Source organism: Mauremys reevesii, linkage group 22 (assembly GCF_016161935.1).
Source record: "Mauremys reevesii isolate NIE-2019 linkage group 22, ASM1616193v1, whole genome shotgun sequence".
NCBI classification, from domain to species: domain Eukaryota; kingdom Metazoa; phylum Chordata; order Testudines; family Geoemydidae; genus Mauremys; species Mauremys reevesii.
The window spans coordinates 22689644-22756079 of record NC_052644.1 but is presented as its reverse complement, the minus strand read 5'-3'; the positions used below and the strand labels follow the sequence as shown (position 1 = coordinate 22756079).

The following is a 66436-nucleotide window of genomic DNA, read 5'->3' as shown; positions in this document are numbered from 1 at the left end:
TCCCAGGGGCTGAAATGCTTTGGTCTAACTAAAGTCTCGGGCAGCTGGGGGCAATCTAATGGCTGGGCTACAGACAAGATCAGCCTAGATCTTCTCAGCTCCAGGCAACCATGTCTGCTGCCTGGGCTACTGACTTGCAGCCTCTCTGCTGTCCGTGACTGGCCACATGCACACCCAGGAGCGCTGCCTCCAGAGCCACGGCCCAGCGAGGGTGTCTGGGGAGCACAGATTGGGCTTGGAAAAGCTTTTCACCCGGGCCCAGGGGTGGCTGGCTTGCCGAGCTCCGAGCCCCCTTTACTGCACCCGAGCTGCTGCCTGTGGGTCCCCCACGAACAGGGCTACCAGGAGTGTGTTTGGTATGAGAGCAGGCCAGCTGTGGGGAGACGGGGCGGGTGCACACGGCGACAGATGTCTGCCCGTGGGTGCTCTGGCATCGATGCCTGCGATTTGGGGGGGAATGGATGACTGGTCCCCACTCACCTCCCCATTCATAGCTCTCATGGCGTCCTTGGCATCCTCTGGACGGCGGTAGGTGATGAAGCCAAAGCCTCTGGATCTCTGGGTCTCCCGGTCCTTCACTACCACCACTGGAAGAGCGAGAGGCAGGGCGTCAGGCTTCCCGTCAGGCCATGGGACACCCCGCCAGGGATCCCAGCGTAGGGGTCCAGCTTTGCAGCACGGATGCTGCCCCCAGGCTAGCTGCAGCCAAGCCGTGCCCTAGAGATCCTGCCCACAGCGCCCCATGGCTGGGCCCATCCACACATGGAAATAGTCAGGAACAGCAGCTAGGCGTCACATTCATACCCTGCCTTGGTCTGAATTAATTCAGAGGCCTTATAAGCCACTGGTTTTGTGCACACTGACAGGGGCCAGGGTCATAGTGGGGTGCCTGCACTTTCACCCCCCCCACACTGTGAGACAACCGTCCTAACTGGTGTCACCTGTCACCATGGTGTCTGGTCAAACCCCCCCGCAAGGGCCTCCTGGAGCCATCTCACCCATTATGTAGCGCCAGGGATCTGAGGCGCAGAGGGAGACAGCCTGGGGGAGGAGTCCAGTGACTGGCAGCTAGGACTCCTGGGCTCTATGCTTGACTCCGAGGGGGGGGCTCGCTTTAAGAGGGGGTGAGACTCCCCCTCTGCGCAGTGCTTTACGAGTCAGGGCAACACGCTGGAGACACCAGACTCCAGCCGGCCAGGGCAGAAACAGCCAAAGCAGGGACAGTGCTGGAGGGGCAAGGGGGTAAAATGGGACCCAGCTGGGGCCAACCCTCCCACCCAGCATTGTCCCCAACCTAGACCAGTGCAGGAGAGGACCCCCCCACCGATGGCCTGTGTGGGCGGGGGGGAGGAAACTGCAGAGGAGAGCCAGAGCTCTCCCATCTTTCACCTCTGCTTCATTCCCCCAGCCCTGCCCCCTTCAATCAATGTCCCCATTCCCTTTAATTTACATTTCACTGATCCCCCCCCAAAAACTCAGTGTTCGCTGCCATGCCATTGACTGATGTCTCTGCTGGTGGGTTCAAGCCTTTCTCCCATCCTGCTCCTCAGGGCGAGGCCTTTCTGCTCTCCTGCACTGGACAGACACAGCAGGGGCCTGTTCTTAGCTGGCCCTTACTCAGTAGTAACCAACAGCTTACAAATGTCGGCAGTGTAGCTGTAACCAGGCTGGTCCCAGGATATCAGAGTAACACGGTAGGTGGGAAGTAGTATCTGGCAGAGAGAAGCTTTCCAGCTACACAGGACATCTCTGGCTCGCAAGCTTGTCTCACCTCGCCCACCTTGTGTCTCTCCTATCCTGGGACCGCCATGGCTAACACTACACTGCCGGCACCGGGATGCGACTGCTTGATGGTGAGCTGGGGTTAAAGTCAGAGCGTTCTTTGTGACAATTCAGTTCAATTGCTCTCGCTCGAGCCGCTTTCAGGCACAATCTTCGCCTGCCACTGGACTACATGGCTGGTCCGAGCCCAGGTTATGATCGGAAGATGCAAAGCGGATTCCCACAAGTCTCTATTCTTGTTAGCTAGGGCTGGCTGAATGAGCCCCAGCAAGCCCCGTTTTCGGCCCAAACCTGAAAACTTTCTGGACTTTTCAGCCAAAATATTGATGTTTTCCCTACAGGGAAGAGGCGCTTTCCATGAAGAAATCCAGTTTCCTGTCTGGCCCCCTTGTTAAAACACAACCACAGCAATATTTAAGCCACATCAATCTCTCCTCTCCCAGCACTTCACTCAAACACCTGAAGACCTGCCTCCATTTATGCATAAGCAGCCCCCATGCTAACAGGCAGGCTGCATGTTTTAGGATTTCCACGGCTGAGTCATGGATGTCACCAGGCTCCTAGCGAGGGGGTTGTTTTTCTGCTGTGGGGTTGGACTCACCTTCTGCTATGTCACCATACGGGGAGAAAAGCTGCTCCAGGTTCTGCTCATTGGTGTCGAAGCTGAGTCCTCCGATGAAGAGCTTGCCTTCGTCAGATGCCATGACTGAAGTCACCTGCAGATGAAGCGAACACTTGGTCAATCAGGACAGGGGCAGAGAGGCTCCGTCAGATCAAGGAAATGGTACATTTAGCCCAGTATTCCTGCTCTATACCCCATCAGGCCAATTGTCCCATTCAGGCAAGTACTTGCCCCACACCCTATCTTTGCTGCCCCACATCAGACCAGTTGCCGAATGGTAGAGCAGACTGGTGGTCCTGGTTTGCCTGGCATATCATCTCCAGTGGCAGGCACTATTAAAGCTCTTCAGAGAGCCACAAACTCAATGCAAATGCCATCATAAATGAGATGAGGGGGAATTTCTTGTGTGTACGAGACCTCAGAGCTGCTACAGACCAAGTGATCCTGTGTCCCATTCCACCATCTCCCCCTTCTCTACTGCATCAGACACGAGCCACCTGTGTTCGCTTTTTTGGCCCTTTCATGGCCCATCGGCCCTCATTTGGTATGCACGCACATTTCCACTTGTTGCATGACGGGGCTTGTTCGAAAATGCTTTCGCCCATGCCTCCCCTCCCACTTGGGAGTTCTCCTTGTAAACATCTGCAGAGCTACCCCATTAGCGATTGTCAAATCCCTCCTGATACCTACAAAAAAAAAAAACCCACACCCCAAAAAACCAAAACTCTCAACAGTCTGGCTGCTGGTGTGCTAAAACCACTGCCGATCAATATTGTCTCATTGTTTCCTTGTATTCCCCCCGTCTGTTGTCTCTCCTCTTATACTTAGATGGTGAGATCCTTGAGGCAAGGATTCTTTTTGTTGTACATGTGTACAGAGCCTTGCACATGGGCCTCCCCCCCCCCCCACGTGGCTCTACGGTAAACCGAAGGTTAGATTTGATTTTTATTGGCAAATGTTAACAAACATCGATTTCAATGGACACACAAAGCAGGGGGGGGGGGGAAAACCCACCATGAACAGAAAGGTACAGACAGTAAAATGGGCGCTGCCGGAGAAAGGATTCGCTAGATTTACACGGATACCCGCCAAAAAGGACAAAATGGAGCTCTCCCCCCACCCCCCAAGGGCAGGGATTAGGCCGGGGGGGGGCCGGACGCAGCGAGCTGGGCCCGGTGCCCCCCGCCAGGAGGATCGGGATCCGGCTGCATTTCGGGGAGCAGGGAACAGCCCCCAGGGCCCCCAGAGGCGGAGCTGCAGCCCCCCCCCCCCGAGAGCGCGAGACTCCGCAATGGGGGGGCAGCTCCCCCCGGGCGGGGGGCGGAGCGGCGCCCCCTCAGTTAAGGGGGGCTCCCAGCAGGCTGGGGGCGCTGTTGCCCCACAATCCCTAGCGGGGGAGCGATCCCCTCCCACCCCCCGCGCCCCGAGTCCCATCAAGATGGCAGCGAGCACGTGGGGCCCGGTCGCCGCACGTGGCGACCACCCCAGGCTTCCTCAGGGCCGCGAGCGAGGCGGCGCGCGCGCGCGTATCCAGGCGCATGCGCGGGGGGCTCCCAGCGAGCGCGGCCCTTCCACCGCCCACCCGCCCGCCGCGCCTCGAGGCCAAGGAAACGCGGGGCCGCGCCTGCGCGCCGCGACCTCGGCGCCCGCCGCGCATGCGCAGGCTGCGCAGCGCTTCTTCCCCCTGCTGCCAAGGCCCAGCCGAGGCGGCGGCGAGCGGCGCCATTTTGACCCCCCGCTCCCGCTTCCCTCTCCCCGGCCAGGCCACCCCAATCGCCGCCCCCCTCCCCCTCAGCCTCTCCCCGCTGCCGGCCCCGCGAGCAGGCGGGCGGCGGCGCTCACCGGGATGGGTCTGAGCGGAGCGCGGCGGAGCTGCTGCTGCCTCGACGTCGGCGGGAGAAGCGAGAATGAGAGCGAGGCTACGCAGGCCACACCCCTTCCCGCCACCGAGCGCTGATTGGCGGCCGGAAGCTGAGGGGGAGGGCGCGCGCTCCGTCCCCCCAACGGTCACGTCCTATGAGCGCGCCGCCTATTGGTCAGCGAAACGAGAGCCACGCCCCCCTCGGGGACCGGGGCCCTGATTGGCAAGCAGAGTCGCCCCCGCATAACGCAGGGACCGTTGATTGGCTGAGTAGGCAACAGCCAGGGCAACAATAAGGTCACGCCCCCTGGAAGCCTGATTGGCTGGCACAGAGACAGACAGCGGCAGGGCCACGACCACTCACAGCCTGAAGCCCTGACTGGCTAGTGGAGAAACCGCCTTACTGCCGGGAGCGCTCATTGGCTGGAATGGCCAGGGCTGGGACCAGGCTAAGGCCACGCCTCCTACGTGAGAGTAACGCTGATTGGCAGGCACGGAGTGACGGACGGAAACAAGGCCACGCCCCTTCCCTGCGAGACCACCGACCCAGTCAGGGGCCAGGCCTGAAGACTGGACTCCGGATTGTCTGGAGGGGGCGGGGCGAAAAGAAAAAGCCACGCCCATTTCACCCCCCCCGGGCTATCGGCCCCAGGCCCTGGGGGGGGGTGGTGGTTAGGGGTGAGATCCAGCCACCCCCCCATGGCCCTGAGGGGGGGGGGGGTTAGGGGTGAGATCCAACCCCCCCATGGGCCTGAGGGGGGGGGTTAGGGGTGAGATCCAACCCCCCCCCCCCATGGCCCTGAGGGGGGGGGGTTAGGGGTGAGATCCAGCCACCCCGCCATGGCCCTGAGGGGGGGGTTAAGGGTGAGATCCAGCCCCCCATAACCATGGCCCCCAGGCCCTGAGAGCTGGGGGGGCAGGGTGTTAGGAGTGAGAACCAGCCCCCCCCATGGCCCTGGGCCCCTGAGCTGGGGGGCAGAGGTGAGAACCAGCCCCCTCATAACCATGGGCCCCAAACCCTGAGCGTGTGTGAACTACCCCCCCCATGACCCTGAGGGGGGTTAGGGGTGAGATCCAGCACCCATAACCATGGGCCCCAGGCCCTGAGAGTGGGGTGTGTGAACCAGCTCCCTCCATAGGCTCTACACAGTGAGAGCAGAAGGGAGGCTGAAATTAGGGGTGAGAACCAGTCCCCCGGGTCTCAGCCCCCCCCCCATGGAACTGTGCTCAGAGATAGGTAGGAGGCCTTGCCTGCCTACGCTTCCCTCTGTACTTTGTCCTAGAGATAAAAGGTGAGGGCTCCTGGGGAGGGCAGGTGGGTGCCAAGTGGGGCTGCTGTGGATGGCTCGTTAAGAGGCTCGGTAACACCACGAGGAGGCGTTAGCCAGGCTGGCACTTGGCCCTGGCCCTCCTGGCCCCCAGCAGCAGGTACCCACCTCTGCCCCGTGTCTGGCTCCGGCCACACCTGGAGGGGTGGAGGGCACATGGCCTGCCCAGCAGGCAGAGTGCGACCCCTTGGGGGGACGCCCTCATTGCCCAGGTTCCTCCACGGGCCCGTTTAATAGCCAGGGTGGAGCAGCCAGCCTGTGAAGCTGGGCCAGGCCATAAGAACGGCCGGACTGGGTCAGACCAAGGGTCCATCCAGCCCAGTGTCCTGTCTGCCGACAGTGGCCAGTGCCAGGTGCCCCAGAGGGAGTGAACCCAACAGGCAATGATCAAGTGATCTCTCTCCTGCTGTCCATCTCCACCCTCTGACAAACAGAGGCTGGGGCCACCATTCCTTACCCAGCCTGGCTACTAGCCATCGATGGACTTAAAAGAACTAGATAAATTCACAGAGGTTAAATGCTGTTCTAGTCCCAGCCTCCACAACCTCCTCAGGCAGGGAGCTCCACAGGCTGCCTGTGCGCTGTGCGAAGAACAACTTCATTTTATGTTTTAAACCTGCTGCCCGTTCATTTCATTTGGTGACCCCTAGTTCTTATATTATGGGGACAAGTAAATAACTTTTCCTTATCTAGTATCAGAGGGGTACCCGTGTTAGGCTGGAGCTGTAATAGCAGCACAGATGCATGCATCCCACCAAGCGGGTATTCACCCACGACAGCTCATGCTCCAAAACCTGTTAGTCTATAAGGTACCACAGGCCTCTGCTGCTTTTCCTTATCTACTTTCTCCCCATCACTCATGATTGTATAGACCTGTCATATCCCCCCTTAATCTCTTTTCCACGATGAAGAGTCCCAGCCTCTTTAATCTCTCCTCATACGGGACCCTCTCCAAAACCCTAATTATTTTGTTGCCCTTCTCTGAACCTTTTCTAGTGCCAGACCTTTTTGGAGGTGAGGAGACCACAACAGTACTCAGTATTCGAGCCATGGGCATTCCATAGATTTTGATAAGGGCAATAAGATATTCTGGCTTATTCTCTATCCCCTTTTTAATGATTCCTAACATCCTGTTTGCTTTTTTGACGGGCTCTGCACACTGCATGGACGTCTTCAGAGACCTGTCCACGCTGACTCCAAGATCTTTCCTGCTTTGTTGCCTGGGGAAGGCTCCTTGGTGTGAGCTCCACCCCCCAGCCGTAAGCCAGCCCGGAGATCCAGCTCAAAGCAGACAGGTGTTTAAACATAGAGCTTCCTCTCTCCTGCCCAGCCCAAGAGGTTTGGGGCAGCCCCTAGGCCACACCCGATGCTGGCTGAGGAGAGGGTGACAAGTTGGGGGCAAAGCTGGCTTGTTCTAGGCTTATGAAAGGGGGTGGGGTGTAGCCTACAGCTCTTGCTCAGACCCCCAGGCCAAGAGCTGGAGCAGCTGGGTGGGGTGCAGAAAGCACTGCAGGCCCAGCAACAGGGGGGATGAAAGGGCTTTTCTCAACTGGGGTTGGAGGGAAGACCCCCAGGCCCTTTGCTCTGGTGCATAGCTGGGCCTGCTCCCCCCCACCACCCCAGGCCCCAGCTGCCCCTTGATTTACAACCCAGGCCCCGTTTGGCCCATGCCTTCCAACATGCAGCACCATTGCTATAGGAGAGCCAGCCACCGGGTACAGGAGGGCCCCTGCCGCTGTGTTATTGTAGGGTCTTTCCCCAGCCCTCACCCCATGGCTGCAGTGGCTGGGAGAGGGGGTTTGTAAGCAGAGGGTAGCTCAGCAGGCTGCTTTGCTAGGGGCAGGCCCCACCCCATGGTGGGGGGAGATGGGCACAGGCAAACACCCAACCGAGGAAGCAGCTTATAGGGAAGTGCCTGCCAGGAACTTAACTCCTCCCCCCAGCCAGCCCCACACCCTCTGGCAACAATAAACCCACTGCACTCAGCACATGGGGAGTGGCCCCGCTGAGGCAAGCTGGCCCCAGGAGGAGCCGCCACTGGTGCCTTCCAGCTTTGAAATCTCAGCTGAAGGCTGCTGCTGAGGCCAGGAAAAGGCTCAGTGGCCACCTGGGAGCTCAGAGACACTGCTCCCTTGAGACCTGGCCAGTAAGAGCCAGGCTTTTTTTTTTGGGGGGGTTTCCAGGAAACTGGGCAGGCAGAAGCCCACCCAGTGCTAAAGGATTTCTCCCCCCCCCCAGCCTAAGGGGAGGATCCACAGGGTCTCAGAAACCCACTAATTTCAGCAGACAATAAAAGAACAGGGACAGGAGTGCGATCAAAGGGTCATAAGAAGGGAGCCTGACGGGGACACCGAGCAGAGAACCCCAGACTACGCCCACTGCTCCTCCAAGGCGTCAAGGGAGCCAGCGGACACCGCCCAGAGGAACTCTGCCCGGAGACGTGAATGGACTAAGGACCGGAAACAAGCCCCCCAGTCGCAGGAGTCTCCGTTGGCCAACCGCCTCTCCCTGGTCACGTAGATGGCCAGTTTGGCCAGGGCGAGGAGGTGGTTGACCAGGAGGTCCCGTGACCTTGTGGGGCACGGATAGGGAGTGCGTGGAGAAGGAGGTGAGGGGAAAAGTGCAGCCAGAAACGCAACAGGATACTGGTGAGGAGCCAGTATAGGGGCTGCAGCCTGGCGCACTCTAGGTAAACATGCGCCAGGGTCTCCCTCACCCCGCTGAAGGGGCAGGTGTCTGCGACGGGGTAAACCGCGCCAAGTACACGCCAGTGCTCATGGCCCCATGGAGGAGCCACTAACTGATATCCCCGGCGGGCCTCGGGACCAGGGTGGAGTACAGGCTGGCCCACTGGGGCTCCTCACCCTCCAGAGGTGGCAGGAGGTCCCGCCCCTTGGTGTCGGGGCAGGACACGAGGGTGAGGAAGTGAAGGGTGTGGAGCACGAGCGCTGCTCAGCACTTCCCTACCAAAGCCCACAGGCCTTGGGCTGCAGCCAGCCATCGCTGCTCGCGCCCCTGCAGCCACGGCTCCCCCAGCCCCATTGCCGGGACAGCAGGCATGTGAGCCCCTCTGGTGCCCGGGTCTATGCCCAGAACGGAGAGACCAGAGGCAGAGCAGGTGCCAGCTGGCTCTGGCGAGAGCCCAGCCAGAGGTTAGGAGCCAGCACCGGCTGTCGTCCCGTAGAGCTTAGCCTGCTTCCTGCCCCGGGGGAGGGTGGCTGCTTGAACAGGAAGGAAGCTGCCGAGCTCTGAGCAGGCTAAATAAGGTACGTTCCTGGGCATCGACTCAGTCCAGTAGCCCAGAGCTACTGTGAGAGAAAAGCAGGAGCCTGCGGCCCCCGGCCGCCAGCTGCCTTCTCTTTTCAGGCTGAGGCTGTCCGTCCCCCGCCCTGTCCTCCCCAGGCCTTAACGCCACTGAACAGCATGGCCAAGGCACTGCCAACCCCCCGCCTCAGCACCTCTTCCGGGCTGGTTCCAGATGGCCCCAACCCAGGGGTAGCAACGGGAGCTGTCCCCATCCCCCACCCTCCCTGTCTGAGCGAGACCCCCAGGTGGTCTGGGCAGTGGGACTGAGGGACAAGGCTCACCACAGACACCGGGTCCAGCAGTCTTTATTGTTACACTAAAAAGGACTCTGGCCAAGGCAGGATTTGCTCGTTTGTGCCCCCGCCGGCTAACGGGCTCAGCAGGGCCCGACTCTCCCCACAGCGATCAGGCCCGTCCAGCTCAGGCGTGTGGGTGCCCTTGTGGCAAACTCCTGTGCGTGCCGACCACCTGGAAGGAGAGATGGACACAGGTTTACGCTTCAGGAGGGTCTGGGCTAAGTTGCTGACTTTGTCCACCCCACTTCCAGCTAGTCACTGGATGCCCCCTTCCATCCGCTTCCACCCCAGCCCAGTGGGATACGGGCCCACCCGCTTCGTAGCCACGGTGGTGATGCCCTCTGCCATGGGATGTGGCCAGGATCCATACCTTGGGCCGAACTGTCCGTTCTGGTCTCCGTATCCCTCCGTATCAGGGTAGAGCAGCTGGCGCCGTCCTCTTGCACCTGCCAAAGCAAAGCCGTGTTACTAGCGGGTCTCAACTCACCCAGCACGTTACACAAACCAGTCGCTGAACCCGGCAGTCTGCGCAGGCTACTCCAGGGCTGGCCGATGCCGCCCATTGGCCAGCTCTGGAGTGTCAGTCGCTACGGAGACTCCACCCAACCCCACGTTCTGAGAACCCTACCCAAAAGGTGTCTATTTGTCACCGGCGCATCGCAATTTAACCTGGCAGGTCCAGAGGCACCGGAGTTCCCCCCCACCCCCCCGCTGCACTGGGAACAGCCCCTCCCAGCAGACGAGTCCAAGGGCTGCACAAGGCATGGATTAAAATCTTGGACCGAACGGCAGTGATGGCGAGGGGTAGGCTGGGTGTTCGGTACAGGCCAGACTGCCTCCCCCCACTCCCACAGCAGTAGGGGTCAGGCCCATCTCAGACAGGCCCTCCAAAAAGAGTCAGTCAAAAAAAACCAGCGTTAGCCCTAGGGAACGAGCTGTGGAGGAGAGAAGATGCGGACACGAGCAAAAGAGTTACCTCGAATTACAGGACTATATCCACATATGAACTAGGCAAGAGAGCAGCTTTCGTCTCACACGGATCGCACTGAAGGAGTCACAACACACTTCGGGGTCTCGAAGGACACTGGTTTCCATACGCTAGCAGAGAATGCTCACAGCGGGTAAGATCAGGACACGGCTAGCTACAACAGGCCCACCTACCCCTCTGACCCTAGCTCTGTGCTAACCGGGTCCAAAGAGCAGCGCCTCTTGACCGCTCGGCCGACAGATCCAAGCATTAAAAGGCGAACAGAGGGACGAGGCACCCCCGAGGTGGGGGGTGCGCTAACGGGATGGTTTGACACCATCCTGCTGCTGTGGGCTGGGAAGACGCCTCCCAGGTTCATCAGCTATGGATGAGGCTGCTGGATTTAATCTCGGCCACGCACTCCAGGTTGGCTTCCCACGCACCCTGGGAAGGGCGAGCAAATACACCCTCGCAGCCAGTGTCACAGCACAGAGCGAGGGGCCGCCATACCCCTGTGGCATATGCGCCAGCTCCAGGAGATTCAGTGGTTTAAGTTACTGTCCCTTTTCCAGCTTCGGTTGCCACTGTTCCCAAGAACGAGGGCACTAATGGAAGATGTGACGTGCCGGCTGAAGTTGAAGCGACTTCAGTTAGGGATTCGTGCTGTTTAGGAACTGAGCAGCCTAGACAATCCAAGATCCTCCGGCATCACTGGACAGCCGGCTGCGTCTTGTTTTGGTTTCTAAGGAAACCAGTGACGGCTTTCCTAAAAATCACCTCCACCACCAAATCCAATTGAGAGAGCTTCCAGCTTAGGCTCAAGCACTTTCACTTTGCGGCTCATGCAGCAGCACATGGCGGCAACATTTGGATTGCAAGACACTGGAGGGAGCACCCAAGGAGTCATGGAAACCGGTGCTGGTTTAAAGGCTAATTTTTGGAGCCAGATTCAAGAATCCTTGCCGGTTTAGCTGGGAATTTGTCCTTTATGCGGCCGCAAAGCTTCAGAAGCAGAATTAGACTGCAAACCCCTTTCGATATTTTAGGCTGCTCAACAAGGCAGACAGAGGGGATAACGGGGTTTAATGTTTGTGCTACACTGACAGGAGATCAGGGCCGGGCTGCCTTCTAGTTCCACGTACAGTGACATTTAGGTCAGCGTAGATGGGATCAGAAACAGTCTCCTCTGCCCTAACCTCACTCCCATCTCTGTCTGTCTTGTGCAGTGCAACGAAATGTCAAAATGTCGAGAGCAAAGAGTTCGTTTCAGAACGGTCTTTTAATAGGCTTCGTAAAGCCAGAGAACTGAATACAGGAATTCCTTCACCACTTCAAATACAATACCAATGGAATTATGCGCATTTCTTCCAGTAAAAAAAGGACAATATAAACAAACATTTTCAAGAACCTCTCGTGGAAAGTTTTTGCAAGTCTTAGTTCTGGGGGTTGTTACATTGTACAGTGAAAATACCTTTTTTCTGCAGATCGAACTTACGAGTCACTTGTGTCCCTTTAGATATACCAAAGGCTGCCAGGTATTTCACCCCTCCCTTGCTATACACTAAAGGAACAGAACTCCAAGGTATCATTGCACTTGTCTTAAAAACTTCAGCTTGCGGGAACAATACGTTAAAGTGAGTTTCAGGGCCCCGTCTTGGCAATTTAAAAGAAACCTCGGGTTGCTGACAAATCAAAAGGAGAAAAATAAACCAGATTTCAAAAATGCTTTAAAAAAACCTCAAAAATAAACAGAGCTTTCTTGAGGAAAGTCTCAACGGGCCATCTCGTAGCAGAAGATGTCAGGCTGCGTGTGACAAGACTACAAAAGGGAAGATACAGGTAGATAGAACTAAACAATAAGATTCAGCGAAGCTCCAAAACTCTTTATAAATACGGCCATTGGAAGGACGATCTTGAGTCAGGAAGGGTTTTTACTCGTTGCGAGCTGAGGACAAGAAGTAGGTACAATCGTAAAGGCACTGTAGCATACGGACATGTTTGTAGCATTTCACCAACTCCTAGACTTTTTTGGGTTCAGCGAGGCTAGGAATCTCCAGGACTCCCCCTCCCCCAGTTAGCTAGTCACTGGACACTCGATGGCCGTCATTGGTGTTAAATGGAATTCTAAGCCTCCACATGCATTTAACGTTAGCTATCGACCAGGGTCACGGAACCAAGGCCTGGCAGTAAGACTCGGACAGGCTTGTTAAGGCGGATAAAGAGTCGTCCCAGATAATAAAGCCTCGAGTACGGCCACTGCTCAGCACAAGATGGTGCGTTGCAAAGGTTTAAGTACACCTGCTAAGCAAGAGAAGTGCTGCATTTCATTCTCTGAGCTTCACCTACCTTAGTTGTCATAGTTGTCTCTGTAAGAGCCTCCAGAGGAGTAGCGGTCGTTATATCCTCCCTGACTTCTGAAAGCAAAGCACAACTGTTTTACACTGGCTCCAGATGCCCTCGATTCATGGGGCAATGGGAACACTGATCTAATCCGACCCATAAGACAGGCCAGGCAAGATTAGTTTAATCAAGAACCTAAGTGCTTTAAAAAAAAGACCCAATTTTGAGTTCAATGCAGCAGTGATGGAGAATCCCCCAAAGCCCACTCAGTTCCAGTAGGCAACATCCCTCACTTACAAACCATGTGTCTTATTTCTAGACTTTGTCTAGCTTCAACTTCCAGTGCTTGGATCACATTAGCCCTCTTCAGTTGAGCAGAGAGCAACCAATGTCAAAGTGCTGAGCCCTGTGCAGGTACTTACAGACTTCAATCAAGTCACCCTTGAACATTCGCTCTATTAAGCTGGGCAGAGAGAGCTCCTGGAGCCTTACTAAGCGAGTTTGCTAATCATTCTGGTGGCTCTGCCTGGGCCCCCTCTAATTCACCACCAGCAGGGTACCAGCCACCTCTCTGCATGAAAAAAAACAGGAGTACTTGTGGCACCTTAAAGACTAACAAACAAATTTATTTTAGCATGAGCTTTCGTGAGCTGCAGCTCACTTCTTCAGCTCACGAAAGCTCATGCTAAAATAAATTTGTTAGTCTTTAAGGTGCCACAAGTACTCCTGTTTTTTTTGCGGATACAGACTAACACGGCTGCTACTCTGAAACCTCTCTGCATGAGTTACCTGCCGCCGTAGTCCCGGGACCCGCCATAGCCTCCACTTCGGTTGTCATAGCGGCCGCCACCGTAGCTTCTGTCTCCACCTCCTGCAGCGCAAAGGACAGAAAGACATGAGTGCTCTTCCTCCCACGGGCCGGCTGGCTTTCAGCTCAGAACAGGAGGGCTGCTAGACTCACCTCTGGAGTAGCCGCGGCCTCGTCCTCTGCCTCCGAATGAGCCACCTCTGGATCCACGGGAAGATTTCCCAGCATGGTCAACTCTGATCTGACGCCCATCCACGGACTGCAGAGGAACAAGACACGTTTAGGAAAGGGGGAGCTAGGCACACGGGGGAGCAGGTTAGGCAGCAGTCCCCATCACTGTGGAAAGACTCACCTCTCCGTTCATTGCCCTCATGGCATCCGACGCATGTTCCGGGTTGGCAAAGGTGATGAAGCCAAAGCCTCTGGACCTCTGGGTCTCTTTGTCTTTAATTACGACCACTGGAAGGAGAAGAAATAACTAACTTTTTGGTCCTCACCCTTTAAGCCTACACAATAGGAACTGCCCTGGGTCTACAGATCATCCTTACGTAGTGCAGACATTATGTAACCTTGCTGATCCCAGAGATCCAGCAGTGTGCTCAGGTGTTGGGGTATCTGAACCTGCCATGTGGTATCAGCAGATGACCTCTTACACCAAGATCTGTACAACTCTTACTAGGGCAGCTGGTATTAAGGCTTAGAGCAAAACAGCTTTTTTGGAGCAGGGGCCTATGGACCCACTGCAACGAGGTCCTGGGTACATGACCCCCCCACCCCCTCAAGTGCTCCAGTCAAACCACTTCTCCTCAGTGGTAGGGACCAGGTGCATGGGCATAACTGGATCCTTACCCTCAGAGATGGGGCCGAAAGAGCCGAAATGCTGCTCCAGGCCTTGTTCATCAGTCTCGAAATTCAGACCCCCAACGAAGAGTTTTCCTTCTTCAGAAGACATGGTGAGGAGGAGGAGGAGGAGTCTGGGGAGAGAGAGATGCAAAGTGGTTAGAAGGACCAGAACAGCTGCAGTCCCCACACGGAAGGGGGAGGGAAGAGACAGACACTGCAGCAGGGGAGGCACTCTCCCGTGTCAGCCTCAGCCCTTCCTGCCTTGGTAAAGAGCCTAAGAGCTCTCCCCCCGCCAGGCAGGGAGCAACTAATACCCCTTGAGAGCAACTGGACACCACTGCTCTTCCTAGAGTCCCTTCTCCCTGGGGGCCTGATATCCTCAGCTTGTTCCTATCCCTGTCTGCTCGCACCCTCCAGGGAGAAGGGATTCCAGGATCCGATTGTACCAGCTCCAGGAGAGAGCTGCCGACCTGCACACTACAGCTGCTAACCTAGTGAGAGCGGGGCTCGCAGGGTGACCCCACCTTCTCCCCACAGAACAGGACTTAAAGCAGGGCATGCGGCTCAGCTGTTTCCAGGCCCCCTCCTCCACAGATCCAGCCCTCAGCCAAGCCACCCCAAGGACCCCTCTGCTCCCGCCAACCCAGTGACGTATCTTGCCCAACTCCACCCCCGCACGCGCCCTTCGCCCCCACCCCGCTGAAGGCCACATGGCCCCAGCCTCCCTCCCGCCCCCCATGGAGGCAAACGCGCCCCCTCCCCCCGAGAGCCGCCATCTTGTGTCCCGCGCAGAAGAGATGGCGGCGGCGGTCACGTGGCCGCAGTAGCGAGGCCAGCGCCGGATGGAACGCCGACCGCTCCAGCGTTCCACCCCCGCCCTCCCCCACCAGCCCGGGAACGACGAGCGGCACCGCCCGCGCGTGCGCGCCCGCCGCGTTCCACCCCGCCCCCACAGAACCCCCGGCCCATTGAGACTTCCCGCGCGCATGCGCGCACCTCAGCGCCCCCCGAAGAGAACCCCCAGGCCACCAACGTTTCACTCGAGCTCCGCCGGCCGCGCATGCGCATTTTAGGGCCGCCGCTGCGGCCTCAGCGAGCTCCCGACTCCCCTCCGTGAGGGCCACCAACCGCCGCCCCTTCCCGCGCCCAGCGAGCCAAGGCCTCGCTGACGCCCCTCAAGCTGCGCGCGACCGCCACACTCACCGAGCGGATCTGTCCCGGGCTGGAGCTGCTGAGAAGGCGGCCGAGGCGGCGCCCGGCCGAGCCTTATATAGAGGCCCCGCCCACCGGCCTCAGGCCACGTGACGCGCACCCGGCGCTCCCATTGGACCGGGCGCCGAAGAACGCGCGCGCGCGCGAGGGAAGGACGCAGGGAGGGAGGGGCCTGCCGAACGGCGCCCATCCGGGACCTTGGCACGCGGCCTCCATCCGGGTCCTGCCCAACCGCCATCGCCCCCCGCCTGTTCCCGCCAAGCCGGGTTCAGGGAAAAACCCGGGACCTGCGCACGGCTCAGCCCGCCCTCCCCCCACCACTGGCGCACATCCGGGTCCATCGCTGAGCCCCGCCCCGTCACATCCGGCTCCTTATATAGCCTCGCCCCACCCGCCCCGGGAACATCCGGGTCCCTTCGATGCCTGAGCCCCGCCCCCTGCTTGAGAACCCCCCTGAGCCCCGCCCCCCGGGCGACATCCGGGTCCTGCCCTCCCCGCGCGCCATGGTTACCATAACAACGCGGCCTGGTCCCGTCTTGTCCCCGCCAAGCGCCCGAGGCCCTCCCGTCACCGTACTGCCGAGAGACCCCCGCAGCGACCCGGCCCCGCCAGAGACACCCCCCCATAACAACCCTGCCGCTAGAGGACCGCCCCCCGCCCATAATAACCTGGCCCCAGGCCCCCAACGACCCGGCCCCGAGACTCCCCCAACCACCCGGCCCCGAGAGACCCCCAGCAACCAAGCCCTGAGGACCCCACCCCCATAATAACCTGGCCCCGAGACCCCCAACGACCCGGCCCCGAGAGACCCCCAACAACCAAGCCCTGAGGACCCCACCCCCATAACAACCCGGTCCCGAGACTCCCCCAACGACCCGGCCCCGAGACCCCCAACGACCCGGCCCCGAGACCCCCAACAACCAAGCCCTGAGGACCCCACCCCCATAACAACCCTGCCGGTAGAGGACCGCCCCGCCCATAATAACCCAGCCCGAGACCCCCCCGACCCGGCCCCGAGAGACCCCCGCCCATTAGAACCCGGCCCTGAGGACCCCACCCCCATAACAACCCGGTCCCGAGACCCGCCCCAACGACCCGGCCCGAGAGACCCCAACAACCCGGCCACGAGACCCCCGCCCATTAGAACCTGTCCCTGAGGACCCCACCCCCATAACAGCCCTGCCACCAGAGACGCCCCGCATAATAACCCAGCCCGAGACCCCCATAACGACCCGGCCCTGAGGACCCCACCCCATAACAACCCTGCCGCCAGAGACCCCTGCCCTGTAACCCAACTCTGAGACCCCCCCACCCATAATAACCCGGCCCGAGACCCCCAACGACCCGGCCCGAGACCCCCATAACAACCCTGCTGCCAGAGACCCCTGCCCATAATAACCTGGCCCGAGACCCCATAACGACCCGGCCCTGAGGACCCCACCCCCATAACAACCCTGCCGCCAGAGACCCCCTGCCCATAATAACCCAGCTCTGAGACCCCCACCCATAATAACCTGGCCCCAAGACCCCCCCCATAACGACCCGGCCCCGAGAGACCCCCCTCATAACAAACCAGACTCGAGCACTCCTAAGAGACCCTACAATAACCCAATACCTCCGTGGTCCAGCACAGCCTCCCCCCTCCCCTTTTGGCTTTCATCTCCCCGTTGTGATGATCTAGCCTGGCCCCCGTGTCGCACAGGCCGGAGCTCCCCCACGCTAATTCCCAGAGCAGATCGTGTAGCAAACAGCCCGTCTGGATTGAAAAATGGCCAGTGCCGGAGAATCCACCGTCTCCTGGGAAACTGCCCCCACGGGTCATTACTCTCGGTAAAAACCGGACGCCTGATTTCCAGGCTGAATTTGTTTAGCTTCAACTTCCAGCCCTTGGATCACGTGAGCTCTTCCTCTGCTGGTCTGACGGGCCTGTTACCCGTGTTTGTTCCCCCTGGTGGCACTTGGAGACTGGAATTGAGTCACCCCTTCACCTTCTCTTTGTTCAGCTAAAATTCTCAAACCTTTGTTCTGGTGACCCCGTTCCCACACCAAGCCTCTGAGGGCAACCCCCCCTTATCAATGAAAACTACATTTTAATATATTTCACACCATTATAAACACTGGAGGCAAAGTGGGGTTTGGGGTGGAGGCTGACAGCTCACAACCCCCCCACATAATAACCTAACAACCCCCTGAGGGGTCCCCACCCCCAGTTTGGGAACCCCTGAGCTAAATAGACCAAGCAGCTGGTGTCTCACTCTCAGGCAGGGCCCTTCTCTGACCCCTCCCTGACTGATCAACATCCCATAAGCGCCGACTCTGTGGGTGCTCCGGGCCTGGAGCACCCACAGGGAAAAATTGGGGGGTGCTCTGTACCCACCGGCAGCTCCCCTCCCCGCCCCAGCTCGCCCCTGCCTCCTCCCCTGAGCACGCTGCGGCTCCGCTGCTCCCCCTAGCTCCCAGCGCTTGCGGCCGCGAAACGGGAAGAGGCGGGGCGGGGCGGGGATTTGGGGCTGGAGTCCAATAGGGACAGGGAGGGGGTGGAGTTGGGGCAGGGACTTTGGGGAAGGGGTTGGAATAGGGGCGAGGCTGGGGGGGTTGAGCACGATGTCGAGAAAAGTCGGCGCCTATGCAACATCTTTCTTGAATTGCGGGTACCAGAACGGGATGCGGGATCCCAGCAGCGCCCGCACCATGGCCAAAGCCAGAGGGAAAATCCACTCTCTGCTCCCACTCGAGATTCCCCGGTTTATACATCCCGGGATCACATTAGGTTCCCGTTTGGTCCCAGCGTCCCACTGTGATTGGACGTTCCGTGGATTTTCCCCCACGCCCCTCAAATCTTTTTCAGAGTCATTGCTTCCCAGGAGAGAGTCTCCCAGCAGGTGAGTCTGGCCCTCATCCTTTGTTCCTAGATGTTGACGCCGATAAATCGGGGAGGTGTCAGAGAAGAGCCGTGAGGATGATTAACGACCCTGCCTGGGAGCGAGAGACGCCAGCAGCTCACTGTTTAGCGGACCAAAGAGACGGTGGAGGGGTGATGACTCGATCCCATCCTGTACGTACCGGCGGGGGGAACAAATATTTATTAACGGGCTCTTCGGTCCAGAACTTGAGCCAATGGCTGGAAGTTGAAGCTGGACAAATTCCGCCTGGGAATAAGGCGTCAATTTTTTACCGTGAGAGTCATGAACCACCGGATCTGTTTCCCAGGGGGCGTGGTGAATTCTCCACCGTTGGCCGGTTTTCAGTCAAGCCGGGCTGTTTCTCTACCAGATCAGCTCTAGGAATGATGTTGGGGACGGTTTCCGGCCTGTGTGATACAGACGAGATGAGCCCGGGGGCTCCTTGCTCCTCTGATCCTAGGGTTGCCTTTAGCCCAGTGGTTACGGTGCTCGGCCAGGACACGGGAAGGATTTGAACACGCTGATCTCTGAACTGGGGGACGTTCTCAGGCGGGTCCCTCCCCCTCCCCATCCCCTGTTGGGTTAACTCGTTCAGTGTTAATTGGGACGGTGATTCTGCAGCCTGGTGCTTAGGGGTCCTGGTAGAGATTCCTGTTCAAATCCCTTCTTCTCGGCAGGTGGAGATGGGGGCCTCTCCCCCGTGATGGATGTGGGCTCTCACCGGGGGGCTGGCAGCCAGAGGGGCGTCCCTCTCACCATTGAGTTTTGTGGAGCTCCGACACCTCCCGTCTGATCCAGGAGCCGGCAGGGCCACTTGGGGAGCTGCCCAGGACAGTGGAGAGCGGTGAGATGCGCCCGCCAAGCTGGGCAAGCCGGAAAAGGCATTTCAAGGCATGTGGGAGACATTAAAGGAGGGGGGAGGCTGAGCATCATGGGAAGCAGGCCAGTCCTCGGAGGCGGGGCGGTCCCGGCGCCTCCCCTAGTGGACGAGCAGGACCTGCGTGGAGCCCAGACTTAGGTGCTGAAAGCCGCAAGAGGGGCAGGGTCACATTCTGGGGCGCCCGTCACTCCCTGCTCTCTGTAGTGGAGTCCAGGCTCCTAACTCGGGCTCTGTGGATCGCAGCGATTTTTCAAGAGGCCTAGAGGGGCAGCATCGGGTCATTGCGGGGGGTGTCTTTCGGGGCCGGGTTGTGTGTGTGGGGGGGTCTCATAGACTCCTAGACTTTAAGATCAGAAGGGACCATCATGAGCGTCTAGCCTGACCCCCTGCACAACGCAGGCCACAGAATCTCACCCACCCGCTCCCGCAACAAACCCCTGACCTAGGTCTGAGCCACTGAAGTCCTTAAATCGTGGTTTGAAGACCTCAAGCTGCAGAGAATCCTCCAGCAAGTGACCTGTGCCCCATGCTGCAGAGGAAGGCGAAAAACCCCCAGGGCCTCTGCCAATCTGCCCTGGAGGAAAATTCCTTCCCGACCCCAAATATGGCGATCAGCTAAACCCTGAGCATGTGGGCAAGACTCACCAGCCAGCACCCAGGAAAGAATTCTCTGTAATAACTCAGCTCCCATCCCATCTAACATCCCATCACAGGCCATTGGGCATACTTACCTGCTGATAATCAAAGATCAATTAATTGCCAAAATTAGGCTATCCCATCATATCATCCCCTCCATAAACTTATCAAGCTGAGTCTTGAAGCCAGATATGTCTTTTGCCCCCACTACTACCCTTGGAAGGCTGGTCCAGAACTTCACTCCTCTAATGGTTAGAAACCTTCATCTAAACTTCCTAGTGTCCAGTTTATATCCATTTGTTCTTGTGTCCACGTTGGTACTGAGCTTAAATAATTCCTTTCCCTCCCTGATATTTATCCCTCTGATATATTTATAGAGAGCAATCATACCCCCCCTCAGCCTTTTGGTTCGGCTAAACAAGCCAAGCTCTTTGAGTCTCCTTTCATAAGGCAGGTTTTCCATTCCTCGGCTCATCCTAGTAGCCCGTCTCTGTACCTGTTCCAATTTGAATTCACCCTTCTTAAACATGGGAGACCAGAACTGCACACAGTATTCCAGATGAGGTCTCACCAGTGCCTTGTATAATGATACTAACACCTCCTTATCTTTGCTGGAAATACCTCGCCTGATGCATCCTAAAACCGCATTAGCTTTTCTATCGGCCGTATCACATCGGCGGCTCATAGTCATCCTGTGACCAACCAATACTCCGAGGTCCTTCTCCTCCTCTGTTACTTCCAACTGATGTGTCCCCAATTTATAACTAAAATTCTTGGTATTAATCCCTAAATGTACGACTTGCACTTTTCACTATTAAATTTCATACTATTACTATTACTCCAGTTTACAAGGTCATCCAGATCTTCCTGTAGGATATCCCGGTCCTTCTCTGTGTTGGCAATACCTCCCAGCTTCGTGTCAGCCGCAAACTTTATTAGCACATTCCCGCTTTTTGTGCCAAGGTCAGTAATAAAGAGATAAAAGTAAGTCCCTCTGGGGGTCCAGGCCTAATGTCCTGGAAAATGCTCCATCACCCGCATTTGATACGAGTACCTCATCCTGCTTCTAGCCAAATACACTTCTAATTTATATCAATTACTAATTTATATCAATTACTAGCCCGTATTTTTTTTGCCATTTTTTTATATGTGGCTTTTTAAATGTCAAACGGATGCCTTCATTTCCCCCACTGAAAGAACATGGGCTTTTAGTCAAGTGTCTCCACTTTCTTGATTTCTGGAATTGTGGCATTTTGATCATCTGAGAAACTTTTCTTAGAAAACTCCCCATTTGCATTCGTATTTTACGATCTAATTTTTTCCTCCGAGGCAATTTCACTCATCATTTTTCTTTCCATTAGGAAATCAGCCCGTTCAAAGCACATAGAAAAAAAATATGTTCCAGGTTGGGACGTCCTGTTTGCTCATATTGAATTATTTCATAATAATAATGGGAGGTGGCGCATCTCAGCGCCAGATGAGCCATGCCCATGCGGTGTTATATGCAGTTGTTCCCCAGTTGCACTGCCCTAGAAATGGCTGCATCTCAGTGTCGGGCGAACCATCCCCAGGCGGCGTTATGTGTGGCTGTTCCCCAGCTGTCCTGCCCCAGAGGTGGCTGCATCTCAGTGCTGGGAGAGCCATCCTCCTGTGTTGGAATGAAGGAGACGGAGTCAGAGACCTTTCTACACCTTTATGACTGTTCCAGGCTGCATCCAGCGCCCCATGGGTCTCAGTTCCAGTGGGCGGCTGGGTCCAGGCTGAGGGAGATGACAGGGGGTGGGGGGGCAGGGGGGGAGGTCATAGTGCGCAGGGAGCTGTACCAGTCCTCGGGGGCTCGGGGAGGTGGCGGGGGGTGGGGGCACGGGAACTGGCCAGGGGGAGGCGGGAGCCCTGGGGGGTAGGAGGCAGGGAAGCGGGGGAGGTGGTGGTGGTGGGCCAGGGTCGGGGTGTACTGGTACTGCCGGGGTGGGGGAACAGGTACTGGCCCCACCGAGAGGCCCCGGGGGGGGCTGGGCTTCAGCAGGGCCCGTTCCTGCTTCCGCTGCTTGGCCCGGCGGTTCTGGAACCACACCTGGAAAGAGAGAAAGACGCCGTCCAGACCCAGCCGCATTACCCCACGGAGCCCCTCACCCAGGAGTGCGCCTGGCCGGGACCTCAGCGATGCCTCGCCCGGCGCTGAGTGCAGCCACCTCTGGGGTGGGGCGGCTAGGGAACAGCCACACAGAACGCCCTGCAGTGCCCAGCACTGACTGCCGGGGAGCCCCCCCCGCCCCACCCCGCCGCCCTCCACCGGGTACCTGGATCCTGGCCTCGTTGAGCCGCGTGGCCCGGGCCAGCTCTTCGCGCACGTAGATGTCCGGATAGTGGTTCTTGGCGAAGGCGGCCTCCAGCTGCTCCAGCTGCTCCTGGGTGAAGCTGGTGCGATGGCGCCGGCGCGTGGGGGTGGCGAAGTGCAGGGAAGGGGGAGCAGCCAGGGGTCCCCCCGCCAGGCCGGGCATCTCTGGGGCCTTCCTGAAGGGGGGGCTGATAGTCTCTGGAGATGGCGGGGGGGGGGTGTCAAGATCTCAGCCGGTGCCCCTCACTCCTGACCCGCAGCCACCTCCTAGCCCAGCCCTGACCCCCCCAGCTCTGCCGGTGCCCCTCACTCCTGACCCGCATCCTGTCCTAGCCCAGCCCTGACCCCCACCGTTCGCCTGCAATGCGCAGTGCCCGTGGTGGGGTCCTGTGCCCCCTAGTGGCCCAGCAAGGGTAAAAGCCCTAATACCTCTGCCGCGGGGAGCGCTCCCCCTGCAGCTCAGTGCATGGAGGTCTGCCCCTCTTCTCTCTGCCCCACTGGGCTGGCGCGTCGCAGGCTGTGGGGGGAACGTCTCTATGCCCCAACAAGGTCCCTTCTCGGCAGGTCGGTGGCAGCCTCTGAGAGTCCCCCCCCCGCCCCGCCGGGGACAGAGGCTGTTGTCATTCCCGGCTGTGATCCCCGGGATTAAGTGGGGGGAACCTGATCGCCCCTCCCCACCCGGCCCACCGAACCTGAGAGCGTGAGAACGCAGCGCCCCGGGGACACAATGCTCCCGGGAGGCTAATTAGTCTGGGACTGGGGGGTGGGGGGGCAGGGAAGGAATTTGAGCCCCCGAGAGTCTGCCAAGCAGTTTTCTCATTAACGTCTACATGACCTGGGGCCTCAGATCTGGCTTCCAGCCCCCCCCCCGCCCCCGCTGTAACCACTAGACCCCACTCCACCCCCCCAAACAGGGAGAGAACCCAGGAGTCCTGGCTCCCAGCCCTCACCCTGCTTCTGCATGGGGGAGGAGTAGTGGCAGCCCCCCCCCCTTGGACCCCACTCACGGTTCGAGCTGCCAGTCCCTGCCATGGCTCCAGAGGATGTGGGGTCAGTGCTGGTGGCCGGGCTCAGCACCTGGGGACAGGGCGGCGTCGGAAGGAATCGCCGACGAACAGCCTTGGGGGATAAGGTAGGACCCAGGAGTCCTGACTCCCAGCCATGCTCCCCTGCTCTAACCATTAGACCCCACTCCCCTCCCAGAGCCAGGGAGAGAACCCAGGAGTCCTGGCTCCCAGCCGTGCTCCTCCCAGAGCCAGGAGAGCACCCAGGAGTGCTGGCTCCCAGCCGTGCTCCCGTGCTCTAACCCCTAGACCCACCTCCCCTCCCCGAGCCATGGAGAGAACCCAGGAGTCCTGGCTCCCAGCCGTGCTCCCCTGCTCTAACCACTAGACCCCGCTCCCCTCCCAGAGCCAGGGAGAGAACCCAGGAGTCCTGGCTCCCAGCCGTGCTCCCCTGCTCTAACCACTAGACCCCGCTCCCCTCCCAGAGCCAGGGAGAGAACCCAGGAGTCCTGGCTCCCAGCCGTGCTCCCCTGCTCTAACCACTAGACCCTGCTCCCCTCCCAGAGCCAGAGAGAGAACCGAGGAGTCCTGGCTCCCAGCCCTTCTGGCTGTAGCGCGGTTCTCCCATCTCTCTCCCTGAACCCCGACCCCCCTTTCCCCTCTTCTCTCTGCCCCCTCTCTAGAAGGGACTCGTCCCCACTCACCGGCCGTGGAGCTGACAGTTTGGGGGTACCCGTCACCTAACCCCGCACCCTTCCTCTTCCCTCCCTGCGCTCCCTCCTGCTCGCCCTGTGCGCCCACCCCAAACTTTTAAGTCGGCTCTGACTCCGCCCCTCCCCTCTTGGGGGGTGTCTGCATTGACCAATCAGTTCCCCGCTCAGTGGGGACCATCTCCCCCCTCGAGGCAGGTCCTGGCAGAGGTGGGGGTCAGGGCCAGAGAGGGGCCCCAGGTGCTGCGAGTCCTAGACAGAGGGGGGCAGCTGTTGGGGGTAGTTAGGGGTGTGTGTGTGTCCCTGCGCCCCCTGCTGGAGGGGATGGGCCCTGCTCTGTGTGTGGCAGATTGTGTTGTACCTGGGAAGGGAAGGGAGGGGAGGGGTCTGCACTGGGAGGGGGAGGTCAGTAATGGGGGGAGAGGCTGGGGTGACCCAATGGGGGGGTCATTGTGGGGAGGTCCATGGTGGGGGTGTGGCATTTGAGAAGCTCGGGGGAGGGGGGCTCTGTGTGTGGCCGCCCCCACCCCCGCCCCCGCCAGGCCCAGGTCTGGGATAAGGTTCCAGTAATCAGGGCTGCCCATTGTCAGTGTAAATCCACCGAGATTGGGAACAGCAGCAGAGACAAAACCAGCCCCCTCCTGCCCCCCCCCGAGCCCTGCCGGTGCCCCTCACTCCCGACCCGCAGCCCCTGCTAGCCCAGCCCTGCCCCCCACCGCTCTACTGGTGCCCCTCACTCCTGACCCGCAGCCCCTGCTAGCCCAGCCCTGAGCAGTGCCTGGCACTCGGGGGCCCAGGGTGCTGGATTTGTTTTGATGCCTTTCCCTGGGGGGCCTGTAATGGGTTAGAGGTTGAGCAGCCTGCCCCCTTTCTGGCTGCCCCCAGCGTTGTAAGGCATCGAGCAACCGCCGGGCAAACAGGTTTCCTGTTATCTCTGGAGCAAGCTCTGCCGTGGAACCCAGGAGTCCTGGCTCCCCCCGCTCTAACCACCAGCCCCCACTCCCCTCCCAGAGCCGGGAGAGAACCCAGGAGTCCTGGCTTCCAGCCCCCCTTGCTCTAACCACTAGACCCCACTCCCCTCCCAGAGATGGGGAGAGAACCCAGGTGGCCGCTCTGTGTGTGTGTGTGTGTGTGTGTGTGTGTGTGTGTGTGTGTGTGTGTGTGTGTGTGTGTGTGTGTGTGTGTGTGTGTGTGTTAGTGCAGTGAGCTTGAAACACAGACACTTGTGTTCCCTACACAGCCAAGAGCTAATAGTGATTCCTCCATAAGCTCCAGGTCTCTGCTTCTGGGAGTTTTAGATGTACAGTTACTGAGATGCAGCCACCTCTGGGGCAGGGCAACTGGGGAGCGGCCGCACATAACACCGCATGGGAATGGGTCACCCGGCGCTGAGATGCAGCCACCTCTGGGGCGAGGCAGCAGGGTGAGAGCTGCACAGCAGAGCCCCCAAACGGGGAATGAACCGAAGGACTCTCCGTGTTTGGTTGACCAAGGGTCCCGAAATAGGGATTCGGCCTAGCCAGCGGGGGGCAGAGTCTGCGGTCGGTACCATTGTGAGCCTCTCCTCTGACCTCCTGGATCGCACAGGCCAGAGACCTGCCCCGAATTAATTCCTGTTTGATCTAGGGCGGGACTCTCAGCAAAACCTCCCGTCAATGCTGGAGACTCCACCGCGCCCCGGGGAAGGGTCCCGAGGGTTCGCTGCTCTCTCGGGACAAAGGGTTTTGTCCAGCTTCAACTTCCAGCCCTGGGATGGGGTTCGACCTCCCGGCGCTGGACCGACCAGCCCCTTAGTGAACGTTCCTTCCCCACAAGGGACTTAAAGACGGTGATTGAAGCACTCGGTCCCGTCAGGACCCTTGGGCTAAAGAGCCGGAGATCAGAGCCGCTGCCCCCCAGAGGGGACAGGCCCTGGGCCCATTCCCCACGCCCTGAACTGGTCAGTCACTGCTCTGGGGCCGATGGGAGCCGGCGCCCCCAGAGGGGACAGACCCTGGCCTCATTCTCCACCCCGAGCCAGCCAGTCCCTGCCCTGGAGCTGGATGGGAACCAGTGCCCCCTAGTGGTGACAGGCCTAGTGCCCCATTCCCTGCCCCCTTGAGCCAGCCAGTCCCTGCCCTGTGGCCGATGGGAGCCGGCGCCCCCTAGAGGGCACAGACCCTGGCCCCATTCCCTGCCCCCTTGAGCCAGCCAGTCCCTGCCCTGGGCCGGATGGGAGCCGGCGCCCCCTAGAGGGGACAGGCCCCAGGCCCCATTCCCCACCCCCTGAGCCAGCCAGTCCCCGCTCTGAGGCTGGATCCGGGCAGCGCCCCCTAGAGGGGACAGACCTCATGTCTCATTTTCTGCTCGCTCTCCTTGGCTCCCTGCTTTCCAATGGTCTAACGATTCTCTCTCATTTCCTTTCCAAGCTCCCCAGGTTTGTTACAGCTCCTGGCCCTGGGCTCACAGGCTTACAGCCGGACCCACAAAACAGCAGCCCCCTGCCAGCCCAGCCCTGGGCTGCCCCCCCCCGCATCTCCGACCCACAACCCGCTGCTCGCCCACTCCCGTTTCCACCCCCTCCCCCCAGCTGTGGGAGTGACCCCGCTCGGTATCAGGTATGCGGCGGGGCTGTAAGCGGGGCAGTCCCTGGGTCCTAGAGACATGAGGCGAGGGAGGTAAGATCTGTTATCGGCTTCCGAGCACCTTCTGTAGGGCTCCCAGAGAGACCTCGACAAATTGGAGGGTTGGGCCAAAAGAAACCTCATCTGATGAGGTTCAGCAAGGACGCGGGCAGAGTCCTGCACTTAGGGCGGACAAATCCCTGGCACGGCTCCAGGCTGGGGACCGACGGGCTGGGCAGCAGTTCTGCAGAAAAGGACCTGGGGTTACAGTGGACGAGGAGCTGGATATGAGTTAGCAGTGGGCCCTTGTTGCCAAGAAGGCTAATGACATTTTGGGTTGTATAAGTAGGGGCACTGCCAGCAGATCGAGGGACGTGCTCATTCCCCTCTAGTCGGCACTGGTGAGGCCTCATCTGGATACTGTGTCCAGTTCTGGGCCCCACACTACAGGAAGGATGTGGACAAATTGGAGAGAGTCCAGCGGAGGGCAACAAAAATGATCAGGGGGCTGGAGCACATGACTGAGGAGAGGCTGAGGGAACTGGGATTGTTTAGTCTGCAGAAGAGAAGAGTGAGGGGGGATTTGATAGCAGCCTTCAACTGCCTGAAGGAGGTTTCCAAAGAGGCTGGAGCTCGGCTGGTCTCAGTGGGGGCAGATGACAGAACAAGGAGCAATGGGCTCAAGTTGCAGTGGGGGTGGTCTAGGCTGGATATTAGGAAACACTATTTCCCGAGGAGGGTGGTGAAGCACTGGAATGGGTCCCTAGGGAGGTGGGGGAATCTCCTTCCTTAGAGGTGTTTAAGGCCCAGCCTGACAAAGCCCTGGCTGGGCTGGTTTAGTTGGGGTTGGTCCTGCTTTGAGCAGGGGATGGGACTAGATCCCTCCTGAGGTCCCTTCCAACCAGGGTGACCAGATGTCCCGATTTTATAGGGACAGTCCCGATTTTTTGGGGCTTTGTCTTAGATAGGTGCCTATTACCCCCCACCCCCGTTCTGATTTTTCACACTTGCCGTCTGGTCACCCTGCTTCCAACCCTAATCGCTACGAGTCTGTGATTTTACCGTGGGCCTCTGCTCCCCTCTAGTGGCGTTTTGATTTCCCACGCTCAGAAGAGTAAACATGAAATCCTACCTGACTCCTAGTGCCCCGGCTCTAACCTAGCCCAGTGCTTCCCATCAGTGTCTGATGTGGGGGACCGGCAATTCCCCGCCGCCCCCCAATGTGCCAGGGATTGGTGCCATATTATTATCCTATTCGATGCTCTTACGAGGAAACTCGCCGCGGACCAGCAGCCGATGGCTCGCGGAGCGGCACCAGTCCGTGGACCACCCCTTTGAGAAGCACTGACCTAGAGGGTCTCAAACAAGGGGGGGGGGCGGGGCGTGGAATGTATTCGGGGGGGGGGACAAGCCCTGCACTGTGTGTGTGTGTGTGTGTGTGTGTGTGTGTGTGTGTCCCTGCGCCCCCTGCTGGAGGGGACAAGCCTTGTGCTGTGTGTGTGTGTCCTTGTGCCCCCTGCTGGAGGGGACAAGCCTTGTGCTGTGTGTGTGTGTCCTTGTGCCCCCTGCTGGAGGGGACAAGCCTTGTGCTGTGTGTGTGTGTCCTTGTGCCCCCTGCTGGAGGGGACAAGCCTTGTGCTGTGTGTGTGTGTGTGTGTGTCCCTGCACCCCCTGCTGGAGGGGACAAGCCCTGCACGCTGCATGTGTCCATGCGCCCCCTGCTGGAGGGCGTGTGATGAAGTGGAAATTTTCATCATATTTTGAATATTGTGCATGCCTCAGTTCCCCTATGTGGCACCTGGCTAATAAGGCGGTGGGAAATGGTTGTTTGGTATGCGCAAAGACCCAGAGATCCTGGTGTGACTGACGCCTGCCTGGGCCCAGACAATTGCCCAGCCACGGGGTACCTAGAACTAACCACCACGGACAGTCGACCCCTCTGCAGGAGAACGAAGAGCTAAGGAGTTGGGCCAGGTCACTGGGAAAAATTCACCCAGCTTCCCTCCAACCAGTGACCCACCCATCCATACCTCCCCAAACATCCATCCATCCAAGCACCTATCCATCCCCCAGCCATCCCTGTCCACCCACCCACCCATCCTTCCCACCCGCCCACACATCCCTTCCCAACCACCTGCTTATGCACCCACCCACCCAACCCCGTCCACTCATCCATCCATCCATTCGCCCAATCATCCCTACCCCCTCACCTATTTATAGATCTGTTCTGACAAAGGCCACGGAACAATGAACAAAGATTGAATTCCCGGCAGCCTTGTAAATATGTAATTAGATAAGGGAACAACAGGAGGATGGTGAGCGTGTGAACAGCCGGTCACCTGTACGGGGACTGGTTCCTAGGAAGTAAGGAATCGACCACAGAGTATGCAAAGTGATGTCAAACAGACACCATGGGCGGCGTCTGTGCGAGGGTGTGTTTACCAGTTGGTGAATGAATTGTACTTTGGGTGTGTGGTTGTGACAAGTCTTTCATTTCGTTTACATCCATTATTCAGACCAATAACTTTCTTAATATTCCTAAATTTAACTCTCTGTGGTTCAGGGGTAATCGGAAAACTTTGCAAAACGGTATCTTCAAATTTTCGCTCTCTCTCTTTCTTCCCTCTCGTTCTGTTTTTCTCCGCTTCCTCCCTGGCTGCCTCTTTCTCTTTTTCTCTGATCTCCAGTTCTTTCAGTTGCAGTAACCTCTGGTGCTCCCTCTCCTTTTCTGCAGACCCAAGCCCCAAAAGCTCCAACTTCGCCGTCGCTTCTCCGCTTTCGCTCGTTTTCCTGCTTTCCTGGTCTTACTCCCCGTTCAGAAAATAACAAACCGGTGGCCTCCTCCTGACTGTCCTTTGCCACCGCCCTTCAGATTCACTTACAATCACAAATATCAGGGCTTAAGGGTGAGCTTCACTCGGAGTAACGAGCCGTACGTACCCCCTGCTCTGCGCCACTGTGACGTTCCCCTCTGGTGTTATCTGGACCGGTCATTTTCTAGGCTTCTCCAATCCTTGACTCTGGCAGCCAACCTTACCCTGCTGTGCTGTGAGAATCCCACTCCTGGGCCATCCACGCGCAGCCTCTGGTGTGTCAGTGGCTCCCGGCTACTTGCAAGCAAATGACAGTAGCCAATATCTCCGGTCCCAGACACAACCCCGGGAGCCTCTGTCTTGCAGTGTCCAGTTATGCCCGCTGGACGCTGCAAGCTTATATAAATAGGTCAATTTAACAAAGAAATTGATATGTACCCAAGGGGAGCCCCTCACACACTTCAAACCAAACGCACTGCTCCAGGGAGAATAAACCAACAGAGTTATTAACTGTACAGATAGATTTTAAGTGATTTTAAGTCAAGGCACCAACAGAGTTATGAACTGTACAGATAGATTTTAAGTGATTTTAAGTCAAGGCACCAACAGAGTTATGAACTGTACAGATAGATTTTAAGTGATTTTAAGTCAAGGCACCAACAGAGTTATGAACTGTTCAGATAGATTTTAAGTGATTATAAGTCAAAACACCACAAGTCGGATTTGGTCAAATGAATTAAAAGCAAAACACATTCTAAGCTGCTCTTAACACTTTCAATGTCCTTACAAACTTAGGTGCTTCTCGCCGCAGGCTGGTTACTTTTCAGCCCGGCTCTCTCCTTTGATCGGCGCTTCTGTCACTTGGTGGTGGTGTCTGTAGATGGAGGTGGAAGAGAGAGGAAGACCATGGCAAACATCTCTCCCTCTTATCATGTCCTCTCTTCCCTCATGGCTCCCCCCCCCCCCCCGCCTTGAGAGTCAGGTGAGCATTTCTGAGTCTCTCCTGGCAGGGTTGAGCAATTCCCCTGCTGTGGCCTCGTGCAGGTGAGTCATCACATTGTAGCTCCTTGCGGACAATAGCTGTTGCTGGCTTGTTTCACACCCCGCCCAGATGTTGGCTACTTTCCTTGTTGTTGTCTCTGGGAAGCAAATATCTGCCTGATTCCCACAACTTACAGCATGTTTTAGTGACAACCACACAACACAATTCTCATAACTTCATCTGTGTTAATGATACACATCTATGGATAGAGAAATGACTTTCCTCAGATCATAACCTTTCCCCTGATACCTTACAAGGCCTGCTTTATACGTAAGATCACGATTATATGAAAATGAGGAACATGGGGGTTACGGCACGTTCCCCCATAGGTAGAGAATGTCACAGTGGTTCACCCTGGACCCACCCCCTGCATCTAAGCCCCAGCATCCGGGCCTGGAGGCCAGTGTTAATTGATACATGTAGTACTAATAAATGTGGCATTTTGCCTTATTCCCCCTGAAAAGATCCTGTGCAGCACTTTTAAGTACAACACACCCACCCAACCCCATCTACATCTGTCCCCCAGCCACCCACCCCATCCATCCGTCCAGCCACCCAACCAGCCATCCCCCCTCCCCACCGCAGCCCACTCCGTAAGCCTTCTGCCCAAGCACCCAACAATCCATCCTCCCCACTCCCAGCCACCCACCCATGTATGCACCCACCCAACTAATCCAGGGGTAGGCAACCTATGGCACACAGGCCGAAGGTGGCACACGAGCTGATTTTCAGTGGCACTCACACTGCCGGGTCCTGGCCACCGGTCCGGGGGGCTCTGCATTTTAATTTAATTTTAAATGAAGCTTCTTAAACATTTTAAAAACCGTATTTACTTTACATATGGCAATAGTTTAGTTCTATGTTATAGACTTATAGAAAGAGACCTTCTAAAAATGTGAAAATGTTTTACTAGCACACGAAACCTTCAATCAGAGTGACTAAATGAAGACTCGGCACAGCACTGCTGAAAGGCTGCTGACCCCTGCACTAATCCATCCCCACACATCCCCCCTCCATCCATTTATCCATCCAGTCTCTCATGACTCCATCCATCCCCCCAACCACCCCGTGCAGCATCCATCCCCACCTGTCCCCTAGAGCACGGTGCCCCACTGAGCCCCTGCCCCCAACAGAGCCCCCCCCCACCTGCATCACAGTCCTTGCTCTGCCCCATGCCGCCCCCTCCTCCCCTGGGTTTCCATTCCTCTCCTCCCCGACTTGCTGCTGGTGCTGAGTGATCAGAAATTTCCCTCACCCCCAGGGAGGGGTGCTGGGGGGTGGTGTCCCCCCTGCACTGAGCAAGAGACGTCAGAGAATAATTTACCCCCCCCCCCCGGCTGACATCACCTCCCTTCCTCCTGTCCGGCCTGGCAGGTGTGTAGCGGGGGAGGGGAAAGGTGTGGTGCTGCTTATATAGGAGCCAGTGGGGCTGAACCTCACACCGAGCAAGTCGAGATTCCAGCCCTCGCCTGCTCCATGGTCTCAGGTAGGGGAGAGGAGCCCCCCTGCCGCCCCCCTCCACTGGGCCCCTCAGACACCTCCACTGGGCCCTCCCAGCCCCCCGTCCACCAGCCCCCCTGCTGCCCCTCTCCACTGGGCCCCCTGCCCCTCTACTGGCCCCCGGCTCCCATGCTGCTCCTCATCTTCTAACTTGCCCTTATTTTCTGGCAGAGAAATACCCCCCCCACTCCACCGCTGTACTGGTGCCCCTCACTCCCGACCCGCAGCCCCTGCTAGCCCTGCCCTGGGCTCCCCACAGCTCTGCCGGTGCCCCTCACTCCCGACCCGCAGCCCCTGCTAGCCCTGCCCTGGGCTCCCCCCAGCCCTGCCGGTGCCCCTCACTCCCGACCCGCAGCCCCTGCTCGCCCAGCCCTGGGCTCCCCCCAGCTCTGCCGGTGCCCCTCACTCCCGACCCGCAGCCCCTGCTCGCCCGGCCCTGGGCTCCCCCCAGCTCTGCCGGTGCCCCTCACTCCCGACCCGCAGCCCCTGCCAGCCCAGCCCTGGGGTTCCCCCATCTCCAGGCCCAGTTCAGGCCAGAGAGGCGACTGCTGGGAGAGTCCGGGGCTGGACTAGTGGGGAGACCCCCATAGTGCCCCCTGCTGAGAGAGGCCAGGCCGGGGTGATTCTGGGCGTGTCTCCATCTCTCGGCTCCGTCCCCCCGCAGACCCCTCGATCCCAGCGTCACCATGAGCCCTGTCACCTCGAGCCGGCTGCTGGCGGGTGCGATCCTGGTCCTGGTGCTCGGGGACCCCACAGACGCCTGCACCTGCGCACCCCAGCACCCCCAGACGGCGTTCTGCCAGGCCGATGTCGGTGAGTGACCCCTGCCCCCCAGCACCCCTCTGAGCCCCCCACCCTGCCCCCAGCACCCCCAGATGGCGTTCTGCCAGGCCGATGTCGGTGAGTGACCCCTGCCCCCCCAGCACCCCTCTGAGCCCCCCACCCTGCCCCTCAGGACCCCCAGTCGGCGTTCTGCCAGGCCGATGTCGGTGAGTGACCCCTGCCCCCCAGCACCCCTCTGAGCCCCCCGTCCCCAGCACCCCCAGATGGCGTTCTGCCAGGCCGACGTCGGTGAGTGACCCCTGCCCCAGCACCCCTCTGAGCCCCCCGCTCCCCAGCACCCCCAGATGCCGTTCTGCCAGGCTGACATAGGTGAGTGACCCCAATGTCCCACCCCACAGCAGAGTTACCCCTGTAATTTTTGCAACTCACCCGAACACCCATAAGTTCTTGTGTCCCTCCCCCAGAGCTATAAACCCCACCTCCCAGCTGAGACGTCTTGCACCCCCGCCCCGCGCCGGTCAACCAGGGAGCGCTCCCCCTGTGCCCCAGCGTCAGTACAGCTGTTACCCGCTGGAGAGTCCCCGAGCTGGTTCTGGGGTCCCGGCTCCAGCCCCGACGCCCCACAGAGTGTGTGTGTGTGGAGGAATCTTCCTCTTTCCAAGGCGTGGGAGAACCCAGGAGTCCTGAATCCCAGACCCAAGGTGCAGGGGGACCCCGGAGTCTGGGAGGGAGGGATTCCCCCCATTGTCTGGGTCATATCAGAGTCGACTCTGGTGGTTCTAGATGCCGGGGGGCTGGCGGGGGGCGGGGGGCTGCTCAGGGTGCCCTGACCCCTGTCTCTTTGCCGTGCAGTGATTCGGGGCAAGTTCGTGGGGGTGACTCCGCTGAGCCCCACCAGCAGCAACACCCAGGAGTTCTTGTCCTGGATTCGCTACGAGATCAACATCACCAAGGTACCTGCCCCCCCCAGCACCCCCCTGCTCCCCACGGCTCCCCCCACAGCCAGCCCCCACCAACCCCCCCGCCCCGCTCCCCACGGCTCCCCCCACAGCAAGCCCCCACCAACCCCCCCCCACTCCCCACGGCTCCCCGCACAGCCAGTCCCCACCAACACCCCCGCCCCGCTCCCACGGCTCCCACAGCCAGCCCCACCGACCCCGCCCCGCTCCCACGGCTCCCCACAGCCAGCCCCTGACCCCGCCCCGCTCCCACGGCTCCCCACAGCCAGCCCCACCCCCGCCCCGCTCCCCACGGCTCCCCACAGCCAGCCCCACCGACCCCCGCCCGCTCCCACGGCTCCCACAGCCAGCCCCCGACCCCCGCCCGCTCCCACGGCTCCCACAGCCAGCCCCTGACCCCCGCCCGCTCCCAGCTCCCCCAGCCAGCCCCCACGACCCCGCCCGCTCCACGGCTCCCCAGCCAGCCCCACCGCTCCCAGCTCAGCCCCCACCGACCCCCCCGCTCCCCGGCTCCCACAGCCAGCCCCTGACCCCGCCCGCTCCCGGCTCCCACAGCCAGCCCCCACCGACCCCGCCCCGCTCCCACGGCTCCCCACAGCCAGCCCCCACCGACCCCGCCCCGCTCCCACGGCTCCCCACAGCCAGCCCCACCGACCCCCGCCCCGCTCCCCACGGCTCCCACAGCCAGCCCCCACCCCCCCGCCCGCTCCCACGGCTCCCCACAGCCAGCCCCACCGACCCCCGCCCGCTCCCACGGCTCCCACAGCCAGCCCCACCGACCCCGCCCGCCCAGCTCCCCAGCCAGCCTGACCCCGGCTCCCCACAGCCAGCCCCACCGACCCCCGCCCCGCTCCCACGGCTCCCCACAGCCAGCCCCACCGACCCCGCCCGCTCCCACGGCTCCCCACAGCCAGCCCCACCGACCCCCGCCCCGCTCCCACGGCTCCCCACAGCCAGCCCCACCGACCCCGCCCGCTCCCACGGCTCCCCACAGCCAGCCCCACCGACCCCGCCCGCTCCCCGGCTCCCCACAGCCAGCCCCACCCGCCACCGCTCCCCAGCCAGCCTCCCCCCACCGCTCCCCACAGCCAGCCCCCACCGACCCCCCCGCCCCGCTCCCCACGGCTCCCCCCACAGCAAGCCCCCACCGACCCCCCCCGCTCTCCACGGCTCCCCCCACAGCCAGCCCCCACCGACCCCGCCCGCTCCCACGGCTCCCCACAGCCAGCCCCACCGACCCCGCCCCGCTCCCCACGGCTCCCCACAGCCAGCCCCCACCGACCCCGCCCGCTCCCCGGCTCCCCCAGCCAGCCCCCACCGACCCCCGCCCGCTCCCACGGCTCCACAGCCAGCCCCTGACCCCCGCCCGCTCCCACGGCTCCCACAGCCAGCCCCACCGCCCGCTCCCCGGCTCCCCAGCCAGCCCCATGCTCCCCCAGCCAGCCCCACCGACCCCCGCCCGCTCCCACGGCTCCCCACAGCCAGCCCCACCGACCCCCGCCCGCTCCCACGGCTCCCCACAGCCAGCCCCACCGACCCCGCCCGCTCCCACGGCTCCCCACAGCCAGCCCCACCGACCCCCGCCCGCTCCCCACGGCTCCCCACAGCCAGCCCCACCGACCCCGCCCCGCTCCCACGGCTCCCCCAGCCAGCCCCACCGACCCCCCGCCCGCTCCCACGGCTCCCACAGCCAGCCCCCACTGACCCCGCCCCGCTCCCCACGGCTCCCCACAGCCAGCCCCACCGACCCGCTCCCCGCTCCCCAGCCAGCCCCACAGCCAGCCCCACCGACCCCCGCCCCGCTCCCCACGGCTCCCCCAGCCAGCCCCACCGACCCCCCGCCCGCTCCCACGGCTCCCACAGCCAGCCTGACCCCGCCCGCTCCCACGGCTCCCCAGCCAGCCCCCACCGACCCCGCCCGCTCCCACGGCTCCCCACAGCCAGCCCCACCGACCCCCGCCCGCTCCCCACGGCTCCCCACAGCCAGCCCCACCGACCCCCGCCCCGCTCCCACGGCTCCCCACAGCCAGCCCCACCGACCCCGCCCCGCTCCCACGGCTCCCCAGCCAGCCCCACTGACCCCCGCCCGCTCCCCCGGCTCCCCAGCCAGCCCCGACCCCGCCCCGCTCCCACGGCTCCCCCAGCCAGCCCCACCGACCCCCGCCCGCTCCCCGGCTCCCCAGCCAGCCCCTGACCCCCGCCCGCTCCCACGGCTCCCACAGCCAGCCCCAGCCAGCCCCCACCGACCCCGCCCCGCCTCCCCACGGCTCCCCACAGCCAGCCCCACCGACCCCCGCCCCGCTCCCACGGCTCCCACAGCCAGCCCCCACCCGCTCCCACGGCTCCCCACAGCCAGCCCCACCGACCCCCGCCCCGCTCCCACGGCTCCCACAGCCAGCCCCCACCGACCCCCCCGCCCCGCTCCCCACGGCTCCCCCCACAGCCAGCCCCCACCGACCCCCCCGCCCCGCTCCCCACGGCTCCCCCCACAGCCAGCCCCCACCGACCCCCGCCCGCTCCCACGGCTCCCCACAGCCAGCCCCACCGACCCCCGCCCCCGCTCCCACGGCTCCCCACAGCCAGCCCCACCGACCCCCGCCCGCTCCCACGGCTCCCCACAGCCAGCCCCCACCGACCCCCTGCTCCCACGGCTCCCACAGCCAGCCCCACCGACCCCCGCCCGCTCCCACGGCTCCCCACAGCCAGCCCCCCACCGACCCCGCTCCCCACGGCTCCCCACAGCCAGCCCCCACCGACCTGCTCCCCAGCTCCCCACGGCCCCCCAGCTCCCCACCAGCCCCCCGCCCCGCTCCCCGGCTCCCCACAGCCAGCCCCACCGACCCGCTCCCGGCTCCCCACAGCCAGCCCCACCGACCCCCGCCCGCTCCCCACGGCTCCCCACAGCCAGCCCCACCGACCCCCGCCCCGCTCCCACGGCTCCCCCACAGCCAGCCCCACCGACCCCGCCCGCTCCCACGGCTCCCCACAGGCAGCCCCACCGACCCCCTGCTCTCCACGGCTCCCCAGCCAGCCCCACCGACCCGCCCGCTCCCCACGGCGCTCCCACAGCCAGCCCCACCGACCCCGCCCGCTCCACGGCTCCCCACAGCCAGCCACCAACCCCACCCTACTCCCCAGCGGCCCCAGCCAGCCCCCGCCCGCTCCCACGGCTCCCCACAGCAAGCCCCCCCGACCCCCGCTCTCCCGGCTCCCCACAGCCAGCCCCCACCGACCCCCGCCCGCTCCCACGGCTCCCCCACAGCCAGCCCCGACCCCGCCCCGCTCCCCACGGCTCCCCACAGCCAGCCCCACCCTCCCACCGCTCCCCACGGCTCCCCACAGCAAGGCCCCACCAACCCCGCCCTGCTCCCCACGGCTCCCACAGCCAGCCCCTGCCCCGCCCCGCTCCCCACGGCTCCCCCCACAGCCAGCCCCCACCAACCCCTCCACCCTACTCCCCAAGGCGGCCCCCACAGCCAGCCCCCCCAACCCCGCCCTGCTCCCCACAGCGCTCCCCACAGCCAGCCCCCACCAACCCCACCCTGCTCCCCACAGCTCCCCACAGCCAGCCCCACCAACTCCCCCACCCTGCTCCCCACCGCTCCCACAGCCAGCCCCACCAACCCCGCCCCGCTCCCCACCGCTCCCCCCACAGCCAGCCCCCCTGCCCCGCTCCCCACAGCGCCCCCTGCTGCTCTGACGTGCGTCTTCCCGCAGACCTACAAGGGGCTCGAGTCACGGGGGGACGTGCTCTTCATAGACTCCTGGAACGAGGTGCAGTTCTGTGGGTACCAGCACCCGGCGCCCCTGAACGGGGAGGAGTATCTCATCATGGGTAAGGCACCCCGGCACTCTGACACCGGCCTGGGGCAGCCCCCCCGGGACTGCCCAATACCCCTCAGGGCCCCTCGGCACCAGCCCCCTTCTGGGGTAATTCCCCCGGGGCCCAGATCCACAGGGCGGGCGCTCCCTGGGCCGAGCCACTCGAGTTCCCCACGTCCTGGGACCGGCCCTCGGAGCCTGCAGCCCCCCAGGGTCACGCCGGGAGCCCCCCCCAGCTAGTCCCCCTGGATTGGACCCGTGGGGGGAGACGCACCCCCCCAAAGGCAGTGAAGTCCTCCCGACTCGCTGAATCTGGAGTGACTCCCAACCAGCCGTGTGAATGCAGCGGTTCGTCCGCCTGCCCTTCCTCCAAGCCTCCGCACCCACCTCTTCTGCTGAGCGCCTCCCACTCACCCTAGAGACGGCCCCCTCCCCATTCAGCCCCCCCGGGTACGGCCCCCCAAGACACAGCATTCCCCGCCCAGTGGTCCTGGGGGGGGAGGGGGTGCAGTGCTATGGGGCGCTACAGGATCTGGGGGGCTATTGGGGGCTCTGTGGGTCACTGTGGGGCACGGTGCCAGCCACTCCCTCTGCCCTCTCCCCCCAGCCGAGCGGCAGGACAGGCGCCTGATTATCTCGTTTTGTTCCTTCGTGAGCCCCTGGGGGCGCCTCCCCCCCAGCCAGCGCCGCGGGGTCAGCCAGGCCTACGGAGGGGGCTGCGCCTGTGACGTGAGTTCTTGGGGGCCGGGGCATGGGAGGCCTGGGGGGGCTGGAAGGTGGGGGCGGGGCCTGGAGGCTGGAAGGTGGGGCGGAGGCCTGGGGGCTGGAAGATGGGGTGGGGGCCTTGGAGGGCTGGAAGGTGGGGCGGGAGGCCTGGGGCTGGAAGGTGGGGGCAGGGCCTTGGAGGGCTGGAAGGTGGGGCGGGAGGCCTGGGGGCTGGAAGGTGGGGGCAGGGGCCTGGAGGGCTGGAAGGTGGGGCGGGAGGCCTGGGGGCTGGAAGGTGGGGCGGGGCTGGAGGGCTGGAAGGTGGGGCGGGAGGCCTGGGGGGCTGGAAGATGGGGGGCAGGGGCCTTGGAGGGCTGGAAGGTGGGGGGCGGGGGCCTTGGAGGGCTGGGAGTGTCCCTAACCCCACCTCCTCCCCCCCCAGGTGATGCCATGTAACATCAGGCCTGGTGGGGGGCAGATGTGGGGCTTGGGGACGCCGGGTCTGTGGGGGAGGGGTGTGTCCCAGGGGCCCCCTCTGCGGGTGGGCGGGGAAATCTATGCGGAGTGGGCGTGTCTCTCTCTAACTCCACCCACTCCCCCCCACCATTCCCAGCACACAAGTGGGGGGATGGGGTTCAGGGGGCAAGGCCTATGCAATGAGGGCGGGGTCTGTGGGTGGGCGTGGCTCTCGCTAACCCCACCCCCTCCCCAGGTGGTGCCATGTCGCTCCTCTCCGTGCGAGCTGTCGGGCGGCCCCCAGTGCCCCTGGACCGACGGGCTGCAGGACTGGAGCTGGCAGGGGCCTCAGGCCAAGACCCAGGCCTGCCTGCCCCACCCCATCCAGGGGACGCCCCCCGGGGCCGAGTCCTTCTGTGCCTGGGAGACCCTCGAGGGCAACTTCGACGAGGCCACAGCCAACTCCCCTGAAACACCCCCGACCCCCACCTAGCCCCTGAACTGTCACCCCCTCCTTTGACCCCCGATCTTTGCTCCCCCACCCCAGGTCGGGCTCGGTGAAAATGATTTTGCGGAGTTTGATTCTTAAATAAATAAATTGCTGGAACCCGGGTCTGCGCCATCGTCTGCCGGCCCAGGGCTGGGGGGGCATGAGAACCCCTTGTACTGAGCCCCAGCCCCAGCTGCCCCCTGGCACGTACCCCAGAACACCCCCAGGCGCCAATCCCCGGCTGCTCTCCCGTGCCCCAATCCACTGCATCCCCCAGGAGCGGAGTTCTCTATGTACAGCTGCTGAGCTGCAGCCACCTCTGGGGCAGGGCAGCTGGCAAACAGACACACACAATGTAACATGGGGACAGCTCGCCTGGGCCCGAGATGCAGCCACCTCTGGGGTGGGGCAGCTGGAAACACACAAACATAACATTACATGGGGACGGCTCGCCCGGCACTGAGATGCAGCCACCTCTGGGGCGGGGTCGCTGAGGAATGACTGCACATAACACAAAACACCAGCCCCCTGCCAGCCCGGGCCTGGGCTCCCCACCCCAAGTGCTGCCGGTGCCCTCACTCCTGAGACCCACTGCCCCTGCCAGAGAGCTGGGAGGGAACCCAGGAGTCCTGGCTCCCAGCCCCCCCCCGCTCTAACCACTAGACCCCACTCCCCTCCCAGAGCTGTGGAGAGAACCCAGGCGTCCGGGCTGTGTGCAGATGGGGGGTTGGCTCGACCGGCTCCAGGCTGGGGCCCGGTGTGATGTCATAGTGGGTCTCCACGGGGATGTTCCAGAACCCAGGGTGGCTGGGAGACATCAGAGCGAGGGGCGGGTGTGCGGCTTGGGGGTCACTGGGGGTCCGTGGTGCTGCAGGGCCTGGTAAGCGCCCCAGAGCCACTGCCCCCGGGGGCCCCGCTCAGCATCGCCTTCCCGCCGGGGAAACAGGCATGGAACGGCCTGGGGACAAGTGCCTTAGACTGGGGGGGCTGGAAGCCAGGACGCCTGGGTTCTCTGGGAGGGGAGTGGGGTCTAGTGGTTAGAGCGGGGGGGGGGGGCTGGGAGCCAGGACTCCTGGGTTCTTTCCCTGGCTCTGGGAGGGGAGTGGGGTCTAGTGGTTAGAGCGGGAGGCTGGGAGCCAGGACTCCTGGGTTCTTTCCCTGGCTCTGGGAGGGGAGTGGGGTCTAGTGGTTAGAGCGGGGGTGGGGGCTGGGAGCCAGGACTCCTGGGTTCGTTGCCTGCTCTATGCGGGAGGCCAGCATCACGCTTCTTGCCTCCACTCCCTCGCCTCTCTCCCCCCGCAGGCGGCACGGAGGGTGTGGGGCCCCGAACCCGGCGCCCTCGCCCCGGCGTGTGGGCATGAGGGCTCTGGCGCTGCTTCCCGTCCTGGCCTGCCTGAGCGCCGGGGCCCGGGGCGAGGTGTTCAGTCGCTGTGAGCTGGCCCGGCTGCTGCAGAGAGGGGGGCTGGACGGGTTCATGGGGTACCGCCTGGACAACTGTGAGTGCCCATCCCCCATGCTCCTCCTCCCCCCTGCCCTCTCCTCCCCCCTGCCCCGTCTCCGGCTCGCCTTGAAATCTCCCAACAATTCATCCGCCCCCCCCCAACTAAGGTGAATGGGGTCGAGTGGGTTAGAGGAGGGTGGGTTGGGAGCCCGGACTCCTGGGTTCTCTCCCTGGCTCTGGGAGGGGAGTGGGGTCTAGTGGTTAGAGTGGGGGTGGGGTGGAAGCCAGGACTCCTGGGTTCTCTCCCTGGCTCAGGCAGGGGAGTGGGATCTAGTGGTTAGAGCAGGGGGGCTGGGAACCAGGATTCAGTTTGTCTCTACCTGTCTCACCAGTCGCCAGCTAGAGGCAAAACCGTCTCGCAGGCACCTCTCTCCTGTCTGCCCACCCCAGGATTTCCGGAGCCCTGTTTCCCCCGCTGTGGCCCGGGTCACTCAGGTTGGGCTCCTTGTCCACCGGGGACCCCGAGATCCTTTCCAGGGTCCCTGCTTTGCACGACCCAGTCCCCAGTCGGGCCGGTCGGCCTCCTTCCTGGGCGTAGCGTCTGGCCCTGGGCTGGACGGGTGGAACGGGCCCTGCTGGCTCGGGCCAGCCCAGCCTCAGCTCTCTCTGCCCCCAGCCACCCTCCGGGCTCACAGCCGCTGGGGGCCGCGCCTGCCAGCCGGGAGGGACGGGGACCCCCCTTCTCCGGGCACTGGAGGCCAAGGGGCTGCCTGACAAGTCTCCCCCCCGCCCCGCCCAGGGCTCTGCCTGGCTTTCTACGCCAGCCGCTTCGACACGGGGACCGTGACGGAGAACTCGGACGGCAGCTCGGACTACGGCATCTTCCAGATCAACAGCCGCCGGTGGTGCAGCGACCAGCGCAGCCGCACGCTGGATCTGTGCCAGACGCGCTGCCGTGGTGCGCCCCCCCCCCCCCCGGGGAGAGCAGGCAGGGACCCCAGCCCCACACGGCCGCCCAGCTGGGCAGGGGAGAGACTGGGAGAGCTAGAGGGGGTTGGGGGAGAGATCGATAGATAGAGGGGGTGGCTGGGGATAGATAGATAGATAGATAGATAGAAATGGGGTATATGGGGATAGATAGATAGATGGGGTGGATAGAGATAGATAGATGGGGTGGCTGGGGGTAGATAGATAGAGGGGGTGGATGGGGGTAGATAGATGGATGGGGTGGATGGGGGTAGATAGATAGACAGAGGGGGTGGATGGGGATAGATAGATAGATAGAGGGGGTGGATGGGGGTAGATAGATGGATGGGGTGGATGGGGGTAGATAGATAGGTAGAGGGGGTGGCTGGGGGTAGATAGGTAGGACTCAGTTTTTCCCCAGCTATGTGGCCTTTCCCAGCCTGACATACAAGCTGCAGTCCAGTAACGCAGCTGCCCCACCCCAGAGGTGGCTGCATCTCAGCGCTGGGTGAAGCAGCCCTGCGCAGTGTAGATTTGTCTGGGCCAGGATAGCTGGCCCTGGGGCCTGCCCGGGGGACCTGCCCAGCTGGGGGATCGGGGTCCGCGCAGCCTGACCCCCTTCACACCTCATCTCATTCTTTCCCCACAGATTTACTGACTGCCGACCTAGCGGACGACATCAGCTGTGTCAAGAAAGTCGTGATGGACTGGCAGGGGATGGGGGTCTGGTATGGGAAACTCTCTATCTATCTATCTATCCCCAGCCACTCTATCTATCTATCTATCTATCTATCTATCTATCTATCTATCTATCTATCCCCAGCCACCCCCTCTATCTATCTATCCCCAGCCACCCCATCTATCTATCTATCCCCAGCCACCCCATCTATCTATCTATCTATCTATCTATCTATCTATCTATCTATCTATCCCCAGCCACCCCCTCTATCTATCGCTCTATCTATCTATCTCCACTCTTAGTTCTGTCTTTTTGCAACCCTAAGAATCACTACACAATACAAGAAATGGAGGGATTATGTAGCACAAGAGAACACAACACAGTGCAGTGCAGCCCATGGTGTTATATAATGTAACACCACACAGGGTAATGTGAAACTGACCTTCATTGCTGGATGAGCCATCCCTGTTATGTGCGGCTGTTCCCCTGCTGCCCTGCCCCAGAGGTGGCTGCATCTCAGCGTAGGGCGAGCCATCCCAAGGTGACGTTATGTGCGGCTGTTCCCCCGCTGCTCTGCCCCAGAGGTGGCTGCATCTCAGCATCTTCATTGGTCCTGTCCCCTGACCTTTCTTCTCTGCCCCGTCAGGATGCCCTGGCGCGACCATTGCAAGGGCCGGGACCTGAGTCACTGGGTGGCTTCCTGCAATCTGTGATCTGGCCAGAGGACCTCGGCGCCCGTCTCCAAGGACCCAGCCGGCTTCTGCGTCCGGCTCCGCCAGTGGGGCTGGGCGAGGGGCCCCCCACGCGCAAGGGAGAGTTAGACGCAATGGGTGGGGGAGGGGAAGGTCAATAAACCCGTCCCTTCGAGAGCCGTGTTCGCTGGGCTTGTGGGGTCGCTGGGGTCGGGGCTGGGGGCCGGCACGGGGCCACGGGGTGTCCGGAACCGCAAGAGGCACCTTCGCTGCAGCCAGAGGGACCTGGAGGGAGTTCCAGAGGCTGGGGCCGGGGGAGAGGGGTCTGATCGGCGAGGGACGTGTCCGGATGGCGAAAGCAGCCCCCAGGTGTAGACAATGTTCTCCCTCTGTGTCCCTGTCGCCCCCTGCTGGAGGGGACGGGCCCTGCTCTGTGTGTGTGTGTGTGTGTGTGTGTGTGTGTCCCTGCTGCCCCCTGCTGGAGGGGACGGGCCCTGCTCTGTGTGTGTGTGTGTGTGTGTGTGTGTGTGTCCCTGTTGCCCCCTGCTGGAGGGGACGGGCCCTGCTCTGTGTGTGTGTGTGTGTGTGTGTGTGTGTGGGGCCCTGCTGCCCCCTGCTGGAGGGGACGGGCCCTGCTCTGTGTGTGTGTGTGTGTGTGTGTGTGTCGCTGCTGCCCCCTGCTGGAGGGGACGGGCCCTGCTCTGTGTGTGTGTGTGTGTGTGTGTATGTGTGTGTGTGTGTGTCCCTGCTGCCCCCTGCTGGAGGGGACGGGCCCTGCTCTGTGTGTGTGTGTGTGTGTGTGTCCCTGCTGCCCCCTGCTGGAGGGGACGGGCCCTGCTCTGTGTGTGTGTGTGTGTGTGTGTGTGTGTGTCTCTGCTGCCCCCTGCTGGAGGGGACGGGCCCTGCTCTGTGTGTGTGTGTGTGTGTGTGTGTGTGTGTGTGTGTCTCTGCTGCCCCCTGCTGGAGGGGACGGGCCCTGCTCTGTGTGTGTGTGTGTGTGTGTGTGTGTGTGTCCCTGCGCCCCCTGCTGGAGGGGACAGACTCTGTGGCGTTTGTGTGTGTGTGTGTGTGTGTACCTGCTGCCCCCTGCTGGAGGGGAGGAGCCCTGCTGTGTGTGTGTGTGTGTGTGTGTGTCCCTGCTGCCCCCTACTGGAGGAGATTGTCCCTGCGGGGTGTGTCCCTCAGCTGCCCCCTGCTGGAGGGGACAAGCCCTGCGGGGTGTGTGAGTGTGTGTGTATGTACCTGCTGTCCCCTGCCGGAGGGGAGGAGCCCTGCGGGGTGTGTGTGTGTGTGTGTGTGTGTCCCTGCTGCCCCCTACTGGAGGGGATGGTCCCTGCTGTGTGTGTGTTTTGTGTGTGTGTGTGTGTGTGTGTGTCCCTGCTGCCCCCTGCTGGAGGGGACAGGCCCTGCGCTCTCTGTTCCCGGCTTCTCTGAGTTCAAGGCCAGAAGAGCCCCTCTCACCCAATCTGAGCTTCTGGCTCCCATGGGCCACCCCTGGTGCCGGCGCAGCAACCCCCATGGCCGAACGAGACCCACGTATCACAGCCCACGGGAGACGAGACTGCGCTGTGCAGAGAGGTGGAACTGGGGTGCACCAACACCCGAGGACGCCTAATGGCAGGGGAGAGATTAAGGGAGAGACACCCAGATAATCCTGGTGAATCACCCACATCCCATGCTGCAGAGGAAGGGGACCCCCCCCGGTCCCTGCCAAACTGACCTGGGGGAAATCCCTTCCTGACCCCTGCCGGTGACCGACGGGAGCCCTGAAGCATGAGCGTTAGCGACATACGACATAACCCAGACTGGAGCCCCAGGGCAGCTGAGCCCTGTCCCGGCTCTCACAAGCAACGCCGGCCGCTGACTGCCCTCATCCACTCGCTTTGCGAAGTAATTACGTTGTTTGCCCCCACCCCCTCTCCTAGTGGGGGGCTGGTCCCGAGCCTCACCCTGCTGATGGTTAGAAACCGTCTCCTAATTTCCAGCCGGAATTTGTTGGTGGGACGTTTCTGCCCATCGTCCCTTAGCTTCCGTTGCTCTTCTCCGGTCCTGGGGCGTAGCCCCCCGATGTAGCTATTGAGAGAAACTAGAGCTCCCTCATTTTGTTCCCCTAAACCAGCCAGTCCCGTCCCCCCCCCCCAGTCTCCTCCATCCCCCTGGTCAGCCCAGCCGCCCGGTCTCTGCACCTGGCCCCATTTGGCTTCCTCTGGCCGATTTCCTTCCACGACGCCCTGAGACGTGAGCTGGAGACAGGCGGGCTCAGCAGACCAGCCATTCAGTGGCTCTGTACATGGTTAAACAACCGCAAATGAAGAGTCATTATTAATGGAAGGACGAGGGTCTGGAGGGAGGTCTTGAGTGGGAACCTCCCTCACAGGACGGCCAGACTGGGTCAGAGCAAAGGCCCATCCAGCCCAGGGTCCTGTTTTCCGACAATGGCCAACACCAGGTGCCCCATAGGGAATGAACAGAACAGGGAATCATCAAGTGACCCATCCCCTGTCGCCCATTCCCATCTCCTGGCAAACAGAGGCTGGGGACACCATCCCTGACCAGCCTGGCTAGTAGCCATTGATGGACGTATCCTCCAGGAACTTATCTAGTACTTTTCTGAACTCTGTTATAGTCTCGGCCTTCACACCGTCCTCTGGCGAGGAGTTCCACAGGGTGACTGTGCGTTGGGTGAAGAAATACTTCCTTGTGTCTGTGTTAAACCTGCTGCCTGTTCACTTCATTGGGGGACCCCTAGTTCTTGTGTTCTGAGCAGGAGTAAATAACACGTCCTGATTTACTTTCTCCGCACCAGTCATGAGTCTATAGACTCCATCATATCCCTCCTGAGTTGTTTCTTTTCCAAGCTGAAAAGTCCGAGTCTTCTTAATCTCTCCTCATACGGCAGCTGTTCTATACCCTAATCATTTTTGTTGCCCTTTTCTGAACCTTTCTCAATTCCAGTCTAGCTTTGTGAAGATGGGGCGACCACATCTGCACGCAGTGTTCCAGATGTGGGCATACCATGGATTCAGGGACGACGAGAGGGGGGGAAAAGCGGGTACAAATTACCAGGGCCCGGCGGTCCGGAAGGGGGTGCTGTGCCAGGAGGTCCCAGTCCCGCCCTATCTCCCCGCCCGGCCCCAGGGGGTGCTGTGCCAGGGGATCCCCTGCCCCACCTCCCCGACTGACCCCAGGGGGCGCTGAGCCAGGGGGGTCCCGGTCTGGAAAGGGGTCCGGGGGTCCGGAAAGGGGCCCGGGGCCCAGCTTCCCCGCCCTGTTTAGCTGGTCCGCCTTTGCTGGGGGGGCCCAAACCCGCTCTCGGCGGCCCTGCATGGATTTATATAGAGGCAACAGGCTATTTTCTGCCTTATTATCTCTCCCTTTCTCAACGACTCCCCCGTTCCGTTCGCTTTTTCCACTGCCGCCGTTTTCGGAGAACTCCCCACACTCACCCCAAGCTCTTTTCCTTCAGGGGCGGCAGCTAATTTAGCCCCCAGGATTTTATACGTCTCCACAGAGAAGTGTCCTGGGTCCAGCATCATTGCCCAGCGGTAGGAGTAGAGAGCAGACGGATCCAGTCTGGAGATGATACAGAGCGAGGGGAGTTTGCGAGCGGGGAGGGGTGTGTGTGTGTGTCTGTCCTTGGGGGAGGACAGAGCTAACGTTGAAAGGGATCCTGATAAATTGGAGGACTGGGCTGTAGCCAGCAAGGTGCTCCACGTAGGGGACAAATATTTAATAACAGGCTCTTCGATCTAGCAAAGGTGTCAGTGGAGGCTGGTCAAATTCAGCCTGGCAAGAAGGTGGGATTTTTTTAACACTGGGAGGAATAACCCATCGGGACACTTCTCCAAAGCGGGCGTCGGATCCTCCATCCCTGGCTGCTTTTAAATCCAGCTGGGCCGTGTTTCTGCTCCGGGAATTATCGTGGGGAAGGTCCCTGGCCTGGCAGACAGGAGGTCGGACTGAAATCCCAAAGGCTCCGGACTTTGTAGATCTGCCAGCAGAGGGCGACTGGCTCTGGGGAGCGACGTCCCCCGGCCCGGCTCAGTGAGGGATCGGGCACAGCTCGGAGCCTGGGGATCCCTGTGAAACGCCCAGCTAGGGTGACCAGACAGCACGTGTGAAATATTGGGATGGGGGGGGATAGAAGTTTATATAAGACAAAGCCCCAAATATCGGGACTGGCCCTATAAAATCAGGACGTCTGGTCACCCTACGCCCAGCGCCCCCTGTCTGTGGGCACCGAGAGATCCCTGGGGCGCACTGCGGCCTGGCTCCAGCTGACGTCACCCCGTGACTGCAGGGGGGGTGGTGCGGGAACCTGACCTCACCCCCGTCCCCGGGTCAATCCGGAGTCACTCCCTTTCACGGAACCCCGAGGGGCGGTTCTAGAACACGGGGCCTTCATGACACCGCAGGGTGTTCTAGAAGGGAGGCCACGACCCCCGGCCACGGAGAGCAGGGGGGCCCCCAGACAGCTCCCAGCCACTGCCCAGCCCCCCTCTGGCCAGCCCCAAACACCCCCCATCTCTGTCTCCATCGCTTTGTCTGCCCGGCGCGGCCCCGACGGTGCCATTGGCCCGTTCCCGGCGACCCCGTCTCAGCTCCCCTCGATCCGCAGCCCGGCTGCCCCCCCCCGGCCCGGCGGGGATGGGGGTCCTGGGGCTGGCGACCCTGCTGGCCTGTCTGAGCGTGGGGGGCCGGGGGAAGATCTTCACCCGCTGTGAGCTGGCGGAGACGCTGCAGGACGGCGGGATGGACGGATACGAGGGATACAGCCTGGCCAACTGTGAGTGAGCCCTCGGGCCTGCCCCACGGGCTGGTCTATGGGGCTGTTTGTCCCTCCCGCACCGCTCCCCGTGGGGCCTCCCTATGGGGCTGTGGGATCACCCAACATGGGGCCTCCCTATAGGGCTGTGCCCCTCCTGCACCGCTCCCCATGGGGCCTCCCTATGGGGCTGTGTGCCCCTCCCACATCACCCCCCCGTGGGGCTCCCTATGGGGCTGTGTGCCCCTCCCGCATCACCCCCCTGTGGGGCCTCCCTGTGGGGCTGTGTCCCTCCTGCATCACCCCCCCTTGGGACCTCCCTATGGGGCTGTGTGTCCCTCCCACATCACTTCCCCGTGGGGCCTCCCTATGGGGCTGTGTCCCTCCCGCATCACTTCCCCGTGGGGCCTCCCTATGGGGCTGTGTGTCCCTCCCACATCACCTCCCCCGTGGGACCTCCCTATGGGGCTATGTGCCCCCCCACACTGCTCCCCATCTCTATGGGGCTGTGCCCCCCCCACTACTCCCTGTCTCTATGGGGCTGTGCCCCCCATGCCGCTCCCCGTCTCTATGGGGCTGTGCCCTCCAGGGGTCTGCCTGGCGTTCTACACGAGCGGCTTCGACACGGCGGCCGTGGGGGCCAATGCGGACGGCAGCTCCGACTACGGGATCTTCCAGATCAACAGCGGCTGGTGGTGCCAGGACGCCCAGAGCCCGTCGGAGAACCTGTGCCACGTGCGCTGCCAGGGTGAGGCGCCAGGGGGCGCCGGGTTGCAGGGGGTGTCAGTGCTGCAGGTGGTGGGTGGGGGGTCAGCGGGGGGCGCTGTGCTGCAGGGTCAGTGGGGGGCTCTGTGCTGCAGGGGGCGGGGGGTCAGCGGGGGGCGCTGTGCTGCAGGGTTAGTGGGGGGCTCAGTAGAGGGCTCAGTGGGGGGCACTGGGCTGCAGGGGTCAAGCAGGGGGTCAGTGGGGGGCACCAGTCTTTGGGGTCAGTGGGGGGCTCTGCAGTGGGGCGCTGTGCTCTGGGAAATTCCTGTGCGACACCCAGTCATGCTTCTAACCACTCCTGCGTCCTGAAGACCCCCAGGATCTGGGGTATTTTCCCTGCCTGCTGAGCCGCACCGGGGGCCGTGTTATGGGGTGCGGTGAGAACAGACACCCTTCCCGTCAGCAGACACCGGGGGGCAGCGGGGTTTCCGGGGGGGGGGTGGATTTGGCTGAGGTGTGGTTGGAGCCGATCTGACCCCCTCCCCATTCATCCCAGCCCCCCCCCCCCAACGCTGCAGCCTCCCTGAGGGGGCCCATCCCTGCCTTACCCTCCCTCCCTTGCTCCTAGATTTGCTGAACCCCGACATCAAGGACGACATCAACTGTGTGAAGAGAGTGGTGCAGGATCCTCAGGGCATGGAGGCTTGGTAAGGGGGCTCCCTGGGCGGAGGGGTATTCCCAACAGAGGAGCTCTGCATCTCGGCACTGGACGAGACCTCCCCGTGTGGTGTTATGTGTGGGTGTTCACCAGCTGCCCCGCCCCAGAGGTGGCTGCACCTCAGCACCAGGTGAGCCATCCCCTTGTGGCGTTATGTGCGGCCGTTCTCCAACTGCCCCACCCCAGAAGTAGCTGCATCTCAGCAGTGGGTGAGCCATCCCCGTGTGGTGTTATGTGCGGCCGTTCTCCATCTGCCCCACCCCAGAAGTGGCTGCATCTCAGCACTGGGCAAGCCATCCCCACAGATTCTCTCTCAGTGTTACTGTCCTGGTGACCAGCCATCTCGTCTGTCACTTCCCCTCCCTCAGGGACGACTGGAAGGAACATTGCGAGAAGCAGGACCTGACCGAGTGGGTTGAGAGTTGTAATCTGTGAGGCCCGAGTGTGTCTCCCCCCACAGGGGGGCGTCTGTCCTTCTCCCTGTGTCTGTCTGTCCGTTCACACAAATGCTCCCTGCACTGAACAATCTCGAAGGAATTTATAAACCCCGTTGGTTGAAATCTCCTCGCTGTGTTTCTCTGGTCAGACGCCTGCGCAGGCTGCCAGGGGTCCCGAGACCCCGGCCCGAGACCCCTGTGAAGTGAAGTCAATGAAAACCCTCCAGTGAAAACAGATCAGACCCCGGGGCCCACCCCAGCCTGGTACCCAGGGCCAGGGCTAACAAGGTTACCTGGTCTCCTCCCGACTCGCTCTTTGTTCTCCAGCTGGTGCCCCCCCATGCACAGGTCCAGGGTCATCAGTTGCTAGGGAACAAATTGCCAGGCCATTGTCCGGGGGAGGGTGCAGGATCTCCAGATTCTTCTGCAAAGAAAAGCCCTTTCCCCCTCCCCCGGTAAACTATGCGGTACGCAGGGGAAACTGAGGCACACATCTCAGTGGGGTGGGGGCGTGGCCTGGACAGAGACTTGGGGAGCTCCCCGCACCAGATGGACACCCGGCGCCTATGTTCTGCGCCCCCCCCCCAGGGATGGCCCTGACCCCTGCAAAGCAGCTGTCCTGACTGCTTGCTGTCACGGCATCTGACCCCAGCAGCAGGGAACCTATCGGAGCAGACCCCAAATTACAGCCCCCAGATGTGGCAGGCTAAATCTGCCTCGCAGCAATGACCCAGACACAGCCCAGGCCTGGCCTGCCTCCCCGCAATGGGTCCCTGGCAGAGCGATCTCCCCGTTAGGCCCCTGGGTTGCACAGACAGCAGGTGAGACATAGGTGCCTCCATCCCTCTTGCCAGCACGTCCCGGTCCCATGGGGATTTGCACTCAGAGGAGTCAGCGTGGGACCCTTAGCACCACAGGACCGGCTACGGGGCAGCTCTCGGGCCACCCCCAATGACCAGCCCTGAATAGGAGGATTAGCTGCCACCGGCAGATTTCCTCCACAGATCTCTCTCTCTCCGCCTCAAGAAACGAGCTTGAGCGCAGGCAGCCACTGCATTTCCTGTCCTGCTTCTGCATCAACAGGTGCCCAACCCAGTTCCTGTTGACTCTGGGGAGAAAGACCCGCAGGGGACTTGCTAACGGGCTTTGTTTCCAACAGAGGTGGAGACTCAGGGCCCCTTGTCCTAACAGGCCCAGCTTACATGGCGGAAGGAAGACGCGGCCAAGAATTAAAAGTCGACCCTGCTTTGGTCACACACGCAGGGCCGGTGCAAGGATGTTTCGTGCCCTATGTGAAACTTCCACCTTGCGCCCTCCCCCGTCCCCGAGCCCCCACCCTGAGGTGCCCCCTCCACGGCAGCTCCCACCCTGCGCCCTGAGGCGCCCCCACAGCTGACCCCTGCTCCGCCTCCTCCCTGAGCGCGCCGTCGCTGCTTCACTTCTCCCGCCTCCCAGGCTTGCAGCACCAATCAGCTTAGGCGCCGCAAGCCTGGGAGGCAGGAGAAGTGAAGCAGCCACGGCGTGCTCGGGGAGGAGGCGGGGCAGGGGTGAGCTGGGGCGGGGAGTTCCCCTGGGTGCCGCCCCACCTTACTTGCTGCAGGCGGCCCTCCCCGCGCTCCCCTTCCCCAGCTCCCTCCGCCTAAATGCCGGCGGCGACTGGGGCGGCCGAAGATCCGGCGGCTGCGGTTGCTGACGAAGAAAATGCCGCCCCCCAAATGCCAGCGCCCTAGGCGATCACCTAGGTCGCCTAAATGGTTGCACCGGCCCTGCACACACGAACGACGCGTTCGTATTGTTGCCATTCCTTGCTGGCCCTGGCTGCCGGGGAGGGGGCACAGTCTTCCCGTGAGAGTCCCCCCACCAGATCTGAACCCTCCGCTTGATTCGCCCCAAGCCCTGATTCGGTCCCCTCTCACTCGGCGCTAGGGTGACCAGATCATGGACTCATCGAAGATCAGGGTTGGAAGGGACCTCAGGAGGGATCTAGTCCGACCCCCTGCTCAAAGCAGATGTCCTGATGTTATGGGGACAGTCCCGAGAATTGAGGCTTTTTCTTACATCGGCATCTATACCTCCCACCATCCCCGTCCCGATTTTTCACACTTGCTATCTGGTCACCCCTCCTCGGTGCTCGCTTCCTATGGCCTCGGCAGGCGATCCAAGGGAAGGCTGCCCCCGACGGGTGGGGTCGGTGTCGTGTGCCGATTGGGGCAGATCCACCCACCTCCGTGGGACCCCAGCGCCCTGAAGAGCGGGTCGGCCCAGAGGGTTTGGGGAGCCTGGTTTTTCATGGTTGCGCTCTGGAAGGAAGAAGGAATGAACCGGCACAAGGAATGAGAAATGTGACGAGATCTAAACCAGAGCAGGACTTTGGGCGATTAAGAGAAATGGCTCGAACCGACTCGGACTTACAAAGCCTCTGATCAGAAAGGGATTAAGGAAACGTGTTACACACCATAAGAATATAAGAACATAAGAAAGGCCGTACCGGGTCAGACCAAAGGTCCATCTGGCCCAGTATCTGTCTGCCGACAGTGGCCAATGCCAGGTGCCCCTGAGGGAGTGAACCCAATAGGCAATGATCAAGTGATCTCTCTCCTGCCATCCATTGCCATCCTCTGACAAACAGGGGCCAGGGACCCCCTTCCTTACCCAGCCTGGCTAATAGCCATTTATGGACTTAGCCACCATGAATTTATCCAGTCCCCTTTTAAACATTGTTATAGTCCTAGCCTTCACAACCTCCTCAGGTAAGGAGTTCCACAAGTTGACTGTGCGCTGCGTGAAGAAGAACTTCCTTTTATTTGTTTTAAACCTGCTGCCTATTAATTTCATTTGGTGACCCCTAGTTCTTGTATTATGGGAATAAGTAAATAACTTTTCCTTATCCACTTTCTCAACATCAATCATGATTTTATAGACCTCTATCATGTCCCCCCTTAGTCTTCTCTTTTCCAAACTGAAGAGTCCTAGCCTCTTTAATCTTTCCTCGTATGGGACCCTCTCTAAACCCCTAATCATTTTAGTTGCCCTTTTCTGAACCTTTTCTAGTGCTAGAATATCTTTTTTGAGGTGAGGAGACCACATCTGTACACAGTATTCGAGATGTGGGCATACCATGGATTTATATAAGGGCAATAATATATTCTCAGTCTTATTCTCTATCCCCTTTTTAATGATTCCTAACATCCTGTTTGCTTTTTTGACCGCCTCTGCACACTGCGTGGACATCTTCAGAGAACTATCCACGATAACTCCAAGATCTTTTTCCTGACTCGTTGTAGCTAAATTAGCCCCCATCATGTTGTATGTATAGTTGGGGTTAATTTTCCCAAGGTGCATTACTTTACATTTATCCACATTAAATTTCATTTGCCATTTTGTTGCCCAATCACCAGCAGCAGGGAAAGTCAAAGGAGGGAAATCTGAGCACCCACTTGGCACATGTCCCGATTTTTCACACTTGCTGGCTGGTCACCCTAGTCGATGGGAAATCCGGACCCTGAGACTGACAGTCCCCAGGGGCAATGGGGAGAGGCCAGTGCTCCAGGTCAGCCTGATTGACAGGGCGGGCAGTTTAATGAGGGAGTCAGGAGGCTGGGGGGTCCCATCCCCCATGGGAGCTGCAACACAGCGGGGCTAAGTTAAGGAGAGAGCAGGTGCCTGAGCTGAGCAGGGGAGCAGAGCTGTGCCAGCCAGAGAAGCAGCCCAGGGAGCAGGTCACTGCTGGGAGCAGACCCACAGCAGCAGCCCAAGGAGCAGGCTGCAACCTCGGTCTGAGTGCTCGGGGCTGCAGTATCTGGAGTGCTCCCTCAGAGCGACATGTACATAACACACCCGTGCCCGGGACAATTGGACCCACTCAGTCCGTGCACCAGGACGCTGCCCCCTCGGCTGGGGTGCCCCTCCCCTGACTTCTCCCTTAGACACTGATACAAACAAGTTACGTATCACGCTCCAGACGCCGTCCGCTTGTTACCACCCGTCTCCTTGTGCCCGCTCGTTAGAAGAAAACAACTTGATCCAGGATCCTGGCATCCCGTCCGTATCGTATCCACGGGGTCGGGGTGTTGCTGGAGCGCCTCTTAGCAATTTGTTTCCATAGTTACTTGAGAGGTCTGTGGGGTTTTGTACCCTCCTCTGTGGTCAGGAATGTCATGTGGTTACTTGGTGTTAGATAATACCAAGTGGGTTGGTATTTTCCCACGGCCAGGCCTACTCCGGTTCACACTGTTAGTTATGCCAAACTGATTCCCTGTTCTGTTCATCCCCTCTGGGACACCTGGCACTGGCTACTGGCCGTAGACAGGACACTGAGCTGGATGGACCTTTGGTCTGACGGCTCTTATGTTCTTATGCCTACAGCTCCTGCAATGTCTACAATCAGGTTCATAGGTGCTGACTCCGTGGGTGATCCAGGGCTGGATCATCCACAGAAAAAAAATTGTGGGTGCTGAGCACCCACCGGCAGCCCCCCTATCAGTGCCTCAACCTGCACACCACAGAACAGCTGATCCACGGCGGGCAGGAGGTGCTGGGGGGAGGATCAAGGGTGAGATGTGCTCGGGGGAGGGGGCAGACCGGGGTGGGAAGAGGCAGGGTGGGGGCAGAGCAGGAGCAGAAAGAGGCAGGGTAGGGTGGGGCCTTGGGGGAAGGGGTGGAGTGGGGGCGGGGCCTGGGGCGGAGCTGGGGAAGACCCCCCGGCACGTTAGGAAGTAGGCTCCTCTGATCGGGTGATTGATTTAGTTTGTCGAACTGGCATTCTGTAATCTAGTAGGATTGTGTCCCGAGATCCGGCCTTCTGTAATTGTCAGATTTATTATTACAACGATTAGTTATTCTTTAAAAAAAACTGTCAGGGTTCCCTCCCCACTCTGAACTCTGGGGCACAGATGTGGGGACCCGCATGAAAGACCCCCTATGTTTATTTCTATCAGCTTAGGTTAAAAACTTCCCCAAGGCACAAATCCATTCCTTGTCCTTGGATGGTATTGCTGCCACCACCAAGTGATTTAGACAAACATTCAGGAAAAGGACCACTTGGAGTCCCTATTTCCCCAAAATATCCCCCCAAGCTCCTTCACCTCCTTTCCTGGGGAGGCTTGAGAATAATATACTAACCAATTGCCTTTAATATAAGTACAGACCAGACCCTTTATCTTTAGGACACTAAAATCAACCAGGTTTTTAAAAGAAGAACTTTATTATAAAGAACAAAGTAAAAGAAGCTCCTCTGTATAATCAGGGTGGAAGGTAACTTTACAGGGTGATAAAAAGATTTAAAACACAGAGGACTCCCCTCTGGACTTAGCTTTACAGTTCTAAAGACAGGAATAAAACTACCTCTTAGCACAGGGAAAATTCACAAGCTAAAACAAAAGATAATCTAATGCATTTCCTTGCCATTACTTACAATTTTTGTAATCTTAGATGCTCCTTTTAGGTATGTTTTTAGGAGATGTTTTCCAGCCCGGTCTCTCTCTCCATCCAGAGAGGAAACAAACCAAAAAAGCACAAACAAACCCTCCCCCCGCCCCCCAGGTTTGAAAGTGTCTTCTTTCCTCATTGGCCCTTTTGGTCAGGTGCCAACTAGGTGATTTAAGCTTCTTACCCCTTACAGGTAAAGATTCAGTACAGCTGCCCAGAAGGGATTTTACGCTACCCCTTAGCTGTATGTTTATAACAAAAACCAATTGTTTTTTGTTCTGTTCTGTTCAGATGGGACACTTACTATAAAGGTGGGCTGCAGCCTTTTCCATCCAAATTACAGGAATATTTGAAATCAGCAGCTAATCTGTAGATCTCTGCTGGCTGTTCACGACAGGGTGACCAGATGTCCTGATAGAAAAGGCTGTAACACTGTGGCACAATTTTCCACACTTGCTAGCTCAGAGGTGGGCACACAGCAGCCCGCGGGACCATCCTGCCTTGCCCTTGAACTCCAGACTGGGGAGGCTAGCCCCTGGCCCCTCCCCCGCTGTCCCCTCTCCCCCACAGCCTCCGTGTGCCGTGCTGCCAGTGCTCTGGCCCGTTGGGGTGGAGGTTCGGGGGTGGTGGTCAGGGGATGGGGAGCGGGGGGGTGGATAGGGGTGGGAGTTCTGGGGGGCCTGTTAGAGGATGGGGGTGTGGATAGGGCATGGGCAGTCAGGGGACAGGGATCGGGAGGATTGGATAGAGGGTGGGGTCCTGGGGCGCGGTTAGGGGCGGGAGTACCAGGAGGGGGCTGTCAGGTGACAAGGAGCGGGGGGGGGTTGAATGGGGGTGGGGTCCCGAGGGGCGGTTAGGGGCAGGGATGTGGATAGGGGCAGTCAGGGGACAAGGAGAAGGGGGTTGGATAGGGGTGGGGTCCTGAGGAGTGGTTAGGGGCGGGGTGTGGATAGGGGTCAGGGGCAGTCAGGCGACAGGGAGCAAGCGGGGGTGGGGGGGGGCCAGGGGGCCCGGGGAGGGGCAGGGGTCCCAGGAGGGGGCGCTCAGGGGACAAGGAGCAGGGGGGGTTGGATGCATCAGGGGTTCTGAGGGGGGCAGCCAGGGGGCGGGAAGTGGGAGGGGGCGAACAGGTGGCAGGGGCCAGGCTGTTTGGGGGGGCACAGCCTTCCCTACCCGGCCCTCCGTACAGTTTCGCAACCCCGATGTGGCCCTCGGGCCAAAAGGTTTGCCCCCCCCACCCCCCCCGTGCTAGCCGGTCACCCTACTCTGTAACATCTTGACTTCCAGCACATGAACACTCTTCGTCAATAACTGCAAAAACTTTGTCCAAACAAACGGAGACGTGAGGTTCCACGACGTCCTTCATTAATTTCTCCTAACATTTTAGCTGTGTGGTCGAAGTCTTCCCCATTTCACATTGATTTTGCGTCTCATCGCTTTCGCCGCAGTCGGAGCTCCAATGTGAGCACTTGTATATGGAAAAAATGCCAATCACCCCGAGAATGAGGACGAGACCCGCAAGCTGGGGAGGAAAAAAAATCAGCACATTCAGATTTGTTATTTTTGGACTTTTTCTTCGCAAATGTTTTGCGTCCCACCACCGGGGGTAGGGACAGGGTGACGTACAGTTTACGGTCCCGGTGCACAGGCAGGCGTGAATCAAGCCTTGGAGGCTTTACTGACACAATCTAGTTATACAAACCTCAGTTTGTAAAATATCATGAGTATAATTTAGCAATCGGGATCCCTCCCCTGCTCCACGCCCCATAACCCAGCACATTTCAAAACAAGCCGGGTCGAGGGGAGAATGTGACACTGACAGATCCTTATCCTGCCCCACTTTCCCTGCCAGAGACACCAACTTTCTGCTTGACCCCTGCTCCGCCCCAGACCCCTCCCTCACTCCACCCCTTCTCCCAGACCCCCACCCCCTCTTCCTGCCCTGTTCTGCCCCCTCCCCCAAGTGTGTCCAGCCCTGCAATGAACAGTGGGTGGGAGCTGCTGGAGGGGAGGGGGAGGATCGGATTGGTGGGGCCCGCCAGTGGGTGCTGAGTGGGCGCCCGGGGCCGTGAGGTGTTACCACGATACCGTTGAATCTCCGAGTTACAAACAGACCAGTCAACCACACCCCTCCTTTGAAAGTGGGAAGTGCAAACTCAGACAGCAGCAGAGACAGAAAAACCAAAACCAAAAAAGCAAATACAGGACAGTGCTGTGTTAACTGTAAACTACTAACAAACAAAGGGAAAGCAGCATTTTTCTTCTGCACAGTAAAGTTTCAAAGCTGGATCAGTGTTTTGTTCAGAGTTATGTACATTTCAGAGTCACGACCAACCTCCATTCCTGAGAGGTTCGTAACTCTGAGGTTTGACTGTACAAAGAAACCCAACAAATAGGGTGACCAGACAGCAAATGTGAAAAATCAGGATGGGGGGTGGGGGGGGGGTATAGGAGCCTATATAAGAAAAAGACCCCAAAATTGGGACTGTCCCTATAAAATCGGGACATCTGGTCACCCTACCTACGAATCTCCTGTCTGTGTGTTCCATTCTATGCATCCGAAGAAGTGAACTTTAGCTCACGAAAGCTCATGCTAAAATAAATTTGTTAGTCTTTAAGGTGCCACAAGTACTCCTGTTTTTTTTTTTTGCGGATACAGACTAACACGGCTGCTACTCTGAAACCTGTCTTTTCCTAAGCTAGACAAAGCCGAAAAGTGAAGAAAGAAGCACACAAAACTGTGGCTGTGATCCCATATGTTTCAGTGCTGCTGAGACTTTCTTTTGACAACAGGGGTCGCTTGGAAAAATAGCGTGTGATCGTGTAATTAAAGACTGCATCATAACGAAGGCAGAATTAAGGCCACACAGGCAACCACAAAGCTGCATTTCCTAACTTCAGAGCATTTGACTTCCATCCTTAATATTCTTTTAATGTGATCTGTTTTACGTATGCTTTGAATTAACTCTCTATTTTGGATCTGTTTTATTTATTGCCTGAGTGTCCCCAAGCAATACATCTCACATAGCATTTGCCAGTCATTCTTATACAGTGTTAATGTCTCATGACTGACCCAGGCTTTGGATCGAGGTACTTTTTTCACCCCTGCATTTGTAACTGTCTCATCTCTGTCGGCGAGCTGTTACAGAACTTGTTTTAGCTCGTCCCTATTAAACATTTGAAACTGAAAAAATTCCAGACTAGACCAAGAATCCAAGACAGCTGAGAGGAAAATGCCACAGACGGTTGAGTTTCTCATGAAAGATCTGTAATGGGAGAACCTTACCTGTGATTGTACATAACAGTCACTGGGCAGTTCCGTATTGTCTGCTGTGATGATTTCTTCATCTGTTTTACACAGACAAGCCACATATCTTCCATCCATGAGAAGAATGACAATCCATATAAGAGAAGGCAAGACAATCCTAGAGGAAGACCCCAAACACTGAGAACAGCTATGGCAGCATGTCTTGACACATTTTGGCTGAAAAGCCACACTCAGCAAAAACAAAAGCACAGCTGGAACAACAAAATAGAGGACGCCGTACCAGATTCTCAAGTCCTTCTTTGGAGGGCATTTAAATTTAACTTCCATTATTTGTTCGATCCCTATCAAAATTAATGAGCCAAGTGAAGTAGCTGCAACGCCAAATTCCTTTTGCCAAATCTCAACAAATTTATTCTTAAGTTCCATTTTGCCTCGCAAACCAGACCGCTGCTAACTCGGGGCCGGGGAGAGAAACACTGAGACGTTTGGGTTACGTGGCTCCTCTCCACTTCGAGAGAGAATTAAGTAGGAGTGAAAATGAAAGAGAAAATACTGCCACAGCAGGGGGAGAGTAGTCAGATTGGGTCAGCAGAGAACCCCGGACAGCCCCCATTGCTCCTCGACGGAGTCTAGGGAGCCAGTGGACGCTGCCCAGAGGAGCTTCGTCCGGATACGTGGCACCAACCGTCACCTCAGTGGGCTTGGTGGCCACTAGTGAGGTGCCGTTCGTGGCCGTGCAGGTAGATGAGCTCCTGGGGAGTAAGCAGCTGCGGGAAGGGGAGAGGGGGCTCGCTGACGTCCTGGGTAACGGGGCTCGGACCCAGGGCCTCGATCTCCTCAAAAATGGAGAAGTCTCCACCCACTACCCCGGAGGCCTCCCCGCCGGCATCTGAGCCAACACTCGCCCTGGTGCCGACGGGGGGCCCGGATGGCAAGGGGGTGGGAGAGGCTCCAGCAGAGGGCCCCACGAGGAGGGACTCCAGAAGAGGGGCAGCACTGCCCCTCGTTGCTGCCACGACACCCCCAGCCGGCTCTGGTGGTCGGAGCGTATCTGGGGGCAAGACAGAAGGCTCGCTCCCAGCGGCCCCCTTCCTGGTCTTACAGGGGGGCCTCCGCCCCCTCCGCTTCCCCCCCAGCACTCCAAGGTCTAGCAGGGGCAGGGCGATGGGATGGGACCACATGCCCCAACTTTTGTTGGCATGGGAGGGAGCTCGTGCCCCCCCCGCCCCTGACTCCGCCCCCTCCCTGCCCCATCAGATCCCTCCCCAAATCCCCGCCCTGGCCCCGCGCCTCTCCGGCCCCGCCCCCTCCCTGCCCCATCGGATCCCTCCCCAACTCCCCGCCCTGGCCCCGCGCCTCTCCGGCCCCGCCCCCTCCCTGCCCCATTGGATCCCTCCCCAAAGCCCCGCCCTGGCCCCGCGCCTCCCCCTCCCTGCCCCATCGGATCCCTCCCCAACTCCCCGCCCTGGCCCCATGCCTCCCTGGCCCCGCCCCTCCCTGCCCCATTGGATCCCTCCCCAAATCCCCGCCCTGGCCCCACGTCTCTCCGGCCCCGCCCCCTCCCTGCCCCATCGGATCCCTCCCCAAAACCCCGCCCTGGCCCCACGCCTCCCGGGCTCCACCCCCTCCCAGCCCCAATGGATCCCTCCCCAAATCCCCGCCCTAGCCCCGCGCCTCCCCTCCCTGCCCCATCGGATCCCTCCCCAAATCCCCGCCCTGGCCCCGCGCCTCCCCTCCCTGGCCCATCTGATCCCTCCCCTAATCCCCGCCCTGGCAGCGCGCCTCTCCGGCCCCGCCCCTCCCTGCCCCATCGGATCCCTCCCCAAATCCCCGCCCTGGCCCCGCGCCTCTCCGGCCCCGCCCCCTCCCTGCCCCATCGGATCCCTCCCCAAATCCCCGCCCTGGCCCCACCTCTTCCCCAAGCACTCTGCATTCCTCCTCCTCCCCGCTCCCTCCCAGGCGTCCATGAAACAGCTGTTTCGTGGTGCAAGCGCTGGGAGGGAGGGGGGAGAAGCAGGATCCGGCGGCACGCTCAGGGGCGGAGGAGGAGGCGGAGGCAGCTGTGAGTTGAGGCAGGGGGGCGGGGAGCTGCCAATGGATGCTCCACACCCACCAATTTTCCCCCATGGGTGCTCCAGCCCCAGAGCACCCACGGAATCAGCGCCTATGGATAGGGTGTCGGGAGGATAGTGGGGGGCAGCATGGGGAAGGGAAAACTCCCCCTGGGACTGGCCGTCTCCCACACCGAGCGATAACCCCACCGCACCCTCCTCCACGGGCCCCACTGGACCACGCACAGCGGAGGTGGGGCCCGCCCGCCCGGGGTACAGGGGTGGGATTGCCCCCAAGGCCCAAGTGGGAGCGGTGGTAGGCTGGGAAGAAGGAGGGGTGACTACGGATGCCAGGCAACCAGGGGTGTCTGTGTCTGTGAGTAAGTGAGTGTGAGAAAACAAGAGAGAGAGAGAGAGAAAACCCCTGCTTCAGGCAGACGGGGTGTGTGTGGGTGTGTGTGTGTGAGAGAGAGACTGACTGACTGAGAGAAAGCGAGAGAGAGAGAAAAAAACCCCCAACAACAACCACGGAGTTGGGGGTCTGTGTCTCTGTGTTGCTGACAATTGAAAGACCAGAGCACTGAAGGAAGGGGGACTCCCTCCTGCAGCGTCAAGGACTGAGGGTAGCCCTACCCAAGGGGTGAAAAGGGGGAAGAAACCTGCAGGGGTTGAGAGGGGCTGGGGCTCAGAGGAGCAAACCCAGACCCCTTCCCCGCTTCCCTCCTCTAGCACCTTCCTGGGCCGCTCGTGGGGCCCTCGGCACCCCAAGAGCAGGGGCAAGGGGTGGTATCCTAGCCCGCCGCCAAGAAAAGCACGGGACCCACCATACCAACATCGGCCATTTTGCCACACCTTATAAAAACATCCCCATTCTTGGTCGTTCCACTAAGTGCTGTTGTCTAGATACCAACATGGTTCACAAACTGCATCCTATTGATTTCAGTAGGGGTCTCATAGGCTGGCAGACTGGAAACGATTTCCAGTTTCCCACTATAGTTTATCCTCCGTGTTTCCTTGGCTATGATTTTGTCAACAATAATCATTCATCCCTAGGTAAGTTTGTAAATGACTTTATTTTAGCTGGATGACAAAGTTCTCTGAGCGTTTTGATTTATAACATTCCATTTGAAATTCTGACTGTCGCATTTTACACTTCCTAGGGCATTTTGGTGGGGGGGGAAATATCCGAGTTTAGTTGTCAGTATCCAAAAAGGGCCACGTGATCACAAAATGATGCACTAAGCGCAAAATGTTCAGAAGGACCCAGTTGACTTAGTCGCTTTGGAAGATTTTCTTCAGAGCCTTTCAGAAAAACGTAATAAAGCAACATGATGTGTGACGGGAGTGTGTGTTGTTTAGACCCACGTCGGCGAAAGCTCTCAGCTTGCGCTTGGCTTCTCTTTGGGGGGTGTAACGACGCTATGTTTTGAATGTTGACGAGAGACGTATTAACAAGCCATAAGAACAGCACAATGTCACCGGTGACAGAAGCCATCCTGCCGGGATGTTACACTCCCTTTCCCCAGGAGTTACACAGACCCAGCAGAGGGTTTAACAGGCCAGACCCGCAACCCAGAACGATACTAGAGCATCAGTTCTCAGACTCAGGGCTGGCTTTAGGCCTATTCCACCAATTCCCCCGAATTGGGCCCTGCGCCAAGAGGGCCCCGCGCCCAGTGAGAATCCCTTCCCCAGTTAGAGGCGCCTTTTTAATTTTTACTCACCTGGCAGCAGCACCCGGCAGGGATGACTTAAAAAAAAAAACGTAAAAAACCACGTGAGGCTTGTACTCACCGGGCGGTGCTCCAAGTCTTCGGCGGAACTTCGGCGGTGGGTCCTTCAGTGCCGCTGAAGACCCGGAGTGAGTGAAGGACCCGCCGCCGAAGTGCCATCAAAGACTTGGAGCTCTGCCCGGTGAGTACAAGCCCCACGTGTTTCTTTTTACGTGTTATTTTATTTATTTATTTTAGTCATCCCTGCCAGGCCCCATCGAAACTGTTCGAAATCGGCCCCGCACTTCCTAAACCCGGCCCTGCTCAGACTGCGGGTTGGGACCCCAAACGTTTAAAAATAAAAAGGGTTTTGGGTGGTAACCACAGCTTTAAAAACAAAAATAATTTCCCTAGTCTGTAAAGTGGGGGGGGGCATTTAAACAAAAAACCTTGGCTAAATTGCAAGCCACTGGCTGGTGGCCACATATAAGCAGTAATGTAAAACAGATTGTAAAGAATCATCAAGTCACCCATCCCCCGTTGCCCGTTCCCAGCTTCTGGCAATCAGAGGCCAGGGACACCACCCCTGCCCAGCCTGGCTAATAGCCATTGATGGACCTGTCCTCCATGATGTGATCTAGTTCTTTTTGAACCCTGTTATAGCCTCTAAAACAGCAAATAAAAGGGCCTGGAGCTGGTTGATTACATTGGCCCTTTAGCAAGAGCGGCCGGGGGTAATCAGTGTTGTTTAGTCCTGGGACTCTGGGTCTGAGCCCTGGGTTAGCTCGGTTGCAGTGTAGATGCTGAGGCTCAAGCACAGGTTTGTCGCAGTGTAAACAGACTCAGTACGCCCCGGCTTACCAGTTTCACCCCAGATCCCTGCTCCACTTAACATACAGCTCCTAGGTAAGTGTACAGGGAAACCGAGATTGAACAGAGCACGGAGGTTCAGTCGTAGGAAGTAGGAATATTGGACACAAACGGTTACATATAAAATAAAATTGTAACTCGCCTTCTAAAGTCTAGACTTAATTAACAAGACACGCACATGTCTACCAACGTGTAGCTCCCCCACCATTCTCACACCATTATAGAGCCAAGCAGGCTGTGATCCTCTCCCATGGGACCATCCGTGCTGTCAGCTGGCCTCCTCGGTGAAGGATCCGGTGTGTCTCTCTTGGGCTGAGATATAGAGTCGATCCCCTCCCCTCTCTCTCCTCTGGGGAAGGGGGGGGGGGATTCATTTCCTGGTTTCTTTGATCTCTCTGGTATTTATTTTGGTTCCTTCCCCCCCTTTTCCATCCCTCTCTCGGCGGTTTTCTGTCTCCCCGGCGCAGCGGGTGGCCCATGTCTGGATTCTCAGCATAATACAGTCTCCGGGAGATGCAAAAGGGACGTTTGCTGTGGTTGGCCACAGACCAAAGCCTGTGAGAGTCAGCGCAGGGCAGAGGAAACCATCAGGAGCTACTCAGACCTTATGAGACGTTGGCGCATCCTCACGGGCGAGAGACCCTACCCATGCTCTGAGGGTGGGAAACGCTTCAGCCAGAGCTCCTCCCGTATTAGGCACCAGAGAATCCACACAGGAGCGACCCCGTTCGCGTGCGCCGAGTGTGGGAAACGCGTTAGCCAGCGCTCATCCCTGGTCACCCACCGGAGAATCCACACCGGCGAGATGCCCTACACCTGCGCTGAGTGCGGGAAAAGCTTCCGGCGGAGCTCAGGCCTGAACACCCACCAGAGAATCCACACCGGCGAGACGCCCTACACCTGCGCCGAGTGCGGGAAAAGCTTCCGGTGGAGCTCAAACCTGATCACGCACCAGAGAATCCACACCGGCGAGACGCCCTACACCTGCGCCGAGTGCGGGAAAAGCGTTAGCCAGCGCTCATCCCTGGTCACCCACCGGAGAATCCACACCGGCGAGACGCCCTACACCTGCGCCGAGTGCGGGAAAAGCTTCCGGCGGAGCTCAGGCCCTGTCACTCAGGGAATACACATGGGTTAACGCCATAAATGTCTTGACTAAGGCTGGGCTAAACTGTACTTTTATTTATTTATTTATTTATTTATTAAATACACGTGCTCATTGCCACATTGTACCCTGTCAAGTGCTTTGCACCACTGCCTGAACCATGGTTTCTCATCTGCTGCAGGTGAGTTTCTTGCTTCTGCCATTTGCAGCTCATTTTTTTGGGGGGGGCGAATGCCAGGATGCTTTCTGTCCACTCTGTGGTCTTATGAGGAACTGGAGCGTGTGTCTGTCCTGCCAGGAAGGCCCATCCCCCCAGGTGGGGGAGATAAGTTTGACCACAACCAGCTCCACTGAGGTGAAAACGACCTGTCCCTTGTCTCCACTCAGGTTGTACCTGGAGTTAGCTGCTGAAGGGAGCTATCCTCATGTAAACACACACATATAGTTGCAGTGCAGATATAAACCCCGGTACAGAGAATGGGGTTCGCTTTCCCCTTGACCTCACCAAATCTCCATCACTTTTCCTAGCCTAGAGAAGCCCTGAGCATCACATCAATACTGGCCAAGGGAGTATTCGTTACAGCGCTCCCCCATCGGCGATACGTAATGGAGGCTGATGGAGGCTAAGTCTCCCCAAACCTCATGTCATCGCGAAGCCACAGAGCAGACGTTAATTAATCCCTGGGAGCCCGCTGTCAGAGTCTACCCTCACTTGAAACTGGGGGGTTTCAAGGTGAGGACCCGCATGCCACCATGTCAAAGGTCTCACCCCCACTTGGAACTGTTGGGCTCCAATGTGGGGACCTGACTTGGTTTCCCTCTAAACTAAAATCCTAGTTTAGATCTAGTAAGCTGCCACCACTCAATCAGGAAATGTGGATTGAGACACAGTCCTTCCCCAAAATCCTAGGGGATTCCAAGAGCCCCAAATCCATGGAGTTCTTACACCCAGGAGAAATAAACCATTCCCCCTGCTTCCTCCCCCCTCCCTTTTCCTAGGAGAGCTACCGGGATCTAACTACAGAGGGATACCTCCCCCTTCTCTTTCCCTGAGAATCCACCCAAGGAAAGACCAAACAAGTCCTTAATAGAAAAGAATTTATTAAAGAATAAAAAGAAAGTAACTTGTCTCTGTAATTCAAGATAGAACAATACAGGGTCTAAGCTTATCAATCTCTGGAGAGAATCCCCCCTCCCCCTTTCTTTCTCAGTGAAAGCAAAGTAACAGCAAACGGGAATAAAGAATTTCCTTTAGCAAACACACAATTGCAAATATAGAAAGCAACTCAAAAGACTAATTCGCCTTTCTAATTAATACTCACTATTAAATAGTAGAAACTACTCCAGGAGAACTTGGAGACATGACTGTCCTCTCTTAGATCCAAAAAGAGCACTCTGAGCAAAACAGGGAACACAGACAAAGGCTTCCCTCCACAGAGATTTGAAAAAAATCTTGTCTCTGATTGGTCCTCTGGTCAGGTGGTCATCAGGTACTGCATGTTAACCCTTTACAGGTAAAAGAGACCTTAACCCTGATCTGTTTATTTATGACACCCGCGACCAGACTTGCTAGCTGGGAGGCATGTGCTCGCAGCCATCACATAATAATCTTGTGACCCCCTGAGGGGTTGTGACCCCTCAATCTGAGAACCCAGGAGCACTGACTCCCAGACCCCTTCCGTCCCTGAGTCTCCATGCGCCATAAAGAAAAGGTAAAGAACCAGCAGGACCCCTGGAAGGAACGTCGGACTAGGACTGCTGGGGAAAGCAGAGAGGGACGCCCTGCCATCCTGGAGACCTCACCCATCTGGGATCGAATCACCTCCGCGGCTGGAGCCGCTCTGAGATGCTGAGCTCTGGTGAACAGTGTCCGTGCCATATGCCCAGGGTTAGTTATTGGCCAGGATTCATTTGTAATGGAAGAGGTGCCATTACTCAAGCAATTTTTTACTTTCCCAACAGATGTGCCAAGTCCGGAGGTGCCAGGGCTAGGAACAGCCAGGCCCAGAGGTGGTGAGGTAGGAACTGCCAGGCCCAGAGGTGCCGGCACTAGGAACTGCCAGGCCCAGAGGTGCTGGGGCTCTGAACGGCCAGGCCCAGAGGCGCCGGGGGGCTCGGAACGGCCAGGCCCGGAGGTGCCGGGGCTCGGAGCAGCCAGGCCTGGAGGTGCCGGGGCTCTGAACGGCCAGGCCCAGAGGCGCCGGGGGGCTAGGTATGGCCAGGCCCAGAGGTGCCGGGGCTCGGAACGGCCAGGCCCAGAGGTGCTGGGGCTCAGAGCAGCCAGGCCCAGAGGTGCCGGGGCTCGGAACGGCCAGGCCCGGAGGTGCCGGCGCTAGGAACGGCCAGGCCCGGAGGTGCCGGGGGGCTCGGAGCGGCCAGGCCCAGAGGTGCCGGGGCTAGGAATGGCCAGGCCCAGAGGTGCCGGCGCTAGGAACGGCCAGGCCCAGAGGTGCCCGTGCTAGGAACGGCCAGGCCCAGAGGTGCCGGTGCTAGGAACGGCCAGGCCCGGAGGTGCCGGGGGGCTCGGAGCGGCCAGGCCCAGAGGTGCCGGGGCTCGGAACGGCCAGGCCCGGAGGTGCCGGGGCTCAGAG

The 66436-nt window shown here is 59.8% G+C and overlaps 6 protein-coding genes across 17 annotated transcripts in view; 4 read left to right on the top strand and 2 right to left on the bottom strand.

The window, feature by feature from the left end:
- Positions 1-4398, bottom strand: part of LOC120388725 (cold-inducible RNA-binding protein-like) — a 6708-nt gene extending 2310 nt beyond the window's left edge. For both annotated transcript variants that reach the window (XM_039510752.1, XM_039510754.1), the window contains exons 1-3: positions 4247-4398; positions 2384-2498; positions 481-587 (exon numbers count right to left, since the gene is read on the bottom strand). In XM_039510752.1, the coding sequence (XP_039366686.1) occupies positions 481-587; positions 2384-2486 (210 nt within the window). In that variant the 5' untranslated portion in view covers positions 2487-2498; positions 4247-4398. The remainder of the gene's footprint in view (positions 1-480; positions 588-2383; positions 2499-4246) is intronic.
- A 5167-nt stretch (positions 4399-9565) lies between these two features.
- Positions 9566-15513, bottom strand: LOC120388774 (RNA-binding protein 3-like). Of its 4 annotated transcripts, none has more exons than XM_039510854.1 (7): positions 15357-15513; positions 14160-14284; positions 13663-13769; positions 13464-13569; positions 13292-13373; positions 12509-12576; positions 9566-9641 (listed from the first exon to the last, which is right to left on the bottom strand). In XM_039510854.1, the coding sequence occupies exons 2-6, from the start codon at positions 14260-14262 to the stop codon at positions 12510-12512; spliced, it is 465 nt and encodes a 154-aa protein (XP_039366788.1). In that variant the 5' UTR covers positions 14263-14284; positions 15357-15513; the 3' UTR covers positions 9566-9641; position 12509. The 4 variants fall into 4 exon arrangements, with proteins under 4 accessions (XP_039366788.1, XP_039366790.1, XP_039366787.1 ...); XM_039510856.1 differs by having other exon boundaries at positions 12509-12573; XM_039510853.1 differs by lacking the exon at positions 9566-9641 and adding an exon at positions 11423-12107.
- Positions 15514-16838: 1325 nt separating this feature from the next.
- On the top strand, positions 16839-39025 carry LOC120388694 (metalloproteinase inhibitor 1-like). 7 transcript variants are annotated; one of them, XM_039510703.1, is made up of 8 exons: positions 16839-17195; positions 18278-18420; positions 18946-19112; positions 32459-32607; positions 33430-33530; positions 37254-37371; positions 37966-38087; positions 38776-39025. In XM_039510703.1, exons 3-8 carry the CDS (start codon positions 18976-18978, stop codon positions 39010-39012), a joined length of 864 nt encoding a protein of 287 aa, XP_039366637.1. In that variant the 5' UTR covers positions 16839-17195; positions 18278-18420; positions 18946-18975; the 3' UTR covers positions 39013-39025. The 7 variants fall into 7 exon arrangements, with proteins under 7 accessions (XP_039366637.1, XP_039366636.1, XP_039366639.1 ...); XM_039510702.1 differs by having other exon boundaries at positions 18214-18420; XM_039510706.1 differs by lacking the exons at positions 16839-17195; positions 18278-18420 and adding exons at positions 30048-30234; positions 31669-31780 and having other exon boundaries at positions 19039-19112.
- A 792-nt stretch (positions 39026-39817) lies between these two features.
- Positions 39818-42962, top strand: LOC120388879 (lysozyme C-like). 2 transcript variants are annotated; one of them, XM_039510972.1, is made up of 5 exons: positions 39818-39889; positions 40312-40505; positions 41250-41408; positions 42066-42144; positions 42742-42962. In XM_039510972.1, exons 2-5 carry the CDS (start codon positions 40367-40369, stop codon positions 42806-42808), a joined length of 444 nt encoding a protein of 147 aa, XP_039366906.1. In that variant the 5' UTR covers positions 39818-39889; positions 40312-40366; the 3' UTR covers positions 42809-42962. The 2 variants fall into 2 exon arrangements, with proteins under 2 accessions (XP_039366906.1, XP_039366907.1); XM_039510973.1 differs by lacking the exon at positions 39818-39889 and adding an exon at positions 39935-39955.
- A 4260-nt stretch (positions 42963-47222) lies between these two features.
- On the top strand, positions 47223-49539 carry LOC120388687 (lysozyme C, milk isozyme-like). The gene is made up of 4 exons (XM_039510691.1): positions 47223-47573; positions 48142-48300; positions 48886-48964; positions 49344-49539. Exons 1-4 carry the CDS (start codon positions 47435-47437, stop codon positions 49408-49410), a joined length of 444 nt encoding a protein of 147 aa, XP_039366625.1. The 5' UTR covers positions 47223-47434; the 3' UTR covers positions 49411-49539.
- A 13808-nt stretch (positions 49540-63347) lies between these two features.
- On the top strand, positions 63348-63878 carry LOC120388486 (zinc finger protein interacting with ribonucleoprotein K-like). The gene has a single exon (XM_039510310.1). It carries the CDS (start codon positions 63348-63350, stop codon positions 63876-63878), a length of 531 nt encoding a protein of 176 aa, XP_039366244.1.
- The last annotated feature ends 2558 nt before the right edge of the window (positions 63879-66436 follow it).

Coding starts and splice junctions, on each gene's coding strand:
- LOC120388687 (XM_039510691.1), top strand. CDS start 47,435: ATGGGGGTCCTGGGGCTGGCGACCCTGCTGGCCTGTCTGAGCGTGGGG. Junction 48,301..48,885: donor GTGCCACGTGCGCTGCCAGG/GTGAGGCGCCAG, acceptor CCTTGCTCCTAG/ATTTGCTGAACCCCGACATC. Junction 48,965..49,343: donor CCTCAGGGCATGGAGGCTTG/GTAAGGGGGCTC, acceptor CCCCTCCCTCAG/GGACGACTGGAAGGAACATT.
- LOC120388774 (XM_039510854.1), bottom strand. CDS start 14,262: ATGTCTTCTGAAGAAGGAAAACTCTTCGTTGGGGGTCTGAATTTCGAG. Junction 13,770..14,159: donor TTTCGGCCCCATCTCTGAGG/GTAAGGATCCAG, acceptor TTCTCCTTCCAG/TGGTCGTAATTAAAGACAAA. Junction 13,374..13,463: donor AGGCCGCGGCTACTCCAGAG/GTGAGTCTAGCA, acceptor TTTGCGCTGCAG/GAGGTGGAGACAGAAGCTAC.
- LOC120388694 (XM_039510705.1), top strand. CDS start 18,976: ATGTGGGCTCTCACCGGGGGGCTGGCAGCCAGAGGGGCGTCCCTCTCA. Junction 33,531..37,253: donor ACGAGATCAACATCACCAAG/GTACCTGCCCCC, acceptor GTCTTCCCGCAG/ACCTACAAGGGGCTCGAGTC. Junction 38,088..38,775: donor GAGGGGGCTGCGCCTGTGAC/GTGAGTTCTTGG, acceptor CCCCCTCCCCAG/GTGGTGCCATGTCGCTCCTC.
- LOC120388879 (XM_039510972.1), top strand. CDS start 40,367: ATGAGGGCTCTGGCGCTGCTTCCCGTCCTGGCCTGCCTGAGCGCCGGG. Junction 41,409..42,065: donor GTGCCAGACGCGCTGCCGTG/GTGCGCCCCCCC, acceptor CTTTCCCCACAG/ATTTACTGACTGCCGACCTA. Junction 42,145..42,741: donor TGGCAGGGGATGGGGGTCTG/GTATGGGAAACT, acceptor CTGCCCCGTCAG/GATGCCCTGGCGCGACCATT.
- LOC120388486 (XM_039510310.1), top strand. CDS start 63,348: ATGAGACGTTGGCGCATCCTCACGGGCGAGAGACCCTACCCATGCTCT.